The sequence below is a fragment of the Prosopis cineraria genome, unplaced genomic scaffold, assembly GCF_029017545.1.
Source record: "Prosopis cineraria cultivar Desert tree isolate PC_DT_omini unplaced genomic scaffold, ASM2901754v1 PC12, whole genome shotgun sequence".
Taxonomy (NCBI): domain Eukaryota; kingdom Viridiplantae; phylum Streptophyta; class Magnoliopsida; order Fabales; family Fabaceae; genus Prosopis; species Prosopis cineraria.
Genome location: NW_026555343.1, coordinates 27,170,107 through 27,242,195, shown reverse-complemented (window position 1 = coordinate 27,242,195; position 72,089 = coordinate 27,170,107). Strand labels below are relative to the sequence as shown.

General features: G+C 29.6%; 3 pseudogenes; all 3 read right to left on the bottom strand.

Annotated features, from left to right (window-relative positions):
- Nucleotides 1-23,766: 23,766 nt before the first annotated feature.
- On the bottom strand, nt 23,767-26,590 carry LOC129289208 (transcription elongation factor TFIIS-like; annotated as a pseudogene).
- Nucleotides 26,591-27,230: 640 nt separating this feature from the next.
- Nucleotides 27,231-28,087, bottom strand: LOC129289207 (transcription elongation factor TFIIS-like; annotated as a pseudogene).
- An 8,612-nt stretch (nt 28,088-36,699) lies between these two features.
- On the bottom strand, nt 36,700-40,185 carry LOC129289205 (hydroquinone glucosyltransferase-like; annotated as a pseudogene).
- Nucleotides 40,186-72,089: the final 31,904 nt, after the last annotated feature.

Genomic DNA, 72,089 nt, shown 5'->3' with positions numbered 1-72,089 from the left:
AAATAAAAAGATATTAATTATTAAAACATTCAATCAAATCCAAAAATAATCTCTAATACAAGATACAAATACAATAATAATTATAAAAAATATAATCACCAAAAGTCTAATAATAATAAAATATAACATTTTAAATATTTACAATTCAACCCTTTAATAATTAAAGATTCTAAAATTAATAAACACCAACACCAAAATCATCATTAACTTCATTCAAATCTTTGGACATTGAGACATTAGGAGTTAAATGAGAAAAACTGAAACTATTAGCAATATTATCAAGCAAAGATGGGGGCTTTGGAACATTCACATATTCATCACCTACAATAAAAAAAATTAATACTAATGAATGTGTAAAAAAAATTGATGGAATTATAATGTTACATATTTGTATTAAAAACTTGATAGTAAATTTAAATCTTCATAATTCATCTTAAGAATTGATAGAGCATCTATGGTTTCATCCGCTAGGGATTCAGGATTGAGAGGACTCTCTATTTTTCAAAGGCAACTGAATTCTTTTTTTGAATTATTTTTTTATTTTTTTTTTAATTTTTAGAGTTACATTAGGTGGAAAGGCCGGTTCACGGATCAACCTGACCAGTACAGTTCAGGTTTCCATTCCATGAGTTTAGGTATGGTTTGGAAGCGTTGGGACCCTTTCCCATGAGCAAATGGATGAGCTGCCAATGGGACTAGAACTGATTGGTTAGAATTTCATGTGGGTTTATCGGCCACCAAGTGGGCTTGGTATTGTTGCTGGTGTTTGCTTAGTGCTGAGAATCAAGACACCTCGCATTTTCTGCCGTGTGGAAAAGGACGCGAGACCAAGGCTTGGTGGTTCCTTTTTGGGCATCTCAGGTACATCAATTATGATATTTTCTTTTATTTAATTAAATGTATTACATTTGCAAGAGAATATGGTAATTATAACATATAGACAAACATAAGGAAATAATAAAACCTAAACTGAAAGTAAGAAAATAAACAATACAAAAAGACCCCAATGGCATGAGATTCCAATAAGTGCTTGTCTTTTCCTTCTTTTCGATAGGGAAAAAAAAATACAGGAAGGAAAAATAATTAAGAAGGAAAAACTCTTGAAAATAATTAAAAAATTACTATTTTTGAAAATTTCTCCACCTATTTTACTGATAAAAAAATGCTCTAGAGCAACAAAAAATAAAAGCAAAACAAATAATAAACAAATTACTTGTTTATAAATATAGTTTCCTCATAACTTGAATGTTTTTTATTGAGTGACTTAATTATAACTTGATACTTGATAGAAATAACTTCACTTTTGGTTGGCTAAGTTAAGAGATGTAGGTTGTAGTAATAAAATTTTACCTTTCTGTTTGAACGAGGAGAAAATATATAAGAAGGAAAAAAATTAAGAGAAAAACTTCTATCAAAAGCCCAATGGTTAGACTGAACTAAGATAAATTTCTTGCATCAAGCTTTTTCCTTCTTTAACCTCTTTATCTATCAAAAGCTTTCTACAATTGAATCAATTTTAATTTTTTTTTCATCTTTTTGGGTTTAGGAAAACATTGTGAAATTTTTTGAACACCCAATTTGTTCCCTTCTTAGTCACCAGCCTTATCCAACATAGTAAATGTCACCTTGAAATTTATGAGACTTTGCAATTTAAAAACACAACAAAAATACCTAAACAAAAACTATAAAATTAAACATATAATACAGCCACTTGAAACAACATATGAGACAGTTGAGATCTATAGGAGTCACTTTTTAGGTCTAGGCTTGTTATTCACTATTACAAGAAAATCATTTTCATGTTGCTTTTTAGGCCCTTTCATGTCACTATGGAGGAACATAATACTAGAAGCTTGATAAGATGGCTAGTAGTGATTGATAAACAACATCACTTTTACGCAAAAAGTGGGTAAAAGTGATATAGTTTCTCTATTAATCATGTCACTTTTATATGAAAAGTGATTTGATTTCTTTAGCAACTACGTCCCTCTTTTCAAAAAAGCGACATGATATTTTGACCAATCACATCACATTTATGCTATATGATTTCTTTTATTTACATTTTGCTTTTAAAAATTTTACATTCTATGTATATTTTTTTAAAATAGGTATTTTGCATTTTTTTTCACAGCCAAAATTGAACTAGCCCACAACATATAATATACGCACCTAGAAAAGTGAACTAGTAGGGGCATATATTTTTATAAAAATAATTTTAAATATTTATTAATTTGTATTAAGTATATAACATAATAAAATTAAATGCTAAAAAGAATGAACAAAACATAAAAATTATAATAAAATAAAAATTATTTTTTAATGGGAGACATTTTTTAGTCTTTTAGATTATAAATTTTTATATGAGACTAATGAATTTTTGTAAGGAAGCAATTTTTTTTTTCAATGATGGGGGGAAAATAAATTTTCTAATGGGAGCATGTAAAAGTTTTAGGTTTTGTTATGCAATATCTTCCTTTGCCCTTACAAGCTTCAATGTGAGTCTTTGATAGTAATAGTAGCATAAAATATGCCAAGCAAACAAATTGAACACTAAAACTTATATCAGCTATTCAAGTACTCAATATTTATGGCAAAAGTCTAACAAACTACCACAATACACTAACTAAAGTTCATATCCTTCTAACTTTTCTACAAATCTAGCTAAAATCCTAATTTAATGAACAAATGATGAAATCCCAACTATATAAATAGCTCCAGAAGATGTTGACTTGTCAAATTATTTTAAATCTCCCTTATATCTTCACCAATGTAGGGGTACTCATTCTCAAAAGTGTTGCAAATTTTAATCTATTAATAAATTAGATTTAGCAATAAATACACTAAAAGAAATTCAAAAGTTTCATAAAACTAATATTATTAAGATTAAACAACTACTTATCAGGTGTAAATTTTCATTAGATTTGGATTGAATAATCTCATACATATAACAGATAATATAGTTTCCACATTCTATACTCCTTAGTTGTTGATAGCATTGAAAATTGAAATCAAATGATAAGTATAAAGAAAGAAATATATAAAATGATTGTGGATGAAGGGCATTGAATTCAAATTACTCACCTTTAGATAAAGATCTAAGTCGACAGGAAAATTTTTTTAGTTGTATTTTTTGGTCGGTGACGCTTTCCCTTATCATATAATATTATCTTCAATGTTCTATCATAAAATATAAATAAAAAAAGATATTAAAATAATTTAAATATATAAAAAAATTAAAATTTACAAAAATAATCTTAACTTATGTGTTGAATATGTATTTAATTTCAACACTCAGTTGCTTGCTTAGGGAAGAAAATTAATGGAACTCATGCAAATACGAGCAACAAACACAAAGAAATTAATGATAACTATAACATATAAGAATTGTAATTAGTGCAAGAAAATATAAAAAATATTACCCAAGACTATGTATATATAAATACAAACCACTTGCCTTTCAAGAATTAAGGCTAGATAATATAATAATTTTATTTTTACACTAATATTACCCACTTATCTAGTCTTATTGTGGATATTGTGGGTCGACATTACAGAAGCTAGACACAAAAATTTAAATTAATTAATTTTTCATATAGTGCAAGAGATTATTGAAAAATTTATTAATGAAAGGAGAAAAAAAGTAGTGCATATAAATTAAATTGAATGAAAATGAGATAAAATATTAATAATAAATTTACAAGATTGATAAAATGACTCATAATACGTAAAGCTCCTTCATCAATAAAAATTTCATGGTGTTTTTTTATTAATTGCAAAGAGATATATCTCATCACTATCTGTGATCCCCTGATGTATCGTCAAATTAATAGGCTTTGTTCTTACTTTAAAAAATATTTATATAAAGGTGACACAAAGAGTAGTCCTCAATAGTATTAGGATCCTTATGAGAATTAAGAAATAAATAAGAGAAATAATGAGAGATGATGAAAAATATAAAATAAGAGATACTTGTCATTTATAAATATAAGTAGTTTATTCTTCTACTATATATATATAATATAAAAATGAGCCTTGAAGAGCTAATAAATTTTGGCATGAGTTAATTGTAATGGAGAAAATGATGAAAATGAAAATAAAAAGTTAGCTAAATTTCATACTTTTTATAAAGAGGCTCTAATACTATTAGTTTTTATATAAATATGCTCTGATACCACTAGTCTCTACATAAATAACCTCTGATATTATTTGTTAGATAAAAAAAAACACTTAAGACATAAGAAAAAAATTTAATTAAATTCAACTATAACATTATATGTAATTTTTTTATTAAATTATCTTTTTTTATATTCACATTTAATTTATAATAATATTCAATTAATTTTTTCACTTTAATATTAATTTGACTAAGTATTTTTTTTAAATACACAAATACTTTTGATGCTTTCTTAAAAAATGTATTTCATTACTATCTAAGATTACTTTAAAACTTATAAGACCTTACAATTTAAAGATACCACAAAATACAAGTAAGCAAAGATAATAAAACTAAACATAAAAGTAAAAAAACTTAAAATAAAATAAAAATGCTTGATATTCTGATGCACACAATTATGTAACGAATTTTGCAAGTGTATGGGTCATAAAAATAATACATAATAAATCAAAGTCAATTTTACAAAGAATCAAGTTAATTGATAATTAGACAATAAATTCTTCATTTTCATTTTAATCAAGCAAAACAAAATTTAGATTTGATATTGCAAAATAAAAAATTAAAATTATATGAATGCACTAAAATTAAAATCCCAACGACTATAAATAGTTAAGGTAACCTAGGGGAGCTAATCCCTTCTTAAATTTATAGAGCATGTAATTACTTAAATAATTTTACTTAATATTAATTTGTTAATCTAGGTATTAATAGAAATAATTATCTTTCAATTAATTACACTATCTCTTGAATTAATATGTTATTCCTAACATAATTACCCAAAAGAAAAAAATGCATAAATCTACTCTAATATGATTATATAGTCTAATAGGTATATTCCTATTTCATTGGTAAATTAAAATAAATTTTAATCCCATATTACTCAATTTAATGGTCAAATTTAGATTTTTCTCTTCTAAGGCAAACCATAAACCCTTAAATTCACACTCAATGGTGATCAAGTATTAAGTAGATAAATAAGCACAAGACTAAGTAAATAAAACTAATATTAAACTCAAATAAATGGTTCAAATACATTCTAATCTAAGAATTAGTTCATAGCTACCTTAGATTAAGAGAAAATCAGCCACACATGACTTCCATGAGAGAAAAATTAATAAAATATATATATATATATATATAGCAAAGTAAAGAGAAGAAGGAGAAGAAAAGCTTAATTGAAGAAAATTTAAGTGAAACTCTTGATTTTTCACTACACCCAAGCTTCTCCAACTCTTCTTTAGCTCCTTTTACTCTTCTTAGACGTTTTGCAGCTGCTGGAGATGAAGAATGCATGAAAATGAGGTGCCCAAGTCTTAAAAATTTTTTAAGAGTCAAAACTGTGCATTTTACTAAAATTGCACTTCACTATAGCAAAAATGCCTGTTCAGATTTTCTTTTTAGATTTAATTCCTTTGACTTATGCTCTAAAATTTTCTTCTTTAAGCCCCTAAATTAGGCCTCCCTAAATGCATAAAACTTATAATTAATACTAGAATTGGTCTACTAACTTCTAACACGTTTTCAAGCCCATTTTTATACACATTCATCCACTTAATCATATTTTTGCTAAAAAAATTCAAATAAATAACTTCTTATTACATTTAAAACAGCAATAAATTCAATAAATATTGAAAGTCATCAAACCCCCACACTTGAATGTTTGCTTGTCCTCAAGAAAAAAGAAAATAACTATACAAAAATGACAAGAGAAAATGTGAATATTTCAAGGTCAAATACAATGCAAACTTTCAAGAACTCAATTTAATTAGAAATCTTTCCTCTCTTCCAAACATAATAGTAGCAATGCACTTAATTAAGTAAAGATAAATTCTAATAGATTATCCCTCACCGGTTAAGTGTTTACACTCTACGCTCAAGGTGTTTAAGGGTTGTGTTTCACCCATTTTCACCTATTGTAATCCATCTACTATAAGCTTGTTTCTCATCTTAATCTTCACTAAATTATGCCATTACATACATAAATCAAAAGGATTTTTGAAATGTTGTAATGTTTTAGGTAGGATAATGAAATGAAATTATTCAATAGGTCAAAATTACTTTCTTTAATTAGTCCCAAGCATGTTAAATGAAGATAAAAAAATTGAAGGATAAACCACAACTATTTACAAGAGCTATTGTAACATCCCAAAGTTTTTAAGACTCAAGTTTATTTTTAAAAAAATCTATAATTAACTTAAGATTAAGAATAATTTTTTTGGGTCCTTAGGAGATTGTTTTAAGTTTTTATATGGTGTTCTAATATTTTGAGTGAATGATTGGATGAAAAATAGAGTTTTAGGGTAAAAGTCAAACCCCAAGAGATTGGGTTTTGCTCCTTAATGGTTTAAGCCCATTGGTTTAGTTATAATTATGCTATTTAAATGCAATAAGATTTAAATTAAGCTTAGGTTTTCATTATAAGGGCTAATGGTGAAAGTTGGTGACACTAAGTGAAAGTTTTTAATTGATTAAAAATTATATGAATTGAAAATTAGCCTAGTGGTAGCTAATAAATGATTTTCATGGTTAAGTGATACTATGTGAATAGTTGGTTTAATATATGGACCATTAGAATGGATTATGGCTCATTGATTCAAGTTGTGTGGTATGAGTTATAGTCTTTATTAATGCTATTTGTTATGAAAAGTGATATGAATCACTTATATATTGTAGAGAATTATTGGTGGAACTTAATTGGAGGATAAAGAACAAGATAAGTTTTATTCTGTACAAGGGGAACCCTTTTGGTACCAAAGGATTGAGGTAACAAGAAAATTTAAATTTCTTATTGCTTTGTTTAGCTATTATTGAATAAATATTACTAGCTATCATGAATTACATGTTTTAAATTATTAAATGCAATTAATTGTGTTTTATAAAAACTTATGGGGTATTACTTGGTTACTTAGAGTATTGAAGTGGTCAATACTCGGGAAAGATAGATAAGAGTGAAAGACATGATCTAGATAGGAGTTCACCAACAGGGAGATGTGAACTTGTGATATTCTATGACATAGTGTCAGTACTCAATGTTACCTTTCATATTATGGGCTCAGTGTACTAAAGTGGTTAGTGGATTGAGTGTTTGACACCTCTCAGTGGGAGAGGGAATCTGACATATGAAGTGTGAGATTGAGTGCTTAAGCCAAGGTAACCCTCACATGGAGAGTAAATCAAGTTGGCTCTAGAAAGGAGTTAGCTTCGGCTGCTCAGGATTCACGTTGAAGGAGCACATGTGATTAGGTGGATTTGATCATGTCTTAGATTATGTTTTGTGCCTTTAAAAGTATAAGTGGATATAAGGTTTACCTGCAAGCTAAAGAGTGTCAAGGGGCATTCTGTTGGTCAGGAAAGGCCATATTGGCCTATGTCATGCATTTATGCATTTGAAATGGTTAAATTATATACTATATTGAATCTATTATTTGTTTATTTGATTATGACTTACTTAGTAATAATTAATGTAGATTTCTTTGTTATTGAGATTGTGGTTATCTCACTCCTTTCTTTTCAATATTTTTAGGTCTATGTGAAGGAACCAGTGGTGGACGGAGAAAGGAGTAGAGCTAGGGGTTGTTTGTAAATTGTAAAGAATTGCAACCCCTTCTTTTTGAGAAAATCTATTATAATGTATTTAGGATTACGGTACCAGTAGGATATGATTATATATATATGTGTGTGAATATATGTGGATTGTATGGCTTGTATATGAATTTTTGTCTACTTGTAGGGCTATGAAAGTTAGTTATGGTGTGTGGTTTTGATGGATTTATTTAGTAGACCAAATTTTCATTACAAGTAAATACTTATTTTGGTATATATGTGATTCTACAAGCAAATGTAAAGTAGTTGCATTGCAAATAGTGTGCTATGAGCAAACAAATACCCTGAATAGAGAGAGTGGGTGCATGAACCCCACAGAGATCTCTAAGCCAAGTGAAAATATTTAACGTGTGCATTCATATATGTATATGATATTTGGAATGATTTTTAGCTACTCTTGTGTGATTTGTAAATTTTAAGGGCATAGGGTCCATTTTGAAAAATGGCACCCGGGTGGTCAAATTTTGATATAAGAGGTTTTTTCATCATTTAAATATTTTATTAGATACTCGTAGTCTTATTTAACTTGTCTAAAGTGTTTCCACATATTTTTGACTATTAGAATGAGATTTGGATAATTTGGAAAATGATTTTTACCAAAAAGCTACACTTTTATATCCAGGTGTCCAATTTTAATCCGATCGTTGGATTTTCTTAAAATTTGGATCACAAGTAAAAAAATTTATAATCTTTGTGTGAGCTTTAGAATCACTTTGATCAGACATTGTACAGAGAAATGGTGCATTCCTGAAGTTGGTCCGGAGGTGCTGACATGACAGTTATTTAATGCTATCATGATAGCAAATTGGCTGAATTTGCAACATACACGAATTTTAATTTGTTCATTAGATCTTTTCAAAATTTGGTATGCTAATAGTACTCTTTAAAAGTGACATGCAGGCTCTAGAATCACTCCGATTAGACCTCAGATGATGAAATTGTGCATTGCGAAAGTTGGTCCAGAAGTGTTGTCATGATAGCAACTTTATCCAATCTTGTAGAGTGTCCAAATTCTAATCCAACCGTTTGATCATTTTGTAATTTAGTACACTATTAGTAATCATTAAAAATGACATGTGAGCTTTAAAATCACTTCGATCGGGTGTCGAATGGTGGAACGGTGACTCCTGGAACTTGGCCCGGGAGGGCTGTCATGGTAGCAATTTAATGCTATCATGACAGCATCTTTTTATTGTACTTTCATTTAGCTTGCTTTCATATGCTATAGGTAAAACTTATAAATTTTTTTAAAGGCTTTAAATGTTTATTTTGTGATAGTGTATTTGTTTATTAATTTAAATGATTTATTTCCTAAGTTAGTTTTAGGATCAACTCCTTAACTACACTTTGTTTAAATTGTGTGATTTTTAGATAATACTCAGGGCAAATGTTACAAGTATCAATGAAGATCAACATCTCTTTTTTTCACTTGATTTGTTTTATATTATTCATCATTTTTTAAACTCTCAATATTCTTTTCTCTTCATTCTTCATCTTCTCTTCTTTTGTTTCCTCTCTTTTTTTTCTTTTGAATCACTTATAAAACCCCAACTAAATTTTAAGTCCTTCATTTTCTTTCATAGATGTAACATTTAACACTAATCAAAGTAGTAAATGAGAATAAAAATGGATAAAAAAATGAGAAAATCTTAGTAGAAGGGCTTATGATTAATTTTTTTAATAAGGCCAAAGCTCAATTAGGTGAAACAACAGGTTTATATAAAAAGGGATGGTTATTTGGAAAAAATAGTTAAGAAAATGAATGTCTTAATCATTTTTATGTTTACAAACGGCTATTACAAGTCTCAACAAAGATTTAAAACAAGTTTCAGAAATAGAATCACAATAAGTGTACTCTCTCTTAAAGGAAATGAATATTTAGGCTTAAAATTCTTGCAAGCTTTTTAGACAAACTATTGTTAGTTATCCAAACTCAATCTATTACCTATTTACTAAAATTCTAGGAAGGTAAGACCAACTTCTAATCAAATTTAATTCTATCAAGCTAAAATAAATCCAATCTTAGCCACATTCACAAGAAAAGCAAACAAACAAACAAAATGACTAAAACAAAATATTTATGAGATTTTCAAATTTTTTTAAAAAAAATTTATTATTTTTTTACTATGTACTATATGTACAACCAACTCATAAAAAAAATTCAAGGACAAGCAAAATATCAAATGTAATAGCAAAATAGCAAGTACCCCCACACTTAAATTAAACATTGTTCGCAATGTTTAAAGGAAGCAAACAAACAAGGAGATAGGGACATTAAAACTGCCCTGACCAATAGATGTGGCTAGTTGATAGACAGAAAGACTTTGAGAGAAAGCTGAGAGTGACATACCCTCAAGAGAATACGGTACTTGCTAATAGCATCAAATAGAAAAGTGGATAAGTTAAAGATGAGAAAATTAGATACAGATCATCAAATAATAAGCTATGAATTTTCAATTAACACCCCAAGAGAATAAGAGCCAAACTAAGTAGTCAAAGAAAAAGGGGAAAAAATCTAACAATAAGAGAAAAGAAGAATTCCATCAGAATAGAAGCTCAAGGCAACAACAAGAGTAGCAAGAGAAGGAGCCAATGATGAAGCTCAAAGCTCAAAATCTGGTGCATTAATTCTCTTCCATTCTTTTAATTAAATCTTGCATGGAATCCAATTATTATTTCATCTAGATGGCTTAACTTTCATTTGATGATGCTTGATTGAAATTCTTTGATGTTTGCCCTTTCTTAGCCATCCAATTTTGAGTAAAAGCATGTCATGCTTCAGTAAATAACAAGATAAGTGCCATAAAATATCACAAAATAGGAGGGTTGATGACTAAAGGAATAGGAGAAGAGTAAATCTCTATGATAGAATTCAAAACAGGAAAGGTGTAAATAGTAAAAAATAAAAAAAAAATTAAAATTTTAGAAAAAAAAATATACACACAAACAAAGCAACAAGTTTTTTTAAGTAATTTTCAATTTTCTTTTCAAAGTAATTAAAACAAACAAGACAAAATATTTTCAAAGTAATTTTTTTAAAAAAATATGAAGTTTTCAACAAATATTTACAAATTTATTGTTATTAAACTAATAAAAAAATTTTAAGAATTTTTTTAACTTAACCAAAGATTTAACTACAGCGAAGGTGCTCTCTGTAAGTTGGTTAAATATTTAACAGAATAATTCTTTGCTCTAGCAAACCAAAGTTTCGCTTCAGTGAATGTGCTCTCTAGAATTTCGATAAAAGGTCACAAAGTCATTTATCGCTAGAACAAAATGAGATTTTGCTACAAGGTACTCTCTGAAATTTTTGACAAGAATATAGAGAGACCTTTTGCTGGGGAAAAATCCTTTTTTTCTAAGGCAAACAAAACAAAGAATAAAAATACTCAAAATTTAAAAAAAATTACACAAATGAAGCAAAAACTCATAAAGAAAATAGCCTAAACACCTCCTAATCAACACAACCATCCTACCATACACTCTTTCACATCTCCTAACATTTAATTGGCAACTTTTAGTCTAAATATTCACAACCACAAGACTTTAAGCATAACAATATAAGCAATAAAGCACAAAAATGGAATACTTCCCCAAGATGGCTTGTTCCTTAATCCAAAAATTTTGACTTTGAGCTTCCAAATTCATCAAGAAATCATCAACCTACAAACACACCAAATAAAAAAAGATCAAACTAAAGATAACTAAAACAAATAAACCAAAACCACAAGTAAAAGGAAATGAAAACTTGGGTTACCTCCTAACAAGCACTTAGTTTATAGTCCTTAGCCAGACTTCCTTAAATTATCAAGGTGGATTCCATTCATTCTGATTAGATACCATGACATTTGTAAGACTTCTAGAATAAATTTGTTCATCTTCTTGTGTAGTCTCATTCTTTACTCATTTTTTGTTTCTTCCCTTTGTCTCTTTTACAAACCTTGAATTTGATCTCTTCTCCCAACACCCTCATGGTAATTTTTCTTTATAAACATCCACAAGACTTCTTCTTGTCACTAAAGCAGGACGATAAAAAATGAGTGGTGCTTTCTTATCCTCCTCAAAATCAATCACAACAAAATCCACTAGGATTATTAAATCATCTATCTTCACCAAGATATCTTTAAGAACCCCCACAAGATATTATGAGGATTGATATGATAGTTTTAAAATAACAGTGGTAGGTTTGGCAATCCTAAGACCTAGTTGCTTGTACACAAAAAAGTGGCATCAAATTCATACTTGCTCCTAGATCACAAAGTGAATTACCATTAAAAATATATCTAACATTACATGGAACCATGAATTGTCTTGGATCTAGAGCCTTTAGAGGAATCTTTTGTTTCATCATGGAAGAGCACTTCTAAATAAGTGTGACTATTTCAAATTCATGGAATCTTTTCTTCTTAGATAACACATCCTTTATAAATTTTACATAGCTTGGCACATTCTCAAGCATCTCTACAAACAGGATATTGACATGCAACTGCTTAAATACTTCTAAAAACTTAACATATTCTTCATCAATCTTCTTCTTAACAAATCTTTGAGGAAAAGGTAAAGGGGGAACAAATAGTGGCTTTGATTTTACCTCTTTCTCTATTTCTAGTGCACTTTCTTTCTTCCTCTTCCTACCTCTTATGTGAACTTCTTCTTTGTTGTCCTTTTTCTTTTAAGAAAATTCTTCACTAATCTTGACATCATGAGATAACTCTTGACTTTGTTCTCCATTTTTAAAATCCATCATTTCACTTTCTCCTTTGTTTTCAACAACTTGATGTTTTGATGGATTATCTACTAAATCTTTTTCATTCTTTATCATGATAGCTTTGCATTCTTCTATATGTCTCTTGCCTTCTTGTCTTAGGTTTTAAATTATGTCTCTTGGAAAACCACCTTGTCTCAAGGCATTCAAAGCAGTAGCTAACTGGCCAATTTGAGTTTTTATACTTTTGAGAGATGAGTCAAACCTCACATTAATGTTTGCTTTCTCTTGATTATTCTTTATCTATACAATCATTAATTTGGCTAACATATCCTCTAAATCAACTTTAGGCTCTTGGATAAAAATAGATTGACTTTCAATTTGTGAGTAAATAGGAGGATTAATTAGCGTTGCACCAGAAGTAGATGCTTGGTTGAGAGATGTACCATTCTTTTAAGAGAAATTAGGATTATGATGCCACCTAGCATTGTAAATGTTTGAGTAGGGATTGATTTGATTGTTGCCATGATAATTTCCAGCATAGTTCACTGTTTCTACTTGTTAAGAGAAAGGGCATTGTCCAATAATATGTGCATTTCCACAATAATTACAAGGAGCATATACATCATGAACTCCCATATGTCTACCATTCAATTGATCAACTTGTTCTTCAAGGTGATCACATCTCTTATTAAGAGTTTGAAGTATAGCCACTACTTGGGAAGATGAAGAGTCATTAACAACTCTCTCTAATGGTCTCCCAGATCTCCTCTCACTATTATTTTGGATGTAATCAATAGCAAGATCATCCAAACAACTCCAGACATAGTTCGCTAGTTGCTTTGTAATCCAACCATTTATGACTGCACTCATTTCAGATTGAGACTTAGGTATCAACTGGCTACTAAAAACTTGAATCAAAATCCATCTCTCTTGATTATACCCAAGACTCTGCTTAACTAGTTACTTGAACCTTTCCCAAGCTTCATACAAATGCTCACCAAATTATTGATTAAAATTAAGAATGTTGACTCTAGAATCGACCATCTTGTTGTGTGGGAAAAATCTAGATCTGAACTTACTTTCCATTTCCCCCCATGATGAGACATTACCCTCATCCAAATTATTGAGCCAATCCTTAGCTTTCCCTTATAGAGAGTAAGGGAAGAGGCAAAGATGGATGACATCTTGAGGAACCTCATTTTTCTTGAATGAGTCATATATGTTAAAGAAGTTCGCCAAATGTCTATTAGGATCCTCATCTTGATTTGTTACAAATTGCCCATTCATCTCAATCATCTTAAGCATGGTTTGCTTAATTTCAAAGTTGTTTACTTAAAAGTCAGGCATTTTAATCCCAGATTGGTCTCCTCTAGCTTGTCTACCCAAGAAATCAGTAACACACATATTATCATTCTCATCCTCAGCCATCTCTTTATTTGTAAATTTTTCAACCGTTGGAGGTTGAGATTAAGGTGAATTAGCTTCCAAGATTTCTTTAATACTTCTTATTCTCACAAGTATCTTTTTTGACTTAGCCTTGCATGGCATACAAAATAAACCTACAAGAACAAAGAAGAAGATCAAGGATCTATCTGAACAAACAAGGAAAAAATGACAAAATAAATGCTCAAGCTAAAACTACTCAAAGTCCTCTATTTCTAATCACCAATTTCCTAGAGTCCCTCCCTAACAATGGCGCCAAAAATTTGACGCGCACAATTATGTAACGAATTCCACAAGTGTACGTGTCATAAAAATAATACATGACAAATCAAGGTTAATCCTACAAAGAATCAAATTAATTGGTAATTAGGCAATAAATTCTCTATTTTCATTTTAGTCAAGCAAAACAAAATTTAGATTTAATATTGCAAAATAAGAAATTGAAATTATATAAATGTACTAAAATTAAAATCCCAACAACTACAAATAGTCAAGGCAACCTAGAATGGCTAATCCCTTCTTCAATTCATAGAGCATGTAATTACCCAAATAAATTCACTTAATATTAATTTGTTAATCTAGAGTATAAATTAGAATAATTATCTTTTGATTAATTACACTCCTCTCTTGAATTAATATGCTATTCCTAACGCAATTACGTAAGAGGTAAAAATGCATAAATCCACTCTAATATGATAATATGGGTCTAATAGGTATATTCCTATTCTATTGGAAAATTATAATACATTTTAATTCCACATTACTCAATCCAATGGTCAAATTTAGATTTTCCTCTTCCAAGGCAAAACTTAAACCTCCAAATTCACACTCAATGGTGATCAAGCATTAAGTAAACAAATAAGCACAAGATTAAGTAAATAAAACTAATATGAAGCTCAAATAAATGGTTCAAACATGCTCTAATCTAAGAATTAATTCATAGCATTAAGAGAAAATCAACCACACATGGCATCCATGACAACAAAATTAGTAATATATCTAGCAAAGTAAAGAAAAGAAAGAGAAGAAAAGCTTAATCAAAGCAATCTTGAGTGAAACCCTTGATTTTCTATTAAAATCAAGCTTCTCCAACCCTTTTTTAGCTCCTCTTGCTCTTTCTGGATGTTTTGCAACTGTTGGAGATGAAGAATTCACGAAAATGAGATGCCCAAGTTCTAAAAATTCGTTGAGAGTCAAAACTATGTATTTTACTAAAATCACGTTTTGCTACAGCAAAACATGTTTTTGCTGTAGCGAACATGATCTATTTAGATTTTCTTTTTAGATTCCTTTAATTTGGCACCAAAATTTTCTTCTTTAGACCCCTAAATTAGGCCTCCCTACATGCAAAAAATTCAGAATTAATGCTAAAATTGGTCCACTAACTTCTAACACATTTCTAAGCACATTTTCACATACATTCATCCACTTCGTCATATTTTTGCAAAAAAAAAATAAATAAATGACTTTCAATTACATTAAAAACACCAATAAATTCAATAAAATATTGGAAGTTATCACATTCATAGGAGGAGAAACGTGTCATCATTAGATGTAGGCTAGTTATTCTTCTACTATATATATATATATATATATATGTAAGAGATAAATGTTAAAAAATAAAAAAATAAAAAAAAAACATATATAGAGCTCAATGTGTGGAAGAAATATTTGGTCGGCTAAAATAATAGATGCTATATTATTATAATTATAAATTATAATTATTAATATATAAATTTCGTTCATTTTTAATAATTATTAGAGGAGGTGATAGAGAAAAAGAAAGGCAAAACTCATCTTTAATAATTTGGGTCTTAGGTAAGTTATATAACATTGAAAAAGCAAGCCTATTCATTTTTGGTGAAACTTTTGCATTTGGGAGCACACTCTGACAAAGTCCTAGTGGATGACCCATATTGTTGAAGTGCTTGAGAAGCAGCGAGTTTGAGATCATTCATTTTATGGTGAATTGCTTCACCTTGCATTAAGCTCTTCATAACCTTGGTGATTTCTTACCTTCCCACGACAGCTTGATTATTATTACATTTTGGTGTCAAAGCCACCTTGATCACTTGCCATGGCCGCATTTAGTTTCTGCTCAGCAAATAGTCGTCATGCAATTAATGGCATCTCATTAACCACACTCTATAATTGAGTTTCAACCACAATGGCATGCGTAACCACCTGTTGCCACATGGCTAAGCACTTGAACCTGAAAGAAGGTTTCAAGTGCTAGTATGTTAAAGAATAAAGTCTAATTATTTCTTTTTTAATTATATCTTGAGAGTTTATTTATTTATTTTTTTACTACTATCTTCACCTCATCTCAAACCTCCAAAAGTGAAGTTATTTTTAATCATGTTATAAACTGATCAATAAAAATAATCAAATTATAAAGAAGCTATATTTATAAACAAGTATATTGTCTGTTAGTTGTTTATCTTTTATTTTTCATTTCTCTAGAATCTTTTCGTTCCTTTTATTCCACATCAATCTGAATCATCATGATTAACATTTGAAATTGATGGTTTAGATTTTCTTATTTTAACATTTTAAGTTTTTATTTTAATAGGAGTGAAATACAAAATGGAGATATTTCGCTCACAATCAACTTTTTTTTTAAAAAAAAAGGTTTCAATTTAAATATTAAAAATAAAAAATTTAAAAATGGGTCATTCTGATTAAACAAAAGATGTAAAATAAAAATAATTTTTAAATTTTCAAATAAAAAATTGAATTTAAAGTTAAAAATTTCAAATAAAACTTAGTTGAGATAAATTTAAATGGTTAAGATCTCATCATGGGGCTTGTTTTGGATTAGGGAAAAGATGAATTAAAATAGGGAAATGAGAAAATTTTAAAAAATTTTCAAAAAATAATAAGCATTTTTCAAATTATTTTTAAGAGCTTTCCTTCATAGTTTTCTTTTCTCGTATTTTTCACTCCATCTAAATCAAAGGGTAAAGATAAGCATTTAATGGAATTTAGTTATGTAATTGAAGTCTTTTTTATTGTTTATTTGCTTACTTTAACTTTAGGTTGGGTTTGAAATGGTGAATTTAAGTTAGAAATTTAGATTTAAAATCTTATATTTGAAATTCATAAATTCAAAATTCTTTGTTTGAATAATATAAAAAATTTTAAATTATAATATTAACATTATTTATTTGGATCTAAAGTAAAATTTTAAATTTTAAATTATATATTTGAATTTAAAAGAAACTTGGGTGGCTAATCAAAGTCAATGGTTTGAATGGCCAATTTCATCAAGATCAAACAGTCAAAGTCGAATAAAACTGTAGCATCGACAACAATCAAGACTGGATGGTTGACTTCCATCAAGATTGGATCGACTACGACAATCGGGACTAGATGGCCTCCTTCTTCCACAACCGGATCGACGACAACCATCGTGATCAAATGGCTAACTTCCATAGGGATTGAACTAATGGTAATGATTAGGAAATAATCGACTTCCACCAAGACTAAACAGCTGACTCCCATCAAGATTGAACTCAATGAAAGTAGGCTATCCGATCCGATCATAGCTATTAGTTTTGTCTTGATGGAAGTCAGTCATCCAATCCCCATCATTGCCATCGATCTAATCAAGTGAAAATCGATTGTCTCATCTTGATCATTGTTGTTAGTTCGGTCCTAATGGAAGTCGGCATTCCCTTCTTGTTGCCGTCAATTTAGTCTTGGTGGAAGTCAGCCGTCCAATCTCGATTGTCACCGTTGGTTTTGCTCCAGTAGAAGTTAGTCATCCCATCTCAATCGTTGTCATCGATCTAGTCCCAATGAAAGTCAATCATCCGATCCCAATCAATGGTGGTGGCTTGTTTCCATCAACTTCAATTGTCCAGTCCAATTATCATTGGTGGGCCAATTAAGCCTTCATTGATTTGGATGAAATTACAAAAAAAAATTGAGTTAGGGTTTGAAATAATGGAGTTTAGAAAAGATTTCAAATTACAAAATGATTAAGATAGAACTTGAATTTGGATTTGACCCAAATTCAAATCCATATATTTTTAATCACCCAAAAAATAAATTTAACTCAAATTCAAATCCACATCTATTCAAACATAACATTAGGTTTTATTATTTCCTTATGTCTGTCCATATATTATAACCATTATATTCCCTTACAAATGAAATCCATTCAATTAAATAAAAGAAAAGATCATAATTGATAAACCTGAGTTGCCCAAAAAGAAACCACCAACCCTTGCTCGTGTCCTCTCCAAGAAGCCACGTGGTAGAAAATGCAAAGGGTCTTCATTTTCAGCACTTACATGCAAAACAATGCCAAACCGATTTGGAGGCTTTAGGCTTATACACCCACAAGAAATTCTAACCACTCAGTTCAAGCCCCATTGCCAGCTCATCCAATTGCTCATAGGAAAGAGTCCCACCACTTCCAAAGCACACATAAATCAAGGGAGGATGATAAAGAGGTCTCAAAAGGATCAATTAATTTAAGTTAGGTCTTAAGTACCAAACTTTAAAAATTTATAACTCAATCTTTTAATTTTATAATTATATTTTGATGAATTTATAACTTATTTTTTAAAATTTAATATAGTTGAAGAATAAAAAAAAATTATTTTCTTTGTTAAAATTGTGAGTAAAAATTGAAATTTATCACAATGATGTTATAAAATTAAGAGATTGAATTGTAATTTTTAAAATTTAACATTTAAAATTCAACTTAAACTAAATTTTTAAAATTTGACACTTAAATTTTTTTTAGGATCTCCCATCATTGTCACCATAAACCACTGACTTAGGTGGCTTCTTGTCCAGCCATTTAGACATTCATAAGTAGTCGATGATTCAACATTCAATTGTGTAATGGGCCCAATTGGGTACACAATTGGGCCAGGCCTTTCTCGCAAGGCCTGTAATGACCCAAGTTCCATTTCTTCGAACATGTTAACTAATATGCCGTCGGCCAGTTGGAATCGCTGTCCAGCTTGAAGAAAAATCTGGTACATCTCGTTGCTTTGATCGTGAAGCGTGTCAAAAAGATCACTACCATGAACAGGGATACAACCTGGATTTTAACCAATATTAATATTTATTTTTTGGCCGATATATTAATATTTATTTAATAAGGGAGAGACAAAAACTATGACCTGCGGTTCAAAGAATTGGTGGTTTTAGTCTATTTTGTTATTAATTAAATGTTTACAAATTATTTAAAGATTAAGGACCATAAGTTTTGGTTTATTGGCAAAAAAGTTAGCCACTTTTGAGATTTTAAGAGGGGAAACCAAGGAATTGAAACAACCATAGTTAACTTATAATTTATATGCTTTTCCCCCCTTTTGTGAGGAACTTTTAATGTATTTGTGTAAAGGCGGGAATTGAGTGGGCCTAGCCCTTTAAGGCCTAAGTCTTGCAGTCCAGTTTTTTAAATTTTGATAATATATTGAGGCTCAATCTTTATTGATAGGGATTAAGGTCAAATTAGGCCCAGAAGCCTGGTTTTAAAAAATAAAAAATTAATATTATAATTTAATGTTGTTCTTCTAAAAAATAATTTAATTTTACATCATAATATTTAATATTATAATTTAAATCTAAAATTTAACATAAACTAGATCAAGATCTCACATCATTTAAACAATAAATAAAAGATTAAAAAGCCAAAATACATGTTAGTTGATGCCAGAAAATGAAACAAAATAAATGAGGCATATCAATATAATCCTCACAAAATAAAATGAGAAATAAAAATTTTTGAATTAAATTAAAATTTTAAAAGTAAGCTTCAAATTCAAATTTCAAACATCCATGACCTAAAAAAAATGTCTATGACGAAAGAGGAATTTATTGAGAATAAAGGAGCTAAAAAGCCAAAGCAATATAATGTTAAGAGGGAAACACCAAGTCGAGAAGGGGAAGGGGCGGAGAGAGAGAGACAGAGAGAGAGAGAGAGAACTTAAAATAATTCAATACTTAGGGGTTTTTTTTTTCATTTTCCAAATAGTGCATTTCAATATAGAAGAAAAAAAAAATAGAGTAGGGCTTAGTGACCCACCCAAACTCGAGCTCTATTTTTCATGGGCTATTAGGGCTTGTCCCAAAAACTCAATTATCTTAAAAATTTTATATTTTTCAAGCCCAAACTTTTATTTAAATATAGTTTTAAGGTCTAACCCTTCAAACCCAACTCTTATTCTCGACTCTATATATGTGTGTGATTTGTGAAAAATAAATAAATATGCTTTTTTTATCACTATAAACAAAATATAGAATTCATGTTAAGTTGTATTATATTTATATTCACAACTGATCATCAATAATTATATATATATAGTTGCATGATCAATTCAATATATTTAATATATTCATTAATGGAGTACTCAATTTGAACTGCAAAACACAGTCTATAAACTATTTTTTCAAATTTTATATGATGGATGACAAAGCATGTTTAAATTAAAAATATTTTAATAACTTGGGAAATTTAAAATAAAATGTGTACTAAATAAATATATTACCTCTAATAAAAAAAAAGTGTTCGATCCAATATTGTCATTTAAAAGACGAAATTATCTAACTTACTCATGCCAATAATATGGTTTTAACTAATATGTCTTAAATGTTTTTATATCTCTCTAATTTTTCACTCAATAAAAATGTTTATCATTTTCTTAATTTTACTCTAAAGTGGGTTGAGCCTTTTTATTCATTGATCAGAGACATTTTACCCAAAAAAATATATTAATGATTTATTCTTAAGAGTTTGCAAAATTATCTTACATAATACATATACAAAAAACACTGACCTAAAAATCTTTATGGGTTCCATTAGATCTCTAAACTCACAAGACACTGCCTTATCCATCTAAGCGAAAGCTTCATGGACATGGAGGGAAATACACAAACGACAAGACTTTTCGATCCTTCACAAATTCCACAACCTGATCTAACGAAGCATCGACAATTACAGCAACAACAGGTGACGTTTCACTCACGAACAACTTGCTCAGCTCTTCGAAAATGCTATAGGCAGAGAACGATACATGCTGACTTGAATGACAGTTGCAGGGTTAATTGTCTCCTGTGAAACCACGTCGTTTAAACCACTTAGTTAAACTCCAAAAAATAAAAATAAAAAACCACTTAATTAATATTGAAACTACTTTACATTGTGCAATAAATTGACCGTCTGTTTTAATTTCTTTCGGATTTTTAAGTGAAGAGATTATGTTTGGGCTGATTCAATAATGAATCATACATACATTCACATTTTTTAAAATTTTAATAAAATTATGTCGACATTTCTTTATGTTCATTACACATACATAGATTTCTTTAAAAATATGAATTAAGCAATTAAATTATCTCTCAAGACTTTTCTTATGCATGTATAGATACAGCTAAATTCTGAAAGCTAATTCTTTTTTTCATGTCCCCTATTATAGAAAATTTTATTTGAAATACGGTTAAGTACTAAATGTAAAAGCTTCCAACTCAAAAATTACACACACACTAACATATTATAACTTATGTGATTTTTTTTTTTTTAACCTGAGAATGTATTTGATCGATCTAGAAGTCATATATCGACATAAATAATTAATGAGTCTTTTGCCTGGGATAGGAATAGATATGATCTTTAGTAAAAGATAATGGAATAAAACTAATTGAGAAAACTGTGGAGGACATTATTTAAGCAGAAGTTATTAACAAATGAAACTCTCTTGACTCCTCAGTTACAGCAGTAACAGAAATCACTCTTGACTCCTCACTCTTTTTATATTTCACTCAAACCCAATAAATTTTAAATTTTATCAAGCAGGTGTGGCATAAATGATAGCAACCTGAGTCCGTTCTTAGAGGTATGTATAGAAAAAATCGCTTGGGAGTGAACAATGTCCTAAATAACACTCAGATTTCTTGAGGAATTTGTTTCATAGCTATCGGCTGTATAGATATCTTGGGCAACAAAAAAATTTAAATTCTTTTTTTAGAAAGTTACATTCTGTTGATTGCACACGTTGATTGTAATCAATAAGGTTAGTTTGATAAAAAAAAAACATAACAAAGATAAGAGACAATGGAAGGAATGATGGAAGCCAATCAGCGTCGGCAAAGTGCAGAAGTGTAGATGTCTTCCTCCTTCAATGAAATAGTTGACGTGCGGAGTGATCAGCCCTAAGAATGTTGAGCACGAACGATCTCTATTTGTTCTCTCACTTATACTCAATCCACCGTGTGCTTCCCAATTATTTCACCTAGATGCTTCCATGGAGGTATCTGTTAGTCACATCATCTAATTTGCCACGTCAGCAATTTCCGGCGATGTTAGTGGGGAGGGATTAATTGGTTTAACAGCTTAAAGTATAAGGGCCCAAATGAAACGATCAAAACTATAGGATCTAAGTAAAAATCAATGAAAATTATATATAAAGACGTGCAAATATATTTTTCTTAAAATTTAATTGAATATATAAACTTCATTTAATTTTTTTAATTCAAAATATTCCTAACAAAGATAACATATTGAACTAAAACTTACGTTTTGAAAATAGGGGAAATCCGTTTAATCAAAACAAAAATCCGGTCATGACTCGTGCAGATAACCTCCTGACTTTTGAAACTTAACATTAAACCTTTGAAAACTTCTAAACTAACCCAAATAACCCCTTATCTTTAATTGGTCCACTATTTTACTAAAACAATATACAGTAACTCTAAATTTGCGCAAAAGGAATGAAGTTAAAGGAGATATTTGGTTAATAACATATTAAACTTTGTTAGTAAAATAATAGAATAAAATTATTTGTCAAGTTTTAAATATACATGGAGTAATATTTCTGTGAGTGGAAGTTTAGGAGAGTTTTCCCCCCTCATAATTTAGTCTAATTCAAAATAAGTTTCCCTATATCTTTTCTTTTGACCAATCATAATCAATTAACTAATAGAATACCTTACATTTCTTAATTGATGAATCATAACTCACTATCTTGCATATAGTAAAACCATCATGTAACAGTTATGAGTATAAGAATTAATTTTAACACAACTGCGGTGGGCGAAAAAAGACTGGTTTATTTTTATACATTTAGTAACAATAACAGTAGCTATTCATTAAGAGACACTGGTAATGACTAAACTAAACTAAACTATAAGAACTTCCACTGGTGATCGCATGAAACACAAGTAATTAACATAGTTCGTTATATAGTCCATCAATATTAGGGATACAGAAATCCTACATCTAGAAATTATAAGACAGAATATGAATAAGGTTTGGGATGTCTCTAATCAAAGCTATTTTGGAGAAGACTGCATGTTATCAAAAGCCATTCAATATGGGAAAGATGAAGAGGGAACAAAAAAAAAAAAACAAAAGGATTGAAAGAGCTTGGAGAAGAAGAAAATTGAATAGAACATGAGGCCTCTAAAACTTAAAAAAGGTACAAGCCTAATTAAGACGAAATGGGAAAAAATAGTAAAAAAGAAATTATTAAAGATAAAGAAGTTCCACATTTTGTGTCTAACCAAATGGCTTAATTAAGCTATTTTGGTGAAGTCGATTATTATTAAGTATAATTAATATAAAGAATTTAACATTAATCTTATATTGAAAAGAGTTTTTGTATGTTATAGCCTAATTCAAATAAATTTACCTATATCTTACCTTCCAACCAATCATATATAATCAATCAACTTATAGGATGTATATAAGTATGACATTTTTCAATTGATCGACCAATCACAAATCTCTATCTTGCATTAAAAAAAAACACATTATATATAGTTCTGAGTACAAGGATCCAACATTTCAATACTACAGGGAAAAAACGCACCGATACATATCGATGTCAATTTGTATCAAATAATAATGATAGTTCTCCAATGCGAGATACTATATATACTAACTTTGCTAGCAGAACTTCCAACGGTTATTGCATGCGACACAAGTAACATAGGCCGTCATAGGTTCATCAGCACTGCGAGTCTGCATCTGGTAATACGTGCACTCTCTTTTCCCACATTTCTTGCAGAAGAATTGATCAGTTGTGGCTTTTAGTTTCTGTCCTCTCTCACACTCAAACAAGGCTTTCCTTTTGATCTTCTCGTACTCCTTCTTCCTTTCATCACTAGCCATGTCTTCTGTTCTCATGTCGACGAGCCTCTGGCTCGATTTCTCCGAGCAGAACTCTTCTTCGAAAATCTGGATTTTTCGGATCCTTGAGGTTGAACATCAACGACCTATACCTGATCTTTTGAGGCCCCTAAAACAACCCCAATTCTGAAAAGTGCAGATTCCACTTCTGCAGAGATAATCGGGTAATCTTTAATCGAATGGGCTTCAAATCATAAAAAAAGAGAACGCCTCCTATTTTCATTGTCCCGCGTGCAATCGTTAGATTTAACGTTTTTTTTTTGCTTTTTCAATTTAAATAAAAAGTTTTTCAGCTTGAATAATATTAATCTTTAGCAACAATATTTTCCCCGTTTCTTTTTTTGTTTTTGTTTATTTCCTTATGACTATTTTAATTCGACAGCCCATAAAAGTTCGGATATTTTTTCTTGGATTTTTAACTCGTGTTTGTTTTAATACATTAGGTAACAATCATAACAATAGCAATCCATTAAAAGACACTAGTAACAACTAAACTAAACACTTCCACTGGTGATTGCATGAAACACAGGTAATTAACGTAGTTCATCAACATTAGAGATAAAGAAATCCTACATCTATAAATTATAAGATAGAGCATGATCATATAAGGTGTTATGTTTTTGTAGTAATGACAATAGTTCGATTAGTTAGTTTATTTAGATTTAAAGATTTTTTATTAGGATTTAGCAGTTGGGGAGTGTGAGTATTGAACATATAAATACCGAGATACTTGACTTGTAATCTCTCTAATGATCAAGAGTATTATTCCAGAATCCCCCAGTTTCGCAATTCCTCTCAACCTCTCTTTCTCTCTAATTCCCTCAGCTCCTCTCAGTCCTCTTCTTCTCATTTCTTTTAACCCTCCTGTTCATCTCTCCAAAACGGCTTAAACCATTTTGGAAAGACTAGCTAGTATCAAGAGCCATTCAATCTCAGGGAAAAAACCAAAAAAAAAAAAACAATCGAGGAAAAAAAAAGAGAATTATGAAGAATAAAAAGCAAAGAGATTGAAATAGAAAGTGAAGAAAAAGAAGAAGAAAATTGAATAGCACTTAAAGCCTCTGAATTTTTTTTTTAAAAAAGTGCAAGCTTAATCAAGAAGAAGAAAAATGGGGAAAAAAGTAGAGACCAAATACGAGATAAAAAAAATTTCACTCCAAAAATATATATATTTAATTAAATGACTTAAGTTATTTTGGAGAAATTTAACTATCAAGCATAATTAATATAAACAAATTAACAATCTCATATTGTGAGTCTATTTCAGGAAAAAGTTTATAGCCTAATTCAAAATGAATTCACCTAATGTCATATTTTTGACCCAACTTATAGGATGTGTATAAGTATAAAAATTTTTCAATTTATCATTCACAACTCACTATCTTGAATAAAAAAAATTATCTGTAGTTCGAGTACAAGAATCCAACATTTCAATACTACAGGGAAAAAAACGCACCGATACATATCGATCTCAATTTGTATCGTCAAAATAATGATTTCGTTCTCCAATGCGAGATACTTTATATACTAACTTTACTAGCGAACCTTCCAACGGTTATTGCATGCGACACAAGTAACATAGGCCGTCATAAGTTTCATCAGCACTGCGAGTCTGCATCTGGTAATACGTGCATTCTCTTTTCCCACATTTCTTGCAGAAGAATTGATCAGTTGTGGCTTTTTAGTTCTCGTCCTCTCTCACACCTCAAACAGGCTTTCCTTTTGATCTTCTCGATCTCCTTCTTCCTTTCATCACTAGCCATGTCTTCTGTTCTCATGTCGACGAGCCTCTCTGGCTCGATTTCTCTCCGAGCAGAACTCTTCTTCGAAAATCTGGATTTTTCGGATCCTTGAGGTGAACATCAACGACCTATACCTGATCTTTTGAGGCCCCTTAAAACAACCCCAATTCTGAAATAGTGCAGATTCCACTTCTGCAGAGACCCTAATCGGGTCACATGCTTTACTCGATCCATGGTTTGCTTCATCATCTTCATCATCAACCTCCCCAGAAACCCTAGAGAAACGCCTCCTGCAGGATTTCCCTCAGTCTGTCCGTGTTGCATCGTTAGATTAATCGTAGTTTTCTTCTTTGCTGCTTCAGGATCTTGCTTAACAGTTGATGCAGAAACAGTTTTCTCAGCTCTGACACGTGAATCTTGTACCTTAATCTTTAGCAGCGAATGATCAGTCCGATTCTGAACCTCGTCTTCAACTTTTTTCTTTCTTGTTTTTGTTTATTTCCTTGATGACTATGGCCTTTCCAAATCTCGACCACGCCCATAGCGAAAGTTCGGGATATTTTTTCTTGGATGCGTCGTTAGGGCTCTGACATGTTTACCCACCTGGGTGGATACAAGAGTTTGATAATCGACAGGAATTTCTTGAGCTGCTTCAGAGCATCAAGGCATCGATGTTTCTTCAACTTCGCTATTATTGGTTGAAGTCGCCGCCGCCCACGTCCGCCGCTTTCTTCACCGCTTCGTACAGTCGGATCAATTTCCTTCTCCATCGAAGAACCCTAAAGAGAATTTCTACGACTTCGTATGTTAAACTGAAGCGTTTCTTTGTGACGATTATACAAAGATTACTGAGCTTTTTAAGGATCTATCAATTTCTTTCAAGGTCACTATTTTAAACAAAAATTTGAGCTATTAAAATCCATTTTGAATTATTTATAGTTTTAGAAATAGCTTGTTTAAGATTAAAAAATAAATGATGTTTAGATAATTTAGAAAATTTATAAAAAGATGTTTATTTTGTAAAGATTTTATAGAAACATTATTTACATTTGATTATGATAATAAAAAAATAAATTATTAGTTAGTTATTTAAAATTTATAATATATCCCTGTATCTCGCAATTTAAAACATTTATTTTATTTATCCCATCAAATTATTTTCAAAGGCTACAGAAAGTAACTTTTAAAAGAATATTTTTTTAATTCTGATTTTTAAAAGTTTAAATACGTTAAATATAAAAAATAAAAAAAATAATTTTTTTAAATTAATAATTGACTTTTTTTATAAAATAGCTGAACAAGTAGATCCTTAGTTTATTTTTTATCGTTATAATATAAGCTTGAGTTTATTATTCTAAGTTAACTTTAATTTAACTCATTATTTTAAGTTAAATATTAAATATTATTTATTCAAAATTTCTGGTTGACCTTTCTTTCAGTTGTGGCTTTTAGTTTCTGTCCTCTCTCACACTCAAACAAGGCTTTCCTTTCGATCTTCTCGATCTCCTTCTTCCTTTCATCATAGCCATGTTTCTGTTCTCTGTAGACGAGCCTCTCTGGCTCGATTTCTCCGAGCAGAACCCTTCTTCGAAAATCTGGATTTTCGGATCCTTGAGGTTGAACATCAACGACCTATACCTGATCTTTTGCGGCCCCTTAAAACAACCCCAATTCTGAAAATAGTGCAGATTCCACTTCTGCAGGACCCTAATCGGGTCACATTCTTAACTCGATCCACGGTTGCTTCATCATCTTCATCATCAACCTCCCCAGAAACCTAGAGAACGCCTCCTGCAGGATTTCCCTCAGTCTGTCCCGTGTTGCATCGTTAGATTAATCGTAGTTTTCTTCTTTGCTGCTTCAGGATCTTGCTAACAGTTGATGCAGAAAACCGTTTTCTCAGCTCTGACACGTGACTCTTGTACCTTAATCTTTAGCAGCGAATGATCGTCCGATCTGAACCTCGTCTTCAACTTTTCTTTCTTGTTTTTGTTTATTTCCTTGATGACTATGGCTTTCCAAAATCTCGACCACGCCCATAGCGAAAGTTCGGATATTTTTTCTTGGATGCTTCGTTAGAGCTCTGACATGTTTACCCACCTGGGTGGATACAAGAGTTTGATAATCGACAGGAAATTTCTTGAGCTGCTTCAGAGCATCAAGGCATCGATTTCCTCAACTTCGCTATTATTGGTTGAAGTCGCCGCCGCAGCCACGTCCGCCGCTTTCTTCACCGCTTCGTACAGTCGGATCAATTCCTTCTCCATCGAAGAACCCTAAAGAGAATTTCTACGACTTCGTATGTTAAATGAAGCGTTTCTTTGTGACGATTATACGAAGATTACTGAGCTTTTAAGGATCTATCAATTTCTGTCAAGGTCACTATTTAAACAAAAATTTGAGCTATTAAAATCAATTTGAATTATTTATAGTTTTAGAAATAGCTTGTTTAAGATTAAAAAAATAAATGATGTTTAGATAATTTAAAAATTTATAAAAAGATGTTTATTTTGTAAGATTTTATAGAAAACATTATTTACATTTGATTATGATAATAAAAAAATAATTATTAGTTAGTTATTTTAAAAATTTTATTAATATATTCCTGTATCTCGCAATTTTAAACTTTTATTTTTATTTATCCCATCAAATTATTTTCAAAGGCTACAGAAAGTAACTTTTAAAAGAATAATTTTTTTGATTCTGATTTTAAAAGTTTAAATACGTTAAATATAAAAAATCATAAAATAATTTTTTAAATTAATAATTGACTTTTTTTAAAATAAGCTGAAACAAGTAGATCCTTAGTTTATTTTTTATAGTTATAATATAAGCTTGAGTTTATATATTCTAAGTTAACTTTAATTTAACTCATTATTTTAAGTAAATATTAAATTTATTATAAAAAAATTTCTGGTTGACCTTTCTTTATGATATAATTAAGGGGATATGATGGATTATGTATTTGGATTTGGCAAAGATTGAATCAGATTTCATCGCTTCGCACAGTTGGATAAATCGGATAGAATTCTCTTCTATCCCTTTCCCATCTTCCTCCCCTCTTCTTTCCTCATTTTTATCCACAAGATTATAAGATTTAAACAGTTTAGATTTGATCTAATTTTATATTTTTTACTGTATTTTTAAACTTTTTATAATAAATTTTGACAGTTTGAATTTTATTAATTATCTTCTTTGATGATTTAATATTTTAAAATAATTTTATTAGAAATCAAATCTAAGCTATTCGAATAATCTTAATCTAATATGTAGAAGAGGAAAATGAGGAAAAATGATAGAAAAGGAAGAGAAGAGAACCCTACCATTAAATTGATTTTTAAAAAGTAAAAATTGGTTTACTCACTGAAACAGTTTTTAATTTTCTTTGCTAGGAATATTTTTAAAAATTTATAAATAATATATTTTTAAATTTTTTAAATACTATATGCATAAAAATTAATATTTTTCCCTTTTTTTATTTTTATTTATAAATCATACAATAAATATATAAAACAATATTCAATGATTAAATCATAATAATTTTAAATTGAACATAAGAATCAAATTGTAAATTAACTATTTGACAAAATATAATAGAATTTATTTACACAGATTGAATGGTCACCCAGATCAAGGAAACGGAGGGAAAAAGGAGAATAAAACAGCGGGAGACCCCGCCGCCCCTACCCATGTGATGGTTTGTTTGAAACAATAAATGTCGAATATATACATGTGGAGGGGGGGGGGGGAGAGAGAGAGACAGATTATGACCAATTTATTTCGAATCATGTTGAAAAATTGTTTAATTAAAATTAAAAATTTTCTGTTAATATATTTAATATTAACAGATATCGGTATGTTAATTAAAGAAACAAATCAGTAATAAATAAAGTTTAAAACATTACTCGAATAATTTCAATCTTACGTTGGAAAAAATATTCTATATATGTTAATGAATTTTACCTAATTGGAACAATTTCACTTAAAGGGAAATTAGTTATGGTTTACATAATGTTAGGGAAAATTCATGTAAATCCCGATTAGTTTCAATGAATTAAAAAATTAAAGTATAATTAAAAAATAATATTTATTTAAAAAATATACTTATACAGGCCATATTCTTATCAGTTGATCCTTCGTTGGTTTGTTTTATATTAGTTCTAGTAGAATTGGAACAAATAGAAACTCTAATTAGAAGAAGGGTGGGGTGAATCAAAAATAAAAATGAGAGGTGAAAATAATTAAAGAATAATTAAAAATATTATTGATGCATTATAAGGAATGTAAGAGATAAATGCTAAAAAAATTAAAAAGGAAAAAAAAAAAGAAACTTGCAGCTCAATTGAAGCAATACTTTTGATAAACGATTTTTAGGCGTTTCTCTTTTGATAGTTTACAGTTTTTGGAGCCGGTGGGTCGTAGTGGTTTGGCTTTGGCTTACTCTTCGTTTTTCTCTTGCTCTGTTCTTTCTATTTGGCCTCACTAGTTGCATGCTCGTAGTTATGCCAATGGTTTGGTGTTTTTATTTCTTTTTATTACAGTTGTCCTGACTTTTCTGATCATTATCAGTTGTGGAATTGGATTTTGTTGAACGCCCCTTCTATTTCTGATCCCTGACTTCTAATTGATGATTTCGACCACATTTCTGGTCCTAAAGATAAATCTAGTTCAAATTCTTCCCTACTGATGCTTTAACGTTTTTCAAATTTGTTGAATAATTGTGGTTTAATTGATATCCTTCCTTCAAATGATTGGTTTACTTGGTGTAACAATCGTAAAGGGGCCTCCTTGTCAAATAACGTATTGATAAAGCTCTAGTTAATGCCCCTTGGTGTAATTCGTTTTAATCATTATCTCTTCAAATTCTTCCTCTTGCTGCCTCATCAGATCATGCACCACTTTTGTTTAGTACTGATAATGATCTTCAGTTCAAGAAAATCTTTCGTTTCGAAAATGCCTACGATCCTCTCTGATTCATTGGAATAAATTTTTAGTTGGCAAAATTTCTTAACGAATTACTTTCCTTGAAAATGCCTTCATGGTGATTTTAACCAGTCTCTTGATTCTACCAACCTTTTTGATTTGAAAAATGAACTTCAATTTTGGTATGATTGTGGTGAAGAATCTCTTTGGGCACAAAAATCTCGATTAAATTGGACTTTGCTTGGAGATAGGAATACAAAGTTTTTTTAATACTATGGTGAATAGTTGTCGAATTAATAGGCATTTAATTAAAATTAAAGGGGAGGATCGCTCCTGGATTTCTTCCCCATAATGACTGTTCAGCAGAAAGTAATGTCTTATTTTAAATCCATTTTTATTAGGCAAACCTGTTTCCACATATGAAATTGAAAGAGCAGTTTTTCAAGGCTGATAGTTCCCCTTGTCCGGACGGTTTTAATGCCCGGTTTTTCCAACATTTTAGGATGGTCGTTTAGTATTATTAATCAGGTGTCTCACTTTTTTTCCCAATAGATTTCTTTTAAAGGAACTAAATTGTACCTTATTGCCTTGATTCCTAAATGTGAGAACACCAACTCTTTTAAAGATTTTCATCCTATCAGCTCAGTCTTTGCAATATTATTTATAAAATTATCTCCAAAGTCCACTGAAATAGGTTAAAAGCTGCGCTTAAAGAATTATTTCACCAAATCAACGTGCTTTCTTGAAGGGTCGTTTGATTAATGACAATGTTCCGTTAGCATCTGAATGTATGCGTAAACTCCATACCTTTTTGCATGGCAAAATCTGGCTGGTATGCTTTTAAGGGCGATATTGCAAAAGCTTATGATATGGTTTCATGGGAATTTCTTTGCAAAGTAATGTAATTCATGCGTTTTCCCACTTCGTTTATCCAGTTAATCATGCAATGTATATCCACTGTCTCTTATCAGATTTTGATCAATAATGGCTCTCCATCTGAACCTAGTTTCCTAAGAGAAGTAGACAAGGAGATCCACTGTCGCATTATCTATTCCTACTTTGTGCTAATGTCCTTCTTGTATGATTACATAAGCAGATAATTTTGGCTGGTGACAAGGAATCAACTTTCTTGGTAATAATTTACCCATTACACACATTATGTAAGTTAATGATACCCTCTTGTTTCCAGTGATAATTTACCAAATTACACATTTTTGCTAAATTGCTTTTTACCAAAGAAAATGAAAGCAACACTTTTTTTTTTTTGGAACTAAAGTCAATAAGTATTGAATATCAAATGATTATAAAGGAAAGGGCCTTCAGAACAAAACCTAAAAGCCCAAGTGAGCAATCCAGCTAACAAAGGCAGTGACAATTACAAAAATACCCGAACGAAGGACAACAACAAACTTGAAAATGAGAACAAACCAAAAACCACACATGACCCACTTTGTAATAATTCAAGACATGTAGAGAAGAGATGAATAAGCTCACTATATCGAGACAAGTAAACTTTTCAAAGAAAGGCCAAAAACTAATTTTTTAAAAACTCTACGGGCAAAGAACGCTGATCTCCAAAGAAAAAAGGAAACTAACATATGATAAAATACCTCGTAGGATTTGATAGTCCAAAGCCGTAACAGCTTTGGAGTTTTTAAAATATTTTCTGCATGCACCTTAGTAAGAAGGACATGAGAAACGCAAAGCAGACAAACTCACTGCAAGAAAACAAGAGATTTGGGACAGAATTTTGTTAGGGAATATAAAGAGTTACAAATGAGTCTCAAATCCATTCCAAATTTTGTCCCAAATATTTGACCTGGATTTTGAAACACCAAATTTTGTCCCAAATAAATTTTGGGATGCAATTTTTGTATGCATTGTGTCCCAATTTATTGTGACAGAATTTGGGACAACAAATAGATGGTATTTCTATTTGAACATTTTGAATTAACTTGTTTGAGTTCTTTTTTTTTTTCTTATTTCTTTAATTTATGAACCATTTCATGTTATATACAAAAACTTTTAAATGGTTACCACAAAATGATGCAAGAATTAAGGTTAATTGGAAGAAAAAGTGTGCTGATATTTTGAGAAAATATATGACTAGAGTTAAGAGTTCAGGTATTAGATTCAAATTGGATTCCACAAATAGTGGATAGAATTAGAAGCACAATGGAATAAGCTAAAATGTCATGACAAGAAACAAAAGACTAATTAAGGTGAATCAAGCCTCTTTCAAAGGAGGAATGAAGAATAGATGTAGCAACATTCTGTATCTAAGTATATAAAAAAGATGGTAAGTTTTCTCATATTGAATAAATATTTTTCATTTTTGTAAATAATTGTAGACTATAGAGCTTAAGAGGAAGCAAACAATGACTCAGCTATTTAAGCACACACATCAAAATGAAAAAACTAGACAATTTGACCAAAGGTCAACTAATGTATATGTAAGTATACATATATTTCTTTTTTTTTTTAATTTTTCATTGAGATTATACTAATGGTCAAAGGCTTGACTACCTATTGTGGGAGTCATTTTATCATTGAAAAATTTTTGTGCTTGATAAAATTATGAGTTAGACTTGAATAAAATTGATATAAAATTGCATCTCTTATTATATTTTCATGAAATATTAAACCTTTCCACTTTAATTTTTTTTATAGTCAAATTGTCAATTTATTAAGTTAAATGAACGCTTATCACCCAATTTGTTGAGTTATAAAATTGAGTTAAATTATAATTTAATTATCTATCTTTTTATAGGAACACTACATAACTTTAAAGTGGTTTAATAGATCCTCTAATCAGGAAGAATTCTCGAAAATGAATCCACCTCTTGAAGAAGTAGAAGAAAAGGACTATGTTGATAATATAAAATTGTGGTTGAAAGCTATTGGTGATGTTAATAGGAAGGGATGCATTTTTTGCATTGAATATGAGACTCCTTCATGTCATGGCTCTTATTCTATAGAGGATGCCTTTTGCCATGGAAGACTTCATCTAGAATTTGAGAATGAGTTGCAAAAGCATGTGGATGCTTTGACAAAGATGAACAAAAAGCTTGAGTCAATAATAAATGAGCAACAACAAGAACTCTAAATTGCCAAAAGAATGTTAAATTTAGGCATATGCTACTTGTGGAGAGTGAAGATGAAGATGATAAAGCTAACTCATGCTTCTATTTGATTCTGTTTAGTGATTATAATGTTCTTTAGCTACTTTAAATGCTTTTGAATGATTTCACTATGGTTTGATATTTGAACATGATTGTATCATATTTTAAGTACTACATGAGATATTTTGTTCTAAGTTAAATTTATTATAATTTTACTGATTTATATATATAAAATTATTATTGTAGGTTGAGGTTATGAAGTAATAATGGAGAAAATAACAATTAAAATTAAATAAATAATTAATTTTTTGCAACAAATTTGTGACAACATAGCTCTTCACAAAATTTGAAATGCGCTTGATATTTCCTTCACAAATATTAGCAATATTTGTGATGGACAATTCTCCACAAACTTTTGAGATAGATTTATGTAAACAATCCATCACAAATTTGGGACGCTTTTGTGACACCAATATTCATCCCAGATTAGGGACAAATATTCCGTCTCAAACTTTTTGTCCCAAATTGCAACAGATTTTGAAATTTCATTATAAAAAATTGTGACCAACAAAATATCAACGAAAGACTGTCCATCACAAAATATTTTTTGGTAGTGATTATTATTGGAATATTTAGTTATGGATTAATATTAATTAATAAGCCCAAACAGATTAGTCTTTATAATCTTGTGTGGACCGTGATAGGTAAACCACACAAGTGAGCCTAATGGGTAGAGGCCAACCTACAACCCAATAGCCGTCAACCCAATAGCCGTCAATTATTCCTTAAATATTAATTGATTGAGTTAGAGATAATAAAATATAATTAATTAATTATTTTAATAAAGGAATTACTAATCTGATCTTTATAAGTTGATCAATCGATAACCATTAAATACACGATAACTTTATCTACTCAATTATCTCTGTACTTTGTGAAGACTCTAAAATTTAATGAATTGTGTGTCTGTTTACAGTCAAGATAATCGAGATATCTCTAAGCGATCATAGATTCTTCAAATACACACGTTTCTTTATTCTATTTTATTTGATTATATACGAATTGAGATATTAAATACAACACTGATTATTACTGAACAAACTAAATAACAAAAAAGAAACACAGGAGCAAGACACGAGAAATTAAAAGACAAAATTCAAAATACTGCAGTGCTTGGCGTTGAACTTCCATGATGCTACAATCCATGAAGTTCCCTCTTATCATCCAGCTAAACGAGGCTTTTTTGGAAAAAAACCTCATCAAACCCAGAAAGCAGTGCCTGCTCTGTTTCACTGTTGCAAAACAGAGCAAGTTTCCTCTTGCTGGGAGCAGAACTGTACGAAACCTCAACTCAATCATTTCAAGCTGCAACAAAACCGAGATCAGCAAAGGAAGAGTTGTTTGGCAATACAAAGGTTGAGGAGCCTCCATCATGGTGTCAACACAAATAAGAAGCAAAACCATCCTGAACAATGCGTGTTGAGTTACGGTGACCTCCATCAAGATTAGTGACATGCATGAAATCATAAAAAGTTTGATCCTACAATACGCATGATGCACATGTATCCTTCGTGCTAGAAATCATGAGTAATTAATGGCTCTCTCGTATTCCTGGGAAAATGAGAAGTATCTGAATAAACAATGAACCCAACGTCTGCAAATACTGAATCATAAGACGGCAGGACAGATATCGCAGTTGCTACTCTAGGAAACATACAACAAAAAATTAACCAATGTTTGCGTCTTTTACGGGCCAGAGCCTCAACAAGCAAGGAAAACTCCAACAAAATTTAGTGAGAATATCCCAGTAACCGTGGTTTCCAAATCATCTGTTAAAGGAAATTTCAGGGCCATTATTAAGCTTGGTGAATTTAATTGTCTTGACAGACTGATATGGAGAAACAACTTACAAAATGTCAGCCATAAATTTTCGCTTTGATGTGACAATATGGATCATCAAAAGAATATCCTTTACATCACGTGAGAAATACTTGAAATAGTTGAGTACATTAAAGTTGATGACCACTGACTTAGCATTGCCTTAAATCTTATCCTGAAGATATTTAAGTGTTTCTTTAGAGTAATGATGATCCTCAAATTTGGCAGCTTTATAGGTCGTATGGTCTCTTAAATTCAAACCCATCTTGTATTTCCCAAGTTTTTCTTTTATTCGCAGCACTGTTTTTAGACATGGCATGAGTTAGCGACTCCAACACATCTTCAACATGCAAGCTGCCACGTGATAGGAAGGAGATTGGGCAGGACAAAGCCATAACAATTAGAACAAAACCGTCCGACCTGTTCTAGTTCAATGGAAATATCTATCTCATCACCACACCATTAGGAATCTTAAACGAAAGGCCATTAGAGAAGTTAAGATAATCAGAAAATGAAAGTTTGAAACGAATGTCACTCTGTTGGAACTGAAACTGTGGCAATTAGAACACTGAAATTTGCCAATAAGAGCTGCAGTAGATTTGGTATGTAACTCAATGGGTAAGGGTGACCCAATCAAACGAACACACACATGAAAAGATGTAAAAGAAATCTTAGAAAAACGATTGATATTCAATCCAGGCTGAAACAAAGAGGCGTAGCCTTGTAAGAGAACCAATTTCCTTGATGTAAAATGGAAGCAATACTTGGTTGGCCAAAATAATAGAAAGCAGCGTTGATACAATTATTAATATATAAATTTTGATAATATTTTATAATTAGAGGAGACAATAGAGTAAAAGAAGAGGCAAAACCCACGTTGATAGACAAGTGGGTCCCAAATTTTCTTTTGCTTAATATAAGTTACATAAATTAACATAAACGTTGAAGAAACTATTCTATTCATTCTTCGTGAAACTTTTGCATTTGACAGCAAACTTAGATAAAGTCCCTGTGGATGACCCATATTGTTCTTGAAGTGCTTGAGAAGCAGCAATTTTGAGAGCATTCATTCTATGGTGAATTGCTTCACCTTCTTCACTTTGCATTAAGCTCTTCACAACCTTAGCAATTTCCTGCCTTCCCACGATGGCTTGATCGTTACATTTTGGTCTCAAAGCCACCTTGAGATCATCACTTACCAAAGCAGCATTTAGTTTCTGCTCAGCAAACAGTGGCCATGCTATAAGTGGCACCCCATTAACTACACTCTCCACAATTGAATTCCAACCACAGTGGCAAACATAACCACCTGTTGCCACGTGGCTAAGCACTTGAATCTGAAAGGAGTACAAAGTGTTAATATGTTAATAAAAGTCTAATTATTTCTTTTTAATTATAACCTGAGAGTTTAGGGTTTGGTTTGGATAGTGAGAAAAGTAGGAAGAAAATATGGAGGGAAGAAAATTATAAGCAGAAATTTTCAAAAATAATAACTTTTTTACTATTTTTAAAAGCTTTTCCTCTTAATTTTTCTTCCTCCTTATTTTTCTCCTCATTCAAGGGTAAAATTTTTGTACTACGATCTACATCTCTTATCTCAGCCCACAAAGTCAAGTTATTTCTATCAAGTATCAAGTTATAAGCTAGTCAATAAAAATAATCAACTTATAAGGAAACTATATCTATAAACAAGTAATTTGTTTATTATTTGTTTTTCTTTTATTTTTCATTGCTCTAGAACTTTTTTATTAGAAAAATATGAATTTTTAAATTATTTTAGGTGTTTTTTTGCTTAATTATTTTTCTTTCCTATTTTTCTCCTCATCCAAATGAAGGAAAAGATAAGCAGTTATTGAAATCTTGGCATGTAATTGGAGTCTTTTTGTATTGTTTATTTTTTCACTTGCACTTTAGGTCTTATAATTTCCTGATGTTTGTCTATATATTATGATGGAAATATATATGTATGTGTGTATGCAAATTCTTATCATTTTTCTCAATTTTAAATTAGGTATTTGCAGTTTTTATGTCTTAATTGAGTCCTTATAATTTGATCAAATAAATTTTTTAACTCATAAAATTAAAATCCTTTAATTTTTTTCTTTACAAAGAAAATTAACTTATATGTTTTTTGTTAAATGAGCGTATAACTTCAGAATTAATTCCATAATTTTATAACTGAAAATTTATATAATTAAGTTGTCTTTTAAATATTTTTTTACACATATAGAATTTTTATAAAAAAATTAATAAGAATGTAAACGTTACATAAAAGCAAAATTTCTTTTTTTTTAAGAAAAATTTATTTTTTTATTTTGGTTATAAACTCCAAAAGTATTTTTGTTTAGGAAATTTAACAATTCCTTATTAATTTTAGCCGTCAAGTATTAACATATTTAATTGATCAAATTATAATTTCTTGTACTTTACTTGCGTTTTCCTATTAATTTCTATACTTTTTTTTAATATTTTTTATCTATGTACTTTTATTTTTTATTATTTTAGATCATTCTAAAATTTTTATACTTTATTCATGAAGGAACATAAAATAATAAAAAATAAAAATATAGAGAACAAAAATAAAAAAAATACAAGTACCTAAAGTTATTTTTTCTTTCAAATGAATTATACAGACTTAATTTAAAAGTAAGAAAATTATAAGAATTGGCAGATTAGTTTTTCCTATTATAATTATTCTATTCTTCTGCTAAAGTAATCCATTTAATTAAATTGGAAAGGTATCATCTTTCATCCCTAAAAGAAACGGTCATAATTGATGTACCTGAGGTGCCCAAAAAGGAACCACCAAGCCTTGCCCTCGTGTCCTCTCCAAGAAGCCACGTGGCAGAAAATGCAAAGGGTCTTCATTCTCAGCACTAACATCGGCAACGGTGCCAAACCTACTTGGAGGCTTATAAACCCATAAGAAATTCTGACCACTCAGTTCCAGTCCCATTGCCAGCTCATCCAATTGCTCATGGGAAAGGGTCCCACCACTTCCAAAGCATACATAAACCACTGAGTTAGGGGCCTTCTTGTCTAGCCATTTCAAACATTCATGGGTGGATGATTCAGCATTTTGAGTAATGGGCCCAATTGGGTATACCATTGGGCCTGGCCTTTCTCGCAAGGCCTGTAATGGCCCAGGTTCCATTTCCCCGAAGGTGTTGACTAAAATACCGTCTGCCTAGGTGGAATCGCTGTCCAGCTTGAAGAAAAATCTGGTACATCTTGTCGCTTCGATCATGAAGCGAGTCAGGAAGATCACTACCATGGACGGGGATGCAACCTGTATTTTAATCAATATTAATATTTATTTTTTTGGCCGAGATATTAATAATTTTTTATTAAATGTTTAAAAATTATTTAAAGATTACGGACGAGAAGTTTTAGTCTATTGGCAAAAAGGCGTGTTTAAACTTTAAACTGTAAAGTGTACGTATTTTAATAACTGGGAATTTTTAAAGGAAAATGTGTACTAAATAAGTGTGTTTAACGGCAAAATTAATGTCATTTTTTTGGAGAAAAACCGAAAAAATAATGTCATTTACAGTTATAACATACTTCCTCCATTTTTTATTTTAAGACAAAATTATCTTACACATGACAATAATATGATTTTAACTAATTATGTCTTAAAATTTTCCATCAATCCAATTTTGCCCTCAAGTAATGTTTATCATTTTCTTAATTTTACTCTAAAGTGAGTCAAGCCTTTTTCCTCTTTAATTAGAGAAATTTCTTAAAAAAATATTAATTAATCATTCTTAAGAGTTTGTAAATTATCTTACCTATGGAAACATCACATAGTCCAAAATTTATCTTCTAATTATGCATAGCGGATTACTATTTTCTTTTTCTTTTTTTTTTTGGCAATTCACATTAATCTGATGTGAGAAACACTGACCTGGAATCTTTATGGGTTCTGTTAGATCTTTGAACTCACAAGAAACTGCCTTATCTAGCTCTGAAGAATACAAGCAGAGTGAAAGCATCATGGCCGTTGAAGGGAAATACACAAACGACAAGACGTTTTGATCCTTCATAAATTCGATAACCTGATCTAACAAAGCATCCACAATCACAGCACAAACGGGCGACGTTTCACTCACGAACGACTTACTCAGCTCTTCATAAATGCAAGGTAGAGAACGATACATGCTAATCTGCACTAGAGTCGCAGGGTTAGTCGTCTCCTTCGAAACGACGTCGCTCATGTTGGGAGGAGGAAGAAAAACGTATTGAACGCTTGAATTAGTCAAAGAATAATTACGAAGGGCTTCGAGAAGGGCTTTTTGGGCATTTCCAGAGGATTCGAGTGTTGGGATGATGAAAGTGCAGCGAAAGTGTGGGTGAAGATAAAGGAGACGTTTGGAGAATTGGATCACGGAGAGTAAGTGGCTGTATATAGGAACTGAAACTAGAGCTATGTGAGTTTTCATACTGGTCTCCATAAAAATTAGGGAAGACTAAGTAATCACTAAGCTTTAATTTGCTTAATTGCAAGGATTATGTGGGAGGAGGAATATATGGGCTTCTTATTTATCTATGCTTTTGTCAAGATGTAACTGTTTTTCACATATTTAAACCTATTAGTGAAACTCCAAATATAAAACAGAAAAACCACTTAATTAATTGAAACTTTTATTGTGTCATAACTGATCATTTGTTTTCTTTTGGAATTTTAAGGGAAGAGGGAAGTTTGGATTGATTCAATCACGAATAATGATTATATATATATATATATATATATATTTTTTTTTTAATTTTACTAAAATTATATCGCTATTTCTTTATTCGAAACACACACACATATACACACATATACATAGATTTCTTTAAAAATATAAATTAGATAATACAATTATCGCTCGAGACTTTTCTTTCATTCATACATACAAATACATTCACACATACATATACATAATTAGATTCCCAAAGCTTTCTCTTTCTTTCTTTTTTTTGAACTATGCACATATGTCACACCATCACATACTAAAAGTAGAGATGCCTCATAATTAATATTCAAAAAGCTAAACTGAATATTAAATCAAAAAGGTTAGTAAATTTTTGTTTTTATGATCTAACTATCAAATTAATGACATAATATTTAAGTGAAAAATATTAATTAAATAATATATATATATATATATATATGATAAATAAATCCACAATATATCTAGTTATTAATAAAATAATAGTGTATGACAATAAATCAATAATATTATAAATTATAATTTTAGAATTTATTAAATATCAGTAGATCTTAATTAAATTAAATATGATAGATTTAAAAATATATAAATTTGCACCTATAGCTGTAAATATCTTCCTAAAAAATATTTCCAAATCATATTATATATAACTGAAGAGTGTAAAAATAAAGTTGGCTAAATCATATTATATATAACTGAAGAGTGTAAAAATAAAGTTGGCTTTTAGTATTGTTTAATTTTTAAAATTTTCTGTTTTTCTTTTTCATTTTAGCCTTTTCTTATATTATATTTAGGCTCATCCAGTTCTTAAAAACATGTTCTAATTTTTGGTTCAACGCTAGTCAACCCAACTCCACCATGAAAATATATTTTTTTTGGTTCAAATTGAGTTATTAATGACTCCGTTAACAGTCCCATCCAGTCATTAAAACAATGCTCCCAACTCAAAAATGCTATGCACACACTAATAATAATGTATATTATAACGAATGCGATCCTTTTTTTAAAAACTTGAAAACGTATTTGATAATATACTATCATAAATGATTAATTTTTTTGCCTTGGGAAAATAAATAGGAATATATTTTATTTTTAGTGAAAGATAAAAAAATAAATTAAACTAAGAAAACTGTGGATGACATTATTTAAGCTGAAGTTATTAACAAATGAAACTCCCATGACATAATTTAAGTTTATGTCTTTTATTTTTTTCATTTACTTACCCTCTTTTTCTCTGTTTTGTTCTTCACATTGGGCTGTTACCACTTACCATGTCTTTAAATTAAATGCAATTATGTTGGGAAAAAAAAAAGGGGTTGTGTAACTTAGCTTCTTAACCATTAATAACAGTAACAGAAATCACTTTTTCTCCTGCGTTTTGTCGAAAAAGAATATCGAGGAGTTGTGAAACTCGTTCATAACTAGCTAGATAACTAAATCCTGAAGTAAAATAATGCTAGAATAAATTAGAATAATTATTACCTTGAAGCATATTGTAGTATATGGAAATTTCAGATCCGTGTTTTGGTGAAGAGAGACTGCTGAGAGAGAGAGAAACTCACTATAAATATACAATGATGACAAGCTTACACTCACGAAGGCAAAAATAATGAAAAATATCCCTAGGAGCGTAAATGAAATCATTGACAGCATATATGTTTTGTAAATTGGAATCTCTTCCAATATATTCAAATTGAAATATTTCAATTTATTATGATTTATTCAATTAAACTCAATCTATTTTAAAATAATGCATAATATAACATAAAGATTATGCTTACAATATTATTTTAATTTGTTTAGAAATTTGTAATTGATGATTAAATCACCAACATTACACCAAGTTTCATAAATTAATTGAGCCGTTTATTTAAGATTTATAAATAAGCCTAAGTAAAATAACTAAACCCTCTATATTATTTAATTTAGTAAATAATGCGATTTTCTATACATTTTAGAAACACCTTACAATATAGGCAAAAAAGAAAACGAGTTAAGACACAAAACAAGAGCGAGCCTAAGTAAACTTTCTAGAAAAAATGAGAAGTTTTCGTTTTTAATAAACTAGGAAGAAATGCGGCAAGAGAAAGCCAATAAGAAAATCATAAAACAAAGCCAATAAGAAATTATTATGGAAAAAACTTATATATTTAGTTTTATATACTAAATTAAAGTAGTTGTTTTTAATTAGATCAAAGCATGTTTTATAGATTATTTAATCTATAACAAATTCTTATTATTAGTATTATTAACATATTAAAATTCACATATCTTAATTTGATTGTATAAAATTATATTAAGCATATATAAGGTTAAGTATATAAATCTTGCTCAATTATTACATGCCATGATAATGGAAAACAATGTGATCATTACTTGTTTGAGAAATTGTTGCATGGACCAGGTGAACAATACCATTCATTGTTTATCTAATAAATATACTAGTTCAATCAAACAAAATCTTATATAAAATATTTTTAATGATTTTATTTTTGAAGTGCCACTTTAATTTATTGGCTTTTCTTTCTCTCTCATCACCAATGTCATAATAAATTTATATTTACAACTATATGACGTTACATGTTCTTATTTTTACAAATTCAGGCTCTAGATATAACAATAGAGGCACTTTGACAAAGGCAGTGATGGTTAATGAGGCACATGTTTTGTATGCAGGTGACGTCCTCGATAATCTATATCAACATAATGAATAAAGTGGGGGGGGGATTATATTTGATCGTCATCAATTAACAATCTAAAAGTTTAAAGCTTGCACTATTAGAGGATTAGCCCTTAATAGCAGTTAATAAATAATTTTTATAGCGGGGTTAAGAAACCCTGTGTTATTACAGGAGATGATAAAAGTCAATGACTTTCTATAGCAATTTTCCAACTATTGTAGTAAATAACTTTCTACAACAATTTTGAAACTGATGCTAAAAGATAGCACTGCATGTAAATAATTAAAAATATATAAAACTTTCTGTCGTGATTGAGAGATACAGCTATCGTAAAAAGTACCCCTTTCAACATTGATTATTAGCAAAATCGATGTTAAAATGAGAACTCTTTACAACAATTATAGTAACAACTGCTGTAGAAATGGATGATTTATAGAGCAGTTATGGTCATAATATAAAAAAAAATATTTTTCTTTAATATTACATTTATTCCTATACATTTTCCCATCTTATAACACAAAAATCAAATCCAGCCAACCAGAATAATTCAAATACACATATAGAAACCAAAATTCAATCTAAATTCAGTAAAAATTATATAAAACTATCAAATGTCTATACAATTTCCTAAAACTACCTAAACCTTATATATCATCCATAACATATTGTGTCCAATGTGTGTGGATGTCATCAACCTCTTCCTTAGAAAATGAATCCACAATGTCAAATATCTTAAATATAAAATGACCATTAGCTAACTCAAATAGCAATAAAATAAGCTTTTCAAAAATATATTTATCTTATTAGTAAATTTAATCATATCCAATGTGATGATGTTGAGCATGTATCTCATCACATATAAGCCGCACAAACTAGTCCTCATTGGTTGTCTATGGCTCTGCATAAGAATGTATAAGAAATTAATAAGAAATCCCAATAATTAAATAAGTTTTTAAAGTATTAGTTTACTTATCTTTGGCTCAATCCACATGGATCTTTGAACTCATACCCATGCTTTTTCAAGACCATATTTTGATATGTCCTGTGATCAAGATCACAAAATTAGTAACTAATACATCTACAAAAAATTAAATTAAATGGTTTTGTACTAGTATACTTATGTGTCTATCATATTCTTCAATTCTTTCACAAGTTTGTAATAGAGAGAACTTAAAAAGAGGATAGTGTTACTTTTCAATAAAAGAACAAACAGCTGCCAATAATCATTGTAAAATAGGGTATGAGTTAGAGTAAATCTACATTGACAAAAACTATTAATTCCAAATTGATCTTTACCAATGCACATATAGAGCCATAAAAATATCCTTCTTAACCTCACATATTCTCTCCTAGAGGTACAAGGATCTTATCTCTAGGGTATTCCCTTTCTCTATCATGTTATGTAAGTAAAGGGATTTAAAATTATTACCTTTGCTCAATGTGATGTATAAATGATGGAGGTACCTTCTACGATAATATAATCATGTTAGTTTACCAAATTTGATAAGTTATTTATATTCAAGGAAAAAATACTTCCATTATAAATAGCTCAACTTGTGTTGCGGTGAGCTAACTTTACACATATTGGACATGCTTTGTTAACCTTGACATTATACCCTGACCAATTCTCTTATATGCAGAAAAATCATTTATAGTACCAAAAATTATAGCATATAACTAAAAATTTTTCTTTTGATTTGCATCAAACACATTCACAACTACCTTCCACAACTCTTTCAAGTCTTTAATCAAAAGTCTTAGATAAATATCAATGTCATTTCCATGATGTTTTGGTCTCAAAATCAGCACAGGCAGCATCATGTACTTCTATTTCATGTACAATCAAGGTGATAGGTTATAAATCACCAAAAGAATAGACCATGAGCTATGTATACTGTTAAGGCCATTGTAAAGATTCATTGCATTAGTAGAAAGTCCAAGCCTGTGGTTGCTTGGCTTATTGCACGATTTAGGAAATAATTAATTAATTTTCTTTCATTAAGAAGAATTGGCTAGATGTCAAAGTTTTTCATCAAATTTCCTCTCATCTGTATGCCACCTAAAGTTCTTTGCATCATTAGTATTTGCAAATAAGCACTTGAATATTAATATAAACAAAAGATATCAGAAGACCTTTGCAAGAGTTCCCTTCTCTTTGTATCATATTGCCTCACATTTTAGACACTTCTTCTCCTTTCAAGCTCTTTTCTATATAACACGTAGTCTTTAGACCATGTGTGTATCATACCCATTAGATGTAAGACCTTATTGGCATCATAGTATTGACTTGGTAGTTCATTAGCTTTTGGAAATATTGTTTTCAAAAACTCTAGCAACTCTATAAAACTCTTGTCATTCTACCCACTTCTTCCTTCAACTTCAATATAACCGATTTCAACCACCTAGATAACAGAACAGTGTGAAATAGTTGCAACCGATCTTCATCCATATCTAACCAATTTTAACCAATTTTTCTCCACGTCTTTGTACAAGTTATCATACACATGTTCTCTCTCAAAGGCCCTTTCCCTAACATCGCAGATCATGTTATTTAACTAATCTTTATTCATATCTACTTCATCAATATTATCCACATATTGAGATGCAATTGTTTATGCCAATTGTTCACCAAGCCATATCCACACCATATAATTCTTGCAAAATCCATCAAAAATTAAGTGCTCTCGTATTTTTGCTAACCTAGTCTCCTCTCATTTAAGCAATTCACATAAAGACAATAGAAGCTCCCACTATCGTCCACATTATTGTTTTTAGCAAATTTCAAAAATTCATTTACTCCATTATCATACTCCTCACTCGTTCGTCTAGTATTTATCTAACTACAGTCCATATTTCACTATACAAAGAAGAATAGATTTTTTTGGATTATCACTATAAAATTATATTGAAACACTATTAACGCCCTAAAATTTGAATCACTAGAAGGGGAGAGAATAAATTTAAATTTCTTTTGGTAGAATCTTTCCTAAAATTAAGGCTTCTCCAACTCAATTTACCATGAAAATAAGGTCTCAACAATTGCAAGAAAATATTTTAATAAGTATGTACAAATTTTGACAGAGCCCCCTTAAAATTGAGGCCAACCAAAAAAAAAAAATCTCAATTCAAAATTTTAGCAACAACAACAATTCATGCCATCAACAGTCCATACAAGCCATCCACAACAATCAAACTCAAAGCAATTCATAAAATTTTGGTAAAGTCTCCTAAGTGATAATTCAAATCAAAGGCAAATCCATAACAATCCATTCCTAATTCACAAAGTTTTCATTTAATCAAACTCAAAGCTCAAAACAACTAAATCACTCTCCTAGCTCCTAAGTCAAAATTTTGGCAAAATTTTCCCTATAAATTTGATCTCCGTAAAATTTTAAACTCAGAAAATTTATCTATTTATCATTCAAATCAGTTCAATTTAAAGTTCTAACATACAAAACTGAAATTAAACTTCAACTCATATGGGCAACCATAATTCTAGTAAATTTAATCAACTAATTCATAAAAAAATTAAATTTATCTAATTTAATCAACGCGTAGAAAGTAACTCCAACAACCACCACTAAAGCTGGAGTTTGAGAGGAGCAGAAAATTTGTTGAACCCAAATAAAAAAAATTCAAACATAAGTAAACAAAAATCACATTTAAACAAAAACTAGGAGAGAAATTGAAGTTACCTCAACTTTGAGAGGAGAAGAAGGGTGATGATGACGCGGGGGAGGATGCGAAACAGAGAAGAGAAAGTGTGGGGAAAGAGACAAGACAAGGACGACGGCATAGACAATGGCATGGAGGAGTTTATAAGCTCTTAGAGATAGTGAGCTATATGAAAGAAAGACTATGAAGAGGTTGGAGGGTCATTTTAAAACACATACGACATCGGTTAAACAAACAAATTAATGTCATATCATCTATCTACAATGGTGAGTCTCAATAAAACCACTACAGATAATAACTAATTTTCAACTTTTTAATCCTAAATTTCTTCTACATCAAGAATCTTGACATCCGATATTGAAAGTTATAATTTCTTAATTAAAAAATATTTGGGATATACTTTCCATAGTGGCTTCCTGGGGACCTATTGTTGAAAGTACAAACAACAGTGGGTGTCTAGGAACTTGCTATTGAAAGTCCAACGTTTCACTACAAAAAATACTGCAATAGAGACGGAAGGTTGCCACGGTTTTTCTTGAACCGTAGTTAATCCCACATGTTTGTGAAAAAAAAAAATCACTGCTACAAATTTTTTTCTTGAAATTAATTAAAGCCACGGTTTTTACACAAACCGTGACTCATTCCAACTACTATAAATCTACCCCCTCATTTCAATTATCATTTTGGTATGCTCTGTATCTCCAGGTATGCGTCTTCCCTTTATTTTCTTTTCCTTTTTTATGTTTTTATATTTATATTTTTATTATATATTTTTAGGCACTTTAAAAATTCTCTAACTTACTAAAAATTTGGCATTTCGCATTTCAGTGAGCACTCGAGGTAATTTATTTTTTATTTAATTGTTTGATTATATGAAATATCATGTATAACAATTAGTTTTTTTAATATGCATTTGATATCAAATATTTAATCTTTTAGGATGAAATATGACATGAATTTATGTAGTAGGATTTTAGTAGATTTAAATTTTTTATTACTTATTTTTATTCTATATATAGAATAATTTAAATGTTAAATTAATTTTTAAATTAAATTTATTTTCTCTGCTAAAATTTATGGTATGAATGTTGAGATTTTTATTGTTACACTTTTTATATTTATTTAAATAATAAAAATATGTTTAAATTTCATGCTTAAATATAATAAGTAGTAAATATTTTTATTTTATATAGAAAATGGATAAATCTTGAATATCTAAACTTCACAACACAAGAGAATTTATGAACGGTCTAGAAAGATTTTTAAATTTTTCTTTTATTAATAGTGATGTTGAGGGTAAAACAATTTGTCCTTGCCCTAAGTATAATTTTAGAAAATGGAATGTCCTTGCCCGAATTTCCTTGCCCTAAGTGTAATTTGTCCATCCTAGATATACATGTTGGGTTTTACATGGTGAAAAACGTGAACTTAAAGTAACTTCTTCTAGTGGCTAGTTAATGTAGGAATTAGAGAACAAGGCAATGAGATTTGTGATCATATTCATGAATTGATTTGTGATGATTTTGGAGTGCAAGAAGAAAATGAAACTTCAATTCAAATTGAAGATTCATCACAAAATCAAAATTAGAGGATGAATGAAGAGACCAAAGAATTTTTGAATTGGTACAAGATGGGCAAGAGCAACTATATGATGAGTGTGAGAAATATTCAACATTATCATTCTTAATTAGATTGTACCATATTAAATGCTTGTGTGGTATAAGCAACAAAGCTTTATCTATGATTCTAGAATTATTAGTAGATGCCTTTCCATTTGTAAAAAATTTCTCTTCATTTTCTAAAGCAAAAAAGACTCTCACTAAGTTAGAATTGGAATATAAAAAAAATTAATATTTGCCCAAATGATTGTATGTTATATTGCGGGGAAGATGACAAAGAATAAATCTACAAAACATGCAATATATTAAGATGAAAATTAATATCTAAAAAAAAAAAAACAAGTGAAAAAACTTGCAAAAATTTTGAGATACTCTCCATTAAATCCACAATGGAAACAACAATTTATGTCATCTAGAACTGTAACGCATATGAAGTGGCATGCTAATGAAAACAATGTTCATGGTTTCATGAGGCATCTAAGGGGTTTTGAAATATAAAAAATTTTAATATGAATTATCCAAATTTTGCTTTAGAACCTCATAACGTGTTGTTGGCATTAGTTACTAATAGTTTCAATTCTTTTAGAACTTTAAGTAGTATTTATAGTATCTAGCCAATGGTTCTTATGCCTTGTAATCTTTCCCCATGGATTTATCTGAAACAGGGTTCATTCATATTTCCAATGATAATTCTTAGATGAAAAGCTCTGGGAAATGACATTAAAGTGTATCTGCAGCCCTTAATTCAAGAAATTTTAGATTTGTGGAATATTGAAGTATAAATATATGATTCTTATTCTAATGAAATGTTTAGAATGTGTGCAGCACTAATGTCAACAATTAATGATTTTCATTGTCTTGGGACATTGTCTGGATGGAATGTTCATACAGGATTAGTATTTCCAACTTGTAACTTTGATTGCACATCATTTTGACTTCTCATAGTTGAAAATGATGTTTTATGGGTCATCAACTCTTTTTAAATGGTACACACAAATTTAGGTTGGCTCATGCTTGATTTAATGGAAAATTAGAGTTGAGAATGCCACTTAAGGTATGATCAGGGAAAGAAATTTTGAACCAAGTTGAAAGTGTTAATGTTGTCTTTAGTAAGGGCAAAGATGAAAGATCCAGAAAAAGGGCTTAAAGTTCAAGTGGTAAGGATTCTCAATAGTGGCATAAGAAAAGTGTTTTTTTATTTACCTTAGTGATCAAGTAATATGCTTTGCCATTGTCTTGATGTGATGCATATTGAGAAAAATATTTGTGATAATATCATTTTCACATTATTGAACAAGTCTGGCAAATCAAAAGATCATTTACAAGCACGAAAAGATTAAAAGAAATAGGCATTAGGCTAGATTTGTTGCCTGATGATAATGAAAAATTTCATCTAGCCAAGTTTACAGTTAGTAAGTCTAATAAATATGTCTTTCTTAAGATGTTACAAAATATCACTGTTCTATATCGATATTCAAGTAATATTTCTAGATGCATTGATTTGAGACAATAGAAGATTGGGGGCTAAAAAGCCACAACTCTCATGTTTTGATGTAGCAATTTCTTATATTAGCAATGAAAAATGCTGTTCTAAAAGAGGTAGCAACTATGTTGACTTATTTGTGTTTTATTTTTAGAAAATTGTATGAAAAGTTTGTGAATGTGAGTGATCTTGCTAAGCTTCAATCTCGAGTTGTCAACACTTTATGTCATGTAGAAATAATTTTTCCACCTTCTTTCTTCACTATCATGGTCCATTTAATTGTGCACCTTGTTGAAGAAGTCAAACTTGGAGGTCCTGTGCAATATTGATGGATGAATCTCATAGAGAGGTGAGTGAGAAATATGTTTTATGGATATCTAAAAAATATGTTTATCTTCACAATACAATGGTACATTTATATTAAAGTTATAAATGTTTTATAGGTTATTGAAAAAATTTAAATCATATGTTCGCAGTAAAGCTTGGCTAGAAGGTTCAATTGTAGAAGGTTATGTGGGTATAGAAATATTATTATTTTGTTCTAGATGTTTATATGGAGTTGAGATAGTTTTCAATCACCTTTCTCGAGTCAATGATGAACCTATTATTGGTACTTCTACCCTTACTATATTCGCTCTAGTTGGAAAACATGTGAGTGAGTTTGAATATTCTACTCTCAATCCCAAAGAGAGATTACAAGCACATCGACACGTGCTAACAAATTGTCGAGAAGTGGATACGTTTGTTGAGTAAGTATTTGATAGTAACGTTATTTTTAGTGAGTTTATCATTTTAAAAAATAATAAAGTCATTTTTAATATCAAGAATTTTGAAGAGTTGTAAAAGGACAACTACGAAATAGAATTCCATCATCTCTTGAGGTTGATAAGAGAGTTCATAGAGAATTTGTTGATTGGTTTTCTCATAAGTAAGTTTATATATGGATTGTTTTATATAAATTTTCTTTAATTTGATATATCAACTAAGTAGATGTTTGTGTCATTAGATATAGAACGATTTGTTTAGTTCCCACTCTATTAATTTAAAAGTTCTTACTACTGGGCCCCTTGATTCTACATGAAGATTTACTGCTTATAATCTAAATGGGTTCAAATTTTGCACGTTTGAACATGAACAAGGGTTACAACACAAAATTCTGGTGTGTTTGGTATATTTGGCACAATAAGTTATCCAAGTAGTAGTAACAATAGTATGGCTTATTATGAAAAGTTAATTAATATAATTGAACTTAATATCAAGGAAGATTTATAGTGACATTATTTAAATGCAAGTGGGCTAACACTTCCAACTATTGTGGGATCATTATTGATAAATTGGGAGTCATGTCAGTTGATTTTTCTTGATTAATGCACACAAGAGATCATGAGGATAATGAGCCATATATTTTAGCATCAAAGGCTCAACAAGTTTATTATGTTGAAGATGAGCAAAATAAAACTCGAAATATGGTTTGTACACTTAAAACCAAGAGATATAGATGACAAGATGATGAAAACGATTGCTATGATTCTAAGTCTTTCCATCCTTAAAACGTACAAGAGTTATTTCCTTGTAGTGAAGCTTATATGAAGTTTTCTATGTATATTTTAAATGTATGAATTTATTTGTTTGCATATTTTTATTTATTTAATAAATTTTAAATTATTTTCTTTGCAACAAAGAAGAAGATGAACAGGTGGAGAATGCATGTTAATATGCGTGATAATACATCCGATCCTGACAACCATCCCATGCTAGCTCATGATGTTGGCCAATCATCTGGTATTTTGCCAGGGGTCAACTTATGTGTAGTGATATGCCTTTTGACTCAATGTCTCTTGTTGATGATAGAGTACTTCTGGATGCTTTTAATGATTACCTAAATTGAAGCCAAGAAGGGACACCCATATAGCAAGAGGAGGCATCCATGCAAAAAGAGTCTAGGGAACAAGAAACTATGCAAAGACAAAGGAGCACTCATCATGGATAAGGTTATTGAAAAAGAGGATTTCGAGTAACTATTATAAGTATTTAAAGGTAATATTTTATTTTGTGTGTATATTTTCTTGCTTTTTTTTTCTGATAGTCCTTTTTTAGATGAAAGTGGAAACACTTCCACTCAATGGTTGAAAGAAAAAGATGTATTTTTTCTTCAAAATGGTGAAAGAATTCATGTGAAGTAAAATACACTTTAATCAACCAATTGGAGATATTGGCAGGCTCTTAGCAATTTTTCTAGGAATTCTTGTGGTTAATTACAATAATTTTCCATTAAGATATAATGATTAGCCTAAGGTTCCTGGCATAACAAAGGACCATGTTTGTGAAAATATTACCAAGGTAATTAGCAAAAAAATGATGTTTCGTTTCATAGTTGTCATTAACTATAACTATTTATTTTTTGTATTAATATATATATATATATATATTATGCAGGCTCATTTTCTTGTCAATGATTTCGGGCACAAAAAGTTTATTCTGAAAGCAGTGGGGGAAAAGTAAAAAGAATATAAATATGATTTGAATAAAAATGATCAAGATGGTACCAAATCCATTGAAGAATTGAAGAATGTTGTGCCGGATGGTGTCTCTAGAGAAGATTGAGCAACATTTGTTAATTACCGTGAAAATCCTAACAAGGAAGTAAGATTTTTTTTTAAATAATTTCTTCTTAAAATAAAATTCATTTATTAATCATAATTATTTTTATATATAATTTCACATAAAAATACTAAAAGTAGGGGTCATTTGAATATTCATCACATGAGTGGAACTCTCAATTTTGCAAGGATAAGGGGTTATATGGTATTTTTTAATTTGTCATGTTAAATATTTTTATAAATATTTTATTCAATAACTAAGATATTTTTTTGGTAAGAAGAAGAAGAAGATGGACAACAAGTGAACTTTGTGGAGCTTTGCGAAGCAACTCATTTAAATAAAGAGGGCAATCGTTGCAATGAAGAAACAACTATAGCTATAGTAAGATAATAATTATTTGCTTAAAGATTAATTAAAAATTAAATAAAACAGTCAATTTTTTGCTAATTTCTATTTTTTAATTTTTTTAAATAGGAAAAACTTAAAGAATATGAAAGTCAACATTTATCATATTCTATTGTTGGTAATGATATTTTAGTGCAAGCTTTAGGCCCAAGTCACTTTAGACATGTGAGGAGATTGAGATTAGGTCCAATACTAACACAGATATTTAGACGTTCTCATTCAAATCGAGGTGGATCAAGCCCTTTTGTACAAAATGAAATTGTTCAAATAAAAGAAAGGGTGTCACAAGTAGAGAAGCAAAACAAGAGATTGCAAGAAGAGTTATAAGAGAAAGAGCTAATTTACAAGAGGGAAGTAGAGTTGTTGTTTATGGAAAGAGAAAGGATGGCTCTTGTCAAGCCCAAATCATGCCTTTCCCTGGTGAGGGAAGGTCAATAAATGTAAAAAAATGGGAGTCGCCAGTAAAGTTTTTAGAAAATTTTGCAAAATTATATAATAAAAAAGGATGGTTTGCAAAAAAGATTGGAAGTTGATTATATGTAGCAAAAGTATTAGGCATCCCACGACACTCGTTCGTAGGAACGGTAGTTGATTGTGTGACTGTATTAATTACTTTTTAATCACATGCAAAAATGAAGAATAAAAAAATAAAGGAAAATGAAATTTTTATTTACATGAGAGGATTTGACCTAATATCAAAACCTAGAGCTTATAGGGCCAATAATTCAGGCCGAGCCTGATGAACTAACCCGAACCTGCTTGAAAAAATTAAGGTCAAGCCCAATCGAGTTCGAACTTAGCCCAAATACCCAATTTTTTTTAAAATATATATATATATTATTAATTAATTCTTTAAGTTTTAGGTCATTATATATTAAAATATCATATATTTGAGTCTTATACATCATTTAACTATCAAAAATATATATTTTATATTTTTTATAAAATAAATTAATTAATTTTAAAGTAAAGAATAATTAAAAATTATTTTAAAAATAAAATTCAAGTATTCGGCCTACCTAAAGCTCGAAGGAATTTAGGCCGGGTTTAGATATTTAGGCTTTTCAAGAATTCAAGCCTATTTGGATCGGGCTAATTCAGGCCTATATATCTTGTGATAGGGATCAAATTCCACATAGTTCAAGATATTATTATTTAAGTTTTCTTTTAATTTTTTATTAATTTATTTTATGAAAAGAATGTTATTCTATGTTATATAATTATACTTATTTTTAAATAAGAAATTGTCATAAGGAAGTACCTTTGGGTAAAAGAAAAATAACCAGTATTGAAATTAACAGTATTTTAGTATCACTCACAGTCTACTAGTTGACACTCTAAATGCATACGGTGATTTAGTATCACTCATGGCAAACCCTAATGGAGTTTTTAAAGTAAATTTTCTATAAAATAATTTAATTTTAAAATTTTAAATACAAAATTAGATACTTGCAATGACTTAGTGTTATTTACGATATCTCATTTGATATTTTTAGAAATTCACAGTGATTTAGTATCACTCATAGCGTAACATAAAATATACTAAAAGTTTTATTATTTTTTAATAATGGATAAGAGAGGAAAATTTAACAAATATTGAAACTACGGTGATTTAATATCATTCACAATCTACTAGTTGACATTTCTATATGCATATGGTAATTTGGTATTACTCGTAGCAAACTCTAAAGGAATTTTTTTAAAAAAAAAAGCAAGTTTTTTTTAAAAGAATTTAATTTTGAAATTTTAAATATAAAATTTGATACTTGTGATAATTTAGTATTATTTACAGTATCTCATTTGACATTTTTAAGGGTCTAAGTAATTTAGTATTGCTCATGACAAACCTAAAATATATTAAAAAAATTTTATTTTGATTATTATTTTTTAATGCATAAGAGGGGGTTTAACTAGTATTGGAATCTACATTAATTTAGTATTATTAACAGTCCACTAGTTAATGTTCTAAGCACACACAGTAATTTAATATCACTCATGACAAACTCTAAAGAAATTTTTAAAGCAAATTTTCTATAAAATAATTTAATTTTAAAATTTTTAATACAAAATTTGATGCCTACGATGACTTAATATCATTCACGTTATCTCATTTGACATTTTTAAAAATTCATAGTGATTTAGTATCACTCATAATATAACCTAAAACATATTAAAAATGTATTATTTCAAGAAAAAATTTTCTATTTGATGATTGTAATGATTTAGTATCACTCATAATACGTTAAAATATCTATGATGTTTTAATATCACTCATACAAAATTAATAAAATTGTAATAATAAACTACTCTAAAAACCATGCTTCACTCCTTTTATTATTAACAATACAATGAAGCAGGAAGAAATCTAAGGAAAAGCAATCGTATTCCCATCCTATTAATCTACGCAAATGCTCAGGCACTCCGCTCAAGATATATTATAATCAATTGCCATCAAATGATAAAAGCAAAGCAGTCTCAATGTCAATCACTGAGAGCCTAACATAGAGCCGTCTACTTTCATATTTTTATTTTATAATAATCATAACAAAGAAATAAATCATACACAAAATGTAAAACCTATATCAGCTCCACAATGAATTCTCATGCCACACCGTACTTTGCAGCCTTACTTGCATTCAAGTATAATCATTTCTTGTTGAAAGAAGAAAAAAGTGATGGCTATTTATTGGAGATGAAAAACGCAGATGGCACAAATGAATAAGAATTTATACATGTATGATAAGAACATACCTAAAGACTTATTATATGCTTTGCTTCACTATCCCTTCATCCGTGCCTTTTCACTCCAAATTCTCTTCTCAATTTTCCTCTATCAACCTTTTTTTTGACCTTTTTTGTGGCCTCTTTGCTATCTCTTTTATAAGCATCAATTAGAGTTTTCTCACTTAATGACACAATCAAGCAAATTAATGTAACTTTTATTTTGATTTTTCTTCATCATTTCATATTTCAAATTTTTCCTTATTTAAAACAAATTTCAATTAAGATGTAATTACCTCAAATTAGATTTCAAATATTTTGATTTTCCTTTTACTAAGTTAAATTTAATGGGAACATATTGAGGGGCTTTGGGGTTAATAAAAAAAGAAAATATTATTGTTATTATCATCATCATCACAACAGCCCTTTTAATTCCTTTATTTTTATTTATTATATTTTTATTAATTTTAAATTTATAGGTGAAAGGCTAAATAAAATATGGTATTCACAACTTTGAAAAGGGAAAGGGAATAAGAAAGGGAAAGAGAAAGGGAGGAACGTTTTTAGTCATGTAAAAAGAAATGGAAGAAAGAATAATGAAGTTGATGGAAGTCAAATGGCAAATGCAACACTTTAATTCAGTAAATACAATCAACTTATTTTATTTATACTTTTTTCTTCCCATATTTTCTAATGCCACATATTTGTTTTTATTTGCAAGATTCATCTCCTAATGCTAGTCCAAATATTAGAATAAATATAAATTTAAACAATTCTCCGGGCCCTTTCATAGATGAATTTTCTACTTGAAATTATTGTTTGTAATGGGCTAATGAATTTTTTTTTTTGGGTTTCCTTTATAAACAACTTTGTTAAAACTTTGATGACAATTTCTTATCAAGTTGTTTTTTAGTTAGTAATATTTTCCTTGTAGGTGTGATAACTTATCAATAATATGTAAATTATTTGTATTAAAATTAATAATATAACTTTCATTAACTTAAACTTAAATTTTATATAAAAATAGTTATTATAAATATAATATATTTCTTATCATTATATAATTTTTTTTGTTAAAATTAATAATATAAATTTTATTCACTTGAACTTTGTTTAGAATTAATATGTAATTTGAACTTTAAACTATAGATCTAGGGACGATTTGAACCCTAAATTTTTAAAAAATTTATTTTAAATTCTAAACAATTAAAATTAGGTCAATTTCACCCCTACCTTTAAGTTTAAACAAATGTTTATCAACATGGGGCCTAACGTGCAATTTTTACTAAATAAGGGTAGGAACGGAGAGAGCGAGAGTGAAATTTGATAAAAATCACACATTGGGCCCCAATTTTGACAAACATTTATTGAAATTTAATGGTTAGAGGAAAAAACATCTTAATTTTAATTGTTTAGGGTTCAAAATATACTTTTTAAAAATTTAGGATTCAAATTGCCCCTGGACTAATAGTTTAGGATTCAAATTGTATATTAATCCTTTTATTTAACAATGAATTTGCATAACAAAATATAGTTAATTATATAATGATTTTGTTATTAGAACAATTAATTATTCACAATTATTAATAGAAATATTTCATTTTTTGTTATACAGTAAAAATTAAAAAAATTAATTTATTAAGACAAACAATTTACTTTTTAGAAATTAATTAATGGGTTAACATTAATACTATAAATTTTATTCACTTAAATTTTATTTAAATTAATTTTCATAACAAAATACAGTTAATTATGTAATAATTTTTTTATTAGGACAATTTAATTATTCACAATATTTAATAAAATTATTTCCTTTTGTTGTTATAGAGTATAAATTAAAACAATTAAATTCAATTATTAAAATAGTAATCTTTCATTTTTGTTGTTATAAAGTAAAAAGTAAAACAACTAAATTTAATCATTTTCAACAATTAATAAACTGGTTTTTTTATTAAAATAAGTCGCATCAGCTACTTTTTTATACAAAACATGACTGTAGCCACATTTTTATATGTGTTTGATTTTCAGTTTGTCAAAAGTCAATTTGAAGAAAGTTTATTTAGCAAAAATTAGTTGAGTGACAGTCAATTATTGTAATAAAATTTATATTTAGATATATTTTTTTAAAAATTAGTTTAGCAAACTAAAAATTATTTGGATTAATGAAAATTTATATTTTTGAAATGTACTTCTGAATATGCAATGACTAAAATGAACATTGATTTATGATAATTTATAATTTTTTATTATACGCATATAATATATTAGAAATGTTTTAAAAATATCAAAAAAAATTAAAATAATATAAAATTTAAGATGTTAAATAATAAGATTAAAAAATATATAATTTAGTATTGGAAAAAAATATACATGATTAATGGTTTGATTTATAATATACAATTGATCTCTAATGGACTCTCAAACCCTATTTATCTCTCTATCTAAAGCCATACTTGAAATTGTACTTAAAATTGATAATGAAAATGCATGCTCATCATTATCATCATTGGTATTAATCATATTTTCTTCATTAATGTATGAAGTCATGTGGATCAAAGGGTATCATGGTCATTTAAAAATTAGGTACCCAATTATTTCCCTCATAATTGCTCTTAACTCATTTAACATTTGAAATGGACTTTTGAAATCCATCCAAAACTAGAGTTTCAAAATCTACATTTCAAACTCATTTTAACCCACTTTTAGAAAGTTATTTTGTTTATCCAAACAATTTTTAACATTTAAAAAATTTAAAAGTCCATTTCAAATGTTAAATAGATGAAAACCAAACGCACCCTCATGGCTATATATATAGGCATGAGGTATCTACCCTTCTTTATTTGCTCATCTTCTAATCTCTTTTCCAGCGTCATTTTTTCTATTGCATCTAAAAATTTTGTAAGTTCATTTACAATCTCATTCTTTTTCTTCATCTCATTTCTTATTCTGTCTGTATTTCTTATTTTATCTGCATGTTCTCTTTTTTATTTAATATTGGATTAATTTTTTTCTTTTTCCAGCAAATTCACTATCTATTATAATTTCAGGTCAGTAGTTTTTATTTTTTCTTTTTCTAGTTTATAGTTTCTTCTTTTAATTTAAATTTGCTAACTATATTTTACTTTTTTTTACAGGTCAAAAATATTGATATTAATATGATATATAAAATATTAACTAAAAATATTTCAAACCATAAATTTACAAATTAAGTAGAAATTAACAGAAATATGTACTTCTGCAATAACGGATAAATCATTTGTACTAATAATCTAAATAATTGGTATTAATAATCTGAAAATATAAAAAATAAATTTTAATTATCAAAAATATTTTTAAAATTAGGCTGTGAGAGATATTGCAAAAAAAATAATTTATAATATTTAAATTATTGAAATTTTTTGAAATATTTAAATTGTCAAAAAAAAAATATAAGCTAGTAGCGATGTTTTTTTTTTTTAAATTGTGGCTTGGCTGTTGCTGGAGTTTGACACCTTGTTAGATATGAACAATAGCCATGGTTTCTACAAAAATCAGGGCTTTGAGCCACATTTTTTTTCAAAAACATCGATTGCTATAGCCACGTTTTTTAGCAATCGTTGGCAGAAGACTCTGTCACATTTTAAAAAATGTGGCTATTGAACAAATGAAACTATGCCAAATTACAGGTTTGGTTGTAGTCTCAATTATTGAAATGCCATAATGTTTCTTTCAACAGTTTTCTCTTATAAACTATTGTTGAAAGGCATATGTTAATAGCCAATTTTGCACTAGTGTTGGGTCCTGTTCATATACATTAAGTTCAAGTATTTACGTGCTTTGCTTCCCTCAAACCTTTTTTCTTTCTTCTTTACTTTGTTCTTCTAGTTGTTTTTTGAATTTGGTTAAGGTATATTTTTATCCCTAAATATTTGTTTTGAAGAGAGCTAGGTACCCTATTCTAATAAGAGGGCAATTTCCCCCTTCAATCATTTTTAGCTCCTTGCAAAAATGATTTAGGGGGAAAATTCCCTACATATCAGTATAGAGTGCCAACACTCCTTGAAAAAAGTTCAAGGACCAAAATGAACCTTGATACTTTTTATTTTTTGATTATTTGTGTCTCATGGTATTAGGCATTTCACTAGCATCCTTTGATCGGAGGTGGGAGTGCATGGTTAGTGGATCGTACTATTTTGTGTTATGCTTGTCTTTAACGTTTGGTGGGGAGTTGTATAATTTTAGGTGTATGGTGTAACATCCCAATTTTTAACCTTCAAATTAATTAGGATAAATTATGTTTTAAGAGTAAAAATTATGGATCAAAGGAAGTTTAAGGTGTGATTTTGATTAAGGATTACCATTAGGCTAAGTAGGTGCATTAATAGGCTTATAATGCGACTGGATAGAGTATTAGGCCACTTGGACCCACACTACTAGAAAAATAAAATTTAGTAAGGGATAAATCTCTCGCTAAATGTCATTTTCTCTAGCTAAATTGTGTTTTAGCAAGAAATTTTGTCCCTTACTAAATTTGTATATAAAAAAGGGCTTGTTCAATTTAGTAAGGAATCATATTTCCTTAGCTAATTAGCGAGGGATTCAGTCCCTTGCTAAAATTAATGAGGGATACTATTCAAAATTTGATAATTTAGCAAGGCATTAATCCCTCACTAATTTCTCACTACATATGCTTATATTTAAAAATAGTAATATCATATCGTCTATCATTTGTGTGTCAACTTGTGACCTGTCCACCAACAACCCCGTACCTTGTCAACCACTATGTCACCTACCATCTCATCCCTATCACCCGCCACATGTGTAACAACTCATGACATGTCATTGTCCATTTTATGCCACGTCACTTGCTCCTTACCATGTTATATATTCATTATGTTTATGCCAAAGCTAAGATTGAACCCTTAACTTTATACCTTCCACGCCTTATGCTCTCATTCTTTATTAGTTGAAATAAAAGGCACCTGCAGTCATTGTATGAGAAATTAAATATATATTATTTAACTACATAAATATATCAAATAATATATTATAAAAATACACACACATATACATATTAAATTTTATTTTCAATTATTAATATGTTAAAAATATATATTTTTATTTAAATTATCTTTATATTATATTTTTAATAAAATATTATTTTATTAATGAAAATAAACTTAAAATAAAAAATATTAAATATTAAATATTTTATTAGGAATATTTTAGTTAATTTTTAAATTTAATTTTTATTTTTAAATTAAAATAATTAAACATGTAATTAAAGTCATCACTAAAAGTTTTTTTTTCTTTTTATAGTAGTTAGCTAGAGATAGAATCCTTTGCTAGTTATCTTATTTTATAGAAGGATTAGCAGTCTTTCACTATTTTTTCTCGTTAATTGTCTTATTCTAAAGAGGGATGGACACTTTCTCTCTATTTTTCTCACTAATACTCTTATTTTAGAGAGGGATTAGCAGTTCCTCACTATTTTCCTCACTAATGGTCTTATTTTAAAGAAGGATGGACAGTTCCTCTCTATTTTTCTCACTAATTCTCTTATTTTAAAAAGGGATTGGCAGTCTCTTCACTATTTTTCTCGGTAATTTTAAGTCATGTTATGAAATCAACATCTCTCACTGATTTTCCCTCTAATTTGGTATTTTAAAAAGGAATAAATGATCCCTCGCTAAATTCCCTCATTGATTTGCAATTTTCTAATAATGCCAATTGAGGAAGCCTTAAATGAGAAAGAAGCCACCCTGTGTCATTCGCCATGTCACTTGACACAATATGCTGTGGTGATTGAATGGTCAAAATCTAATATAATTAAATATATATGCACACAATGGATGAAAGAGAAGAAGAAGGAGAGAATATGAGAGATGTGACATTATTGTGCTAGGGCACAATATTTTCAACATTTTGAGCTTAAGATCATTAAGGTAAGCTCCCTATCAAGATTTTCTACTCTTTTAGCTAGTTTTTTTTCCTAGAATTTTCTTGGTAGTTAGAGGAATTTTGAAATGAAAGAAGTTTTGAACAATTAGTTTGGTCCTAATGGTTAGAGCAACTAAAGGTGTAGTTAGAGTTTATTTGCACTATTCATGTTGGGTAATGGCCCAAACCCTAAGTAGATATTGGGACGGAAATTATGATTTAGTTATTTGATGGTTACAAGGCCAAGCTAAATGGAGATTTAGTTAAGGTAATGGATTGATGGTAGAAAAGAGTTTGGTTGTGAGGAATTGGAAGTAATAGTGAGGTTGAAAAGTTTTGGGTTATTAGATTTGTTGTATATTTATTATGTTGGATAGATGTTAATAAGAAAATATTGTGATAGTTGTAGATTGACATTTGAGTTGAAGTTTTTGAGCAAGAGAAGGCTCCAAGGGTAACTATTATGGTATATGCCAAGGGTTGAGGTAACTTGAACTCTATCATTATATCTTGCTTGTTCGTTTTGCATTTGTGAATTTTGTAAAATGATTATACCAATTTTGTTATGAAAATAACATGTTTTGATTTACAATTTCTTAGTAAAGTGAGATTGTGATTATTGCAAGTTATATGGCATATTATTATATGTTAAAAAGTAAAATGATTATGATTTTGGTTTAATATTGTAAATTATGTGAGAATGAGCTCATTATTGTTTGTTAGCATGACCATGATTGTTTGGGTTGGAAATCACCCTAAGGAATGTTTATATTAAATTCCATAGTATGCCACAGCTATAAGAGACCCAAGTGATTGGCTCTTCTTTTTTGGTGCACTAGTGTCACCCTTCCTCTTTGTTTAGGAATTGGGTTATTTGTGTAAGATTGGGGAATATAATAATAGATAGGCTAGCATTCAAAAGGAGGTGAATTGAGTATTCTTAAATTTTTGAAAACTTTTAATTTCCCAATTCAGAAAAATAATGAAACAATAGAACAAATAGTTTAACACTACCAAAAAAAATATTATTTAGATACGCCTAATAATCCATCTCTAACTAATGAAAATTTCATCTCTAAACAAATAGAGACAAATTTAGAAACGAATATCGCGGTGTTTCAAAATGAGATTTCTCTAAATAATTAGAGACAATTTTTAAGCTGTCTCTTATTAGAGATGAATTTATTATGCCTCTAAATAAAAAAATACCGTCTCTAATTTTTATAAAAGTTCTGTTGCTATAAAATTCTTAAAAATTATATAAAATAATAGAGATGGAAAATAATAGTCTCTAAATTTGTTACTAAAAAATGAAAATTAAATTCTTCAAAGCACTGTCATATCAAACACCTCACTTGTCTACTTGCGAGTCAACCAATGGCATGTTACGTGTCACGTCACCACCTCATGCCATCTTAGCTACCACCACACACCACGTCACATATTCGTTATAAAATATGTCAAGGCCAAGATTGATCCTTGACCCCCCACTTTTCAAGCCTTATGTTCTTCTTTTTTGTAAATTAAATTAAAATACATCTACAGTTAGTATATGCAAAATTAAATATATGTTACTTAACAACATACATATATATCAAATAATATATTATTAAAAAGATATGCATATATTTTATTGTATTTTCAATTATTAATATGATAAAATTATGAATATGACTATTTATATTTATTTTAAATAAAATATTTTTTTGTTAGAAAAGTAAACTTAAATATTACTTTTAAATGACAATAATTAAGTATATAATTTATTTAAAATATTTATTATTTTAATTTACATCAAATGTCTTTTAATTTTATCTTGTCCATACTATTGTCAAAAAATAATAAATAACTGATTAAATTTTATTTTCTTTGAAAATGGTTAAATTTTTGCTCTTCTTTTCTAAGAAGTCAATTTTATCTATAGTTTTTCAATTATTTAAAAACTATTTTAATAAAAAAATTAATTTTAATCATATAAATTTTATTAATTATCTTTTTGAATAATTTTTAATTTTTAACGAATACTAAACCTTTACAATACAAAATGTTTAAATTAAATATTTAATTTAAAGGGTTAATAAGTATTGTAGACCCTAAAGTATTATGCGAAAAGCGCCTTGAATTCTAAACTCTTAAAATGTGTAAAATGGACCCTTAACTTCTAAATTCATAGCAAATTACTGCAAACTACCCCCACCGTTAACTTATACTGTTCACTTAGTGGGTCCCAATCATGCTAATGTGGCAATCCCTTGCTGATGTATTATTTATTAATGAGCACCATAGATCTTAAACAACTATGCCAGTAGCATCCTACACACTAAACTTTAAAATTCAGAACAAATTATCCCAACAATTTATATATAGAATGCTAACTGTTATGTAAACCAAATTAGCCTCAGTGTGATCACTCGCAATGAATGCATCATTGGCCACTACAAATAATTCATAATTTTGTGAAATGACATTTCCCCCCCCTTTTTTTGCAATGTTTTCTAAATGATTGGTATCTTATGCTTCCATATATTATATAACTTTGATTTAGTCTTATTTTGAATAATATTTATTTATTTAACGGTGAAAATTTGGGATTCTATTTGAAAAAAAAAGTTTAAGTATCAGAAGGTTTTATAGATGATAGATGCAAAAGCCAGCAATTTTATCAACAAATTTCAAACCCAAATTAACTAATTAATTAAAATACTCTGATATTTAAACTTCTTTTTAAATAGGATCTCAAGTTTTTACCATTAAATAAATAAATAAAATTTAAAATAAGATATACGGAAGCATGATATATCAATCATTTGAAAAACATTGCAAAAAAAAGAAAAATGTCATTTCACAAAAATTTTGAATTATTCACCATGGTCAACAATGCATTCATCATAGCATATTACACTAAGTTTAATTTAGTTTATATCATAGTCAATGTTTCATGCATAAACGGTGGGGGGTAAATTTCTCTAAATTTTAAAATTCAAGGTCCAAGATGCTACTCACATAATAGTTTAGGATTTATGGTGCCTATTAACAAATGATATATCAGCAACGGAGTGCCACATTAGCATTTAGACTGGACCCTACTATGTGAAAAGTAATGGCATTAAGTATATGTTAACGATGGGGGTAGTGTTTTGTGAATTTAGAAGTTTAAAGTCTATTTTGTACATTTTAAGAGTTCAAGATCTAGGGTGCTTTTTGCATAATATTTCAAGGTCCAAAATAATTATTAACCCTAATTTAAATATAGTTATATGACTTTTTGTATTTAAAAATTATTTTTTATCAAATTTATTTAATATGGAATAGATTTAAAATTTTAAATCTCAATAAATTAAAGATTATTTTATTTATATAATTTTATGTTATATTATATGCCAATAAAATAATTTTTTAACATACACAATTTTTTTTATCTCTCACGCTCACACACACTATGTTATTTTAAAGTATTGTTATAAAATATTGTTAGTGACTTCTTTCAAGATAATTTTACCACTTTGTAAAAAGTTATTGAACATTATAAAAATACTGAAGAAAAAATATGAATAACATAAAAGCGGCAAAAAACTCAATCAATTATAGTTATAAAATAAATTAATGAATACTAAATAGGAGTTTATGAGATGAGAATGGTTAAACATAGAGAAAGACTGAAAGGAAAAAAAAAGATTTAAATGATGTGTAAAACATTTTCAAATACTCTATAAATTCTGAAAGGTAAATCTTTTTTATCAAATTAAGCTTCTCAGAATTTGAGTCCAAATTTTGCAAGCTATTAGAATTGGTCAAGAAGGGGGACAACACTGAATTCACCATTAATCAAAAGGGTATCTTAAAATGAGACAATAGGATTTGTGTACTGCAAATTGAGGACTTGGGAGGGTGTATCTTGGAAGAAGCCTACCATTCCACATATACAATCCATCCAGGGTCTATAATGATGTATTAAGACTTAAGGCAATTGTATTGATGGGATGGGATGAAAGGGGATGTAGCAAACTTTGTTTCATGATATCTAGTATGTCAACAAGTTAAGACAATGCACCAAAATCCAATAGGGCCACTTCAATTATCATAAATCCTAAAGTGAAAGTGGGAAAACATTATAATAGATTTTGTTACAGGTTTGCCTTGAACCACCAAGAAGTATGATTCTATTTGGATGACTGCCAATAGATTGACTAAGTTTGCACACTTCATTCCGATCAAGATGATATATATCACCAACGATTATGCTCCAATTTATGTTGATCAAATTGTGCAATTACATGGGGTTCTGGTATCTACAATTTCTAATGAATGACCACAATTCACATTATGGTTTTAGAAACCATTTCAAGAAGCTTTAGGAATTCAATTGGATCTTAGCATTCTTTCATCTACAAACAAATAGTAAATTTAAGAGGACAATTTAAATTCTAGTAAAGAAGCTACTTGGGAAGTGGAGCATAAGATGTGAGAAGTACCAAAAATTATTTAAAAATTGAAGTAAGCATTCATTCAAATTAGAGGATCAAATTTCTTAAGGAGGAAAGAATTTAATGACCTAAAAATTTCAAATTTAATTTATCTCCCTAATTGATATTTTGATTATTTAATGTGGCTTCATGACAAATGGGAATGGTAACCTAGTGGAACCTATACTAGTTGATTATATGGAGGTCCAAAGTTTGAATACTTATGAATCCTAGAGGTGATTTATTTTTAATTTAATTTGGTGAAATTAATAATGTGCCTATGCCACTCATATAACTTTAAAATTTTATTTTGGGTTTTTAGTGAATTTCCAAAAAAAAGGCCTAGCCTCTTTTTTAATTTTCTTTCTTTTCCTTTTTCCCCTTCGCACTCATATAACTTACAAACGCACACACAAGGGGGCATTTTTTGGATCCTTTGATTGTCTATGTTCATCATTGCTCTCCCTCTGTTCCTCTTTGATTTTTCTAGCAATGATGTAGCACTTTATCCTCCTCCGTGCTATCTTAGCGGACCTTTGCTAAGGGAGGTTGGGCTTTGCTTCTTTTTCTTTGCATTTTGAACTTGTGACCAATGGAGACCCTTTATTGGTGACCAGTTGAGACCTTCCATTATCACTAGTAACCCCACTTGTCATTGCACCTCTATCCATGTATGAGTAGGCTATCATTGCTTTGTCTCCTTTCCTTCCTAAACATTGGCATGAGATGCGTGGCATTGGTTCTAGGTGTCCATGGTGTTATTTCTTCCATCTTCCTCCAGTAGCTTGCGTGACTAGGAGTGTAGGTAATTGATTCTTCTTCTCTTTCTTGTTTATAAGTGTATAATTAAAGGGTGTGAGTTTTTTGTTTTGTGTTCTATCGTGGCTTTTGAGGAGGAGGACTAAAATTTATGCTTTTTTGTTCCAGTTGGTTGTTGTTAAAGGGAGGAGAAATTGAATTTTTTTTTTATTGCTTGAAGTAGTGAAGGGAGAATCATATTGAGTAAGTATAATACCTGTTGAAAATTTTGAGATTTTGGTTATTGATTTTAGTCTCTTGCCAAATATGATGCAAAGGCTTGATTGGGATTTATTTTGAAATGTTTTGTATTCTTGATGATTCTTGAGTAATGTATGGGAGTTTAACTTAGGAATTAAATGATGAGGAGAAATTAGTACTGATGGAATTTGGGTTTATAGTAAGCATATGTGAAAGCTCCTAAGATGTTTGCTTAAATGTTTAAGGAAAGAGTAAGGTGTTAAGTGATAATATAATTAAATTTGAAATTTATTTACAGAGAAGGAGGAAATTTAAATTTTGGTTTAAAAGTTTATGTTTATGATTAGAAAACTTTAAGAATTTATATTTGAGCATGAAAGTATTGTTATCTGTTTTAAACCAAGATGCTGGTCCCTTAATTTAACTTGGAATGTGCAAAAGTATTTACTAAAATGTTTAAAAGAGGAATTGGAATTGAAATTGGAATGGGAGGAGTGTTAGAGACCTTACTGGATGCTTGTTGTAAATTGAATCTTAATGCACTCAAGGTGTTTGTTGAAATATTTGAAAAGGAAAAGATTAAAGGAACTTGTGGCTTGTAGCACATTATTAGGTTTTAAGAAAAACATGAGTTTAACTTGTCTTACCATGTTTTATGTTAAAGAAAACTACAGAGGCTATATTTGTTGTTTGAGATTTCTCTTCTATGCTACAGTGATGAGTCATTTAAACTTTTGATTTGATTTGGTTGATGCATAGCTAATTGAATACCAAGATCCTTTTATATTCTACAAAATTGAGATCATTGCATAGCTAGTGAACTATTGGAGTTGTTACTAGACTTAAAGAATTTTGGAAGAGAGCATGGCTTGAGACAATTGAATTAAGAATAAATAAGGTTTTGGGAAGTGTTGTAGATATTTAAATAAAGCATAAATAGATGGAGTTGTAGCATGGCAAGTTTGGTAATATTAGCTTGTTGATTTGTTTAATTAGGTAATTAGTGGCATCATCGAAGCATAAGTGAGAAGCTTAAAAGGAGCAAGCTATAGAAGTATTTGAAAATATATAAGGTGAGTGAGTAACATCCTGAATAAATTTCTCACAAAGTATTTATAAAATTTTTTTATTTAAATTTTTAATATTATTCCTTTATAAGTTGTATAAATATCCTTCTCAATTTTATTTTTATAATGATTGTTTTATTATTTACAATGTCTTGATTTTAACGATGATTTTATGTTATTGCTAATAAATGATTAAAGGAGATAAGTGACAAATGGTGTTACTTCTCAAAAGCAACTTAATTGTTTAACTCTATGTTTGATATACAAACTTTCAATACAACAATTTGTACATGGAGTAAATAAAAATGAGTATGGGAATGAAAGATGATAGTTAAACTAAATACTTTGAAAATGAAATTTTTGAAATTATTTTTCAACTCCATGCAAGCTTAATTTTTCAACTCTATTGCAATTTTGTTGGCCTTGACATATCATGGTACACTTAGCAAGCAGGATGTTTAGGAGATGCTAGTCCCATGCAACAGCCAACACAAGTGGAATAGAGGGATGTTTATTTGTGAGCAATGTATTCACGTTTGTTTTCATGGGTCTCATGCCTGCGCTTATTTTTATGGCTTCGAACCATACTTGTTATTTGTTATGACAAAGTCCTTATGGGTTTATTTTAATAATTTATTAGTTATATCATTATTTGGATTTTTTATTTTATGATTAGTATAAATTTTTATTAAACCTATATTATCTTAACATCATGAATTGGTTCAACGGTGAAATTATTGAACAAATTTTGCATTTAATATTAGTTTATGGTATGTGTTGTCATATTTTATTGGTTTCATTTTAACTAAACTTTTAGATTATCACTTCTTTATGTTTTAGTTTATAATCTCAATTGGGAAGTCACTCATTGAAAAATTTTCTTTAACCTTAGATATTGTAGTTGACCTTGCACCTCTTGCTGATCATTGAGGGGCATTATTGCTTTTTGGATAGTGAAAGTACACATTAACCATTTATTTTGATGTAGTTATGTCTCATATTATACAATTGTAATTTAGTGCTCCATGTATCTTGTAGTGAGATATGCATCTTATTTTGTTGTTTTGTAATTTACTAGTGTAAAGCTAAGCTCTTTTTTGGATTGGCTTATAGGTTTATTGATTGTAAAAGTTTTAGGAGGTTCTAATAACAAGAGAGACTCTATTAGAATTTCTACAGAATATTTAATACTTTATGAACTTTATAATTATATATAAATATATATATATTAGATACTTATTGACTAGTATAAATTATTTATCACTATTTTAGCTTACTACCTAGTTAATTAACATTTAAAGAATGTGAGTTTATGTCATATTTCATGTCATTCACACCCTTAGTACTAGGATGTGATAGTTGCATTACTATTTACTTAAAATAAGGTGCAATAAACAACCAATCCACTGCAACACATGAAGAATCCGTTATTATTAAAGTGAGAGGTGATTTCTTATTTGTGTAAGAAATACTTTGGCATGCATCTTTATATGGACTTGCCATTCATTGTAACCTAACTTTATTATAGCTATGAGGGATTAGAGATACATTTTTTGCTCATTTTCAAGGATGTATTTATGGTTGAACCCTTCACATCATATCTAGACTTCATTATGGCAATGATGTGAAGGGATCCATTTTTGGCTCATTTACAATGAATCATTTTTGGTCAACCTATTTACATATTAACTTCCTATTCATTTATTGTAGGTGAGCTTGTTGTTAGTATTGAAGGAGATTAGAAAATGTCAATTAAGGTTTTTGCTGAGTCAGTTAACATGTAATGAGATTGTGCATTATAGATGTCTTGTATCTATATTATCATCTCTTTTGCCTCCATAGCTCCCTTATATCAGTGTCGGCCAAAATGATGATAGTTTATTAATAAGCTATGTCTATTCAAGTGTGACAATACATGGTTTATTACTCTTTACATATATATTTGTTCCACACATTTGTGTTTTCTTGCTCCTCACATCTCCATGTAACTCTGTTCCAATTTTCTAATTACACATATGTTCCAAAAATTTAATGGCTTTCCCTAAGTATCATTTTATTAATTCCCCTAAGTTGACAATGACTTAAGCAAAGATTCTTGCAAGGACAAATCATGCTTACCTGAATACTAACTTTAACATCAACATCTGTAACAAGGATTATGGGTATCAAAATAAGATCATTTTTATGGATTTGATTTCCTTTGACCTTGCTATAAGTTTCATAATTTTTTGCCATCTTGTTGCATTTCTAGTAAACACTATGGCTAGAGTATCACTTACTATTTTTTGTGTATGCAGTAGATGCGAGTGATCATTTCTATCTTTGGAGATGAAAACATTAGGTGATTGTGCAACTAGCTAGAAAAGGAGAAAACTTACTTCATTTATTGTTTCTCTATGGCTCCCATCAAACATGGCATCTACTTGACCTTTTACTTGGAGTTAAATAATGAAATAGAGATCCAGGAGTATCCTTGCCTAATGTCGAACCATCTGTTCAAGGTGAAGCCTATTAAACAAATGAAAAGGGAGTGGTGGCTAGAAACATGCATAAGGGGCTGAGTGTTATGCCTTCTATAAAATTTGGTAAGTGGTGTATCAATGATAATATATACTTTATTGCCTCTTCTAGATGTTTGTGATTTCATGTAGGAAGTTATTTCATGGGAGTTGACCCTTGACAAAGGCTTGCTAATGTGCAAGTTTAAGTTTGTAGTAGAAGATAAAAAGTTCAATATCCAAAACTTAGTTTCTTTATTCTTTTAATGTTGCACTACTTTATAGAGTTAACTTATGGTATACTGTAACAGTCACACCCCCCGAGCCTACTGCTGCGAGTGGTGGACTGGGCCGTAACCACCTCACGGCAACCCAGCCGGCTTTCCTCCTGGTAGTTCAGGAGTTATTCCCCGCACCCACTACGCTAAGGGAGCCTTCCCAGGTTCGATCCTCCAACTTCTCCTACATAGCGAAGTTGAGGCTGAACCTGGTACCATTGAGTGGGAAGGCTCCCTTAGCGCAGTGGGTGCGGGGAATAACTCCTGAACTACCAGGAGGAAAGCCGGCTGGGTTGCCGTGAGGTGGTTGCGGCCCAGTCCACCACTCGCAGCAGTGGGCTCAGGGGGGTGTGACTGTTACATAAAAGGCGCCTTTTATGTAACAGTCACACCCCCCCGAGCCCACTGCTGCGAGTGGTGGACTAGGCCGTGCCACCTCACGGCAACCAAGCCGGCTTTTCCCATGGTAGTTCATGGGTACTTGACTCAATGGTACCAGGTTCAGCCTCAACTTCGCTATGTAGGAGAGGTTGGAGGATCGAACCTGGGAAGGCTCCCTTAGCGCAGTGGGTGCGGGGAATAACTCCTGAACTACCAGGAGGAAAGCCGGCTTGGTTGCCGTGAGGTGGCACGGCCCAGTCCACCACTCGCAGCAGTGGGCTCGGGGGGGTGTGACTGTTACATATACTAATTCCTTTGATTAAATGTAGCTTGGTTAGGAAAGAGTGCCTACTGATCGGCAATGCTGTTATGGAGGTATAGAGGACTCATAAGATTTTCATAAGGAAAACTTAAACTAATTACAGCTATGTAGTATGCCTTAGTGAAGCGTAATGCAAGTGAGATCATTTTTCAAATATTGTTATTATCATTTAATGATAGCATTATGTGATGGAAACTTTCTTTGATATATAGGTTTAACTTCAACTTTACAACTATGTCAATGCAATGAAGGTTTTCTCAGACCCCAAGTTTGAGGAGATGCATTATATATGTTGGGCTTTGCTTGACATAGTTGCTGTAGGTTACTACTATATTACATGAAGGAACAATCAGGAGGTGAATGCTTAAATGAATGTTCAAGAGGGAAACAATAACAATGGATTGTGTTTCAATGATGGTGAATGCTTAAATGAAGGTGATAGATGATGGGAGCAACAAAGAACCCACTGAAAACCCAAAAGAAGGAAAGTAAAAAAGAATAGGGTCGATGGTTATGTGA